This window comes from Rhinoderma darwinii, chromosome 3 (assembly GCF_050947455.1).
Source record: "Rhinoderma darwinii isolate aRhiDar2 chromosome 3, aRhiDar2.hap1, whole genome shotgun sequence".
NCBI lineage: Eukaryota > Metazoa > Chordata > Amphibia > Anura > Rhinodermatidae > Rhinoderma > Rhinoderma darwinii.
Window position 1 is genome coordinate 135213050 of NC_134689.1, and position 72089 is coordinate 135285138.

At 40.6% G+C, this 72089-nt stretch overlaps 1 protein-coding gene across 1 annotated transcript; it reads left to right on the plus strand.

The window, feature by feature from the left end:
- The first annotated feature begins 35653 nt into the window (after nt 1-35653).
- AVPR1A (arginine vasopressin receptor 1A) lies at nt 35654-45310 on the plus strand. Its single transcript, XM_075856777.1, has 2 exons — nt 35654-36741; nt 38360-45310. The coding sequence occupies exons 1-2, from the start codon at nt 35778-35780 to the stop codon at nt 38650-38652; spliced, it is 1257 nt and encodes a 418-aa protein (XP_075712892.1). The 5' UTR covers nt 35654-35777; the 3' UTR covers nt 38653-45310.
- Nucleotides 45311-72089: the final 26779 nt, after the last annotated feature.

Sequence of the window (72089 nt, forward strand, 5' to 3'; positions counted from 1 at the left end):
CCAGGCTCAGTTCCATTACATTTTTAAAGTGTTGTTCATATTCTGCAACACTGAATTCTTCCATATCATACAAGATTGTTTTTCAGATGTGTCTCCAATACTTAATTTATTCTTTTATTATAACTTTCCATTTTCTTGTCACATTTACTACTTAGGCTACGTTCACACTACCGTCATCTTCTGTTTCGGTCTCTTCCGTCAGAGAAAGAGATGGCCGAAAGTCCAAACGAAAACCATCTAAATCAATGGTAATTCAAATGGAAGTGAGGCTTTCCATTTGGACTTTGTCATCTCTTCCTCTGATGGAAGAGATCTAAACGGAAGATAACGGTCGTGTGAAATTAGCCTTATTTATTTTTTTGTTTACAAATTGAAACTGTGATAATACTGATACAGACAATGTTTCATTATTATAATATTAATATATAAAAAAAAGTGATAAAAAAGAGATAATGCAACAAAATAAGGATGGAAGCAAAGCATAACAATCTCTAAATATACGTATATATTAAAATTGGTAAGAATGGTCTGAAAATGGACTGACCTGATTTGTCTCTCATTCCTTAACTCCTTAATGACCAGGCCTGAAAAGGCCTTAATGATCAGCTAGATTTTTTAGTTTTTTACCTCTCTGCCTTTCAGCAGCCATAACGTTGCTATTTTTTCATTGATATGGCTTTATGAGGCCTTGTTTTATGCGGGAGAAATTGTACTTTTTATTGGCATGGTTTGTGGTAGAAATGTAATTTACTGTGTAGGTTATATAATTTGTTTTTACAGTGTGAATATAGGAAAATGCGATACTATGAATTGTTTTTCTTTTCTTTTTTATTCCGTTCACGTTTTACACTAAATAACCTGTTAAATATTTTTTTTCGGTTATTATGGTCATGTAGATACCTAATATGTATAGGTTTTTTTTGTTTTATGTAATGTAGGGGCAATACAATATTTTTTATGCAAAATATTGACTTTTTGGGGTGGGGGCATTTTTTTAATTTCTTTTTTGTTAACATTTTTTTTAATCCCATTAAAGGATAACTTTATAAGTTAAAAAATAAAGTTACTTATAATGTACTAGCATAGTCTTGTATGCTAATACATTACACTGTGTCACTATGACACAGGCTGCTGGTAGTGCAGCACATAGTGTACAGACAGCCATGGGGTCCTTTCTAGGTCTTCGATTGCATAACTGGGTTTCCAGGGATGCGATCGAAGAAGAGTTCCCTTTGATGATGCTGTGGTCATGGACCGGAGCGACCAAAGGGTTGAACAGCTGGGTCTAAATGTTTTCCATTCCCAGCTGTGTATAGAAGGCTGCTCTATGTTCAGAAGCTGTTAGTTACAGCTTCTGCTCAGAGAATCAGCGCACACAGCACTTTTTTATTAAAAAAATAAATTCCAATTCATAGATATTATAATTAAAGATGAGCGAATTTACCGAACTTCGTTACGGGTCGGATACAATCAGCCGTCCAATTTGATATAACCGTAATAAATTGGCTGAAAATCGCAAATGCCCCAATATTCCAACCCCTTAAATAAAAAATCCATTCTCACCTCCCCTGGACTCCCATAGTGACTTGCTCCTGCTCCCATTGGCTGTTGCCTGTTAAGTCGGCCTCCTTATATAACGTTTTGTCCTGCAGCGGTCATATGGGACAAAACATCATTACAAGAGTCCAGCTGAAAAGACACCAGCCTATGGGAGCAGGGATGCATCGACTACAGGAGACCAGGAGAGGGAACTATGGTATTTTTTTTAGTTTTGGGGTTTGATACACACGGGTCGGTGTAGAAAACTCTGCAGCAAAGCTGACCCAGATTCCGCAGGGAATTTCGGCCAAAAGTCAGCACCAAATTTTGCTTGATTTGTTGCAGATTTTCAGACTGATTTTCTGCTGCGGTGAAAAGTTCGAGAAGAGGAGCTGAAAAAAAAAAAAAACATACTCACCTGGTCCCCCACAGCAACATGTCCCTGCTCCCATTGTCTGGTGTCTGTTGAGCCGGCCTCTTGAGATGACGTTTTGTTCCATATGACCGCTGCAGCTTGTGATTGGCACGATTAGTGCACAGGGAACCCTAAAAAAAACAACTTCAGATTTTGCCAAATCTGAAACTTTTGGGAATTTTAGACTGAACTAGATTTGTGTAAAGTCAATTCGCTTATCTCTAATTGTAATTATAAAGTTCTAAAAGCGTACCCTAGCATTTAAACTCACCCACTCATACTGCATCCACCTTCCTGTGTATTCAACAGTGGACATGCATGCAATGGTTCTGTCCTCAGTGACCTCGTCCATAACAGTGTAGGGGGACTCCTGCTGGTAAGTATGCTTTCCCAACGTAAAAGTCTTTGACGCTTGTCTGAAAAGAAGCAGTGTATATACAATGGCAAACAGAGATCATACTGCATAGGCGCTGTCGGCCAATGACATCTAGAGCTGTAGCATCATTATTAGAGAATAAAAAGTCATTGTGGATCAGCAATTAAATGGGTTATACGGGGGACCAAAAATTGCTTTGGATTTACATTATAACGTGAAAAGAAGTCACATAACTAACATACTTTAATTTTTAATTCTGTACAGAATTGTGCAGTTCAAATCCCGGTGAATTTGTGCCGGAAGTACTGTAATTTCCTAATATTGCTGACACGCCGACACGGCCCCATGTGACTGAGGGCTTGCTTCCTGTGCTGTTCCTATCGGCGTGTTATCAAGCGCATGACCACAAGGGGCTGGCACATTGCCTATCGCTGGAGTCCCCGAGCAAAGTATCAGCTAGTGCTCTGACCGGGTCTCCAGCACTGCTCCCGACAGCAGCTGATGCTCTGCTCAGGGACTCCAGTGAAATTCAATGTGAAAGCCCCTTGCGGTCATGCACTTGATAACACGCCGACACGGACTGAACAGGAAGAAAGCCCTCAGTCACGTGGGGCCGTGTCGGCTCGTCATCAATATTAGGAAACGACAGGACTTCCGGCACCAATTCACCGGGTTTCAACTGTACGATTCAGACAGAATTAAAAATGAAAGTGCATGAGTAAGTGACTTCTTTTCACCTAAAAATGTAAATCCAAAGCAATTTTTGGTCCCCAGATAACCCCTTTAGTTATTCTGTGTTTGTCAGAGTAGACGCTGATGCTGGGGTGAACAGTAATAATCCCCTTATAAATAAAGTTTGCTTCACCTGCTGTCTCTCTAAATATAATAAAACGTAGATAATAAAGTAAGCTGCAATTAGGTATGTGGTAGCAGAAGGGATTTAGTGCAGCTGTACATATTACACATATTATGTCTGTAATTTATTTCTTTGGGCAGAGGGATGACTAATTTTTGTGCAGCTTAGGAGAGGGAGACTATTATGCAAAGCTCTGGCTTGGGGGTTGGGGTTAGAAGTACAGCACTGAAATTAATTACGGGGAGGTAAATCTTGGAGAGGGTCACCTGGTGAAGAGCTGCTGCCCGTGCACAACCGAGATACTGATCAGAGAAACAAGGTGGTAAAAATAATGAAAATTAGCCATTTTTATTTTTCTTTAGTGATTAATATCATTATACAGCTTTATTATGTGAAAGTTAGTACTTTGCTTAGTCAAAGAGTTTGTGGCATAACCCCTTTAAAGGGAAATTAGAAAATTCCATATTATCTAAAGGGGTTCTTCCGGAACTGTAATATGGAAGGTCACCGTCTATCAATAGAATAGGCCATCATCATCTGATCGATTGGGGTCCAACTCCCTGGCATCCCCAGCGGTCAGCTTCATGGAGGGGTGTCTCCTTTTTTGTTTTACCCTCCTCCGTACCATATCTTTGGTTGTGGCTGTAACTGCTGCTGCTCACTGCAGCTCAGTCCCATTCAAGTGAATGAGACCTTTATGCAGCTGATCGGTGGATTAACCGGAGACATAAGAATAGGTCATCAATATTACAGTCCCTATTGTATTTAAATGAAAATATTCTAAAGATATTTTCTCATTTTTGGTGATGTTTTTTTCTATTTCTAATAGGGCTTAAATAGAGTCCTGAAAATTAAAAACTTCACACTAGTCAAGCACACATTATAGGTACACATTTCTTGTTTCCTGCAGCTCACATTTCAGCTCTGCTGTGTAGACATGGGCAGAATCAGCAGTCATTTGTGACGTTTTCAGTTTTTCTGAACTGGGTTAGGGCATGGTCATGATTTTATCCTTTCTTTTATTATGTTATAAATGTGTAATTTTTTTTTATTTTATTTCTCTTTACATTACATTTTTTATTATTTGTACAAAGTATCTTTGAAAAGATTCCAAAGACCTTCAAAAGGTACATTGTTATTATGTGTAAATGTTTTACACTACAGTTTTCCCATATAGCTGAAGAAGCAATAGCAGCCCCAGTTACAGAGCAATTTAATCCTGTATTGTGACATTTATCCCAGGCATAGATGATCGGGGTTAAGCAAAACCCAGCAATTCTGATATAGTGAAAAATGTTGCATATTTAGCGATCAAGAAAGAGGAAGGGGTTAAAAATACTTCTGCCTTCTCTTTCAAGTGTTTGGTTGTGGCTATCATCCTGCTATACGATTGCTCATGCAGCTTCAATTCTGTCGTGATGATTTTAGGTGGGAAATATTATTAATAGAATTATGTCAAACATTCAACCTTAGGTGTGATTTACTGCCAATCAAGTTGTATTAAGTAACTGTGGTAGTGGAAGTGCCATGACAGATATAAGGGGGAAAATGTATTAAGACTGGCGTTTCATACAGTGGTCTTAATCTAAAACATGCTGAAAAAAGATGTCCCTTATTTATGAAGACACACAGCCTCTTAATAAATTAGGTACATCTATGGCCGTCCATGCGCCAGAAAGTCAAATGTACGCCTTCTATGTGCTGGCATCTATTTGCGCTGTAATAAAGGCCAGTTTCTGACCTAAATTATAGTAAATTTGTCAGGCTAAGGGTTCAGCCCCTTACCGAAAAGTCCCGCCCACTGCTTATTAAAAGTGCCAGAGGTGGTATAAAAATGTAAAAGTCTCAAAATTTGGACGCCTTTTCTTCATAAAAAAAACTGGCATAGAGTGATAAATTCCCCCCATTAAAAAGAATATCTTTCATGGCACTATTATATTATAAAGATCAGAGTAGATAGAGGAAACTTGGATAATGCCAAGCATAACTAATCCCTTCCCCATTTAGACGTGGCTGTGCATCCACTTTAGCGGTGCCTTCCCTCAAATGGGCATGCAGTTACATCCCGTGACTGCGTCATCGATAGCAAGTGCTGGCTGCAATGACCAGAATGAGAGTTACCTTTTAAACGTTCAAACTCTTAGGCCGGGTTCCCACGTAGCGTAAATACTGCGGAATTTCCGCAACAGAAATCTGTTAGGAAATTCCGCAGCTTTTACAGTAGCAGCAATGTGGATGAAATTAAGAAAATTTCCTGCCTACGCTGCGGCATAAAACACAGCGTAAACAATAATAAATTGATCCGTGGTGCGGAATTTAAATCTGCAACATGTCAATTTATGCTGCATTTTAGTTGATTTTCCGTTGCAGGTTTTCCCCATCGAATTCAATGGGGATGCAAAACCCACAACAGACAGCCAAGAGTTGCAACTTTTGCAGCAATTACGCCACGCAAACCGCAACTACGGAAAAAGTAAAAAATATATACTTACCCAGAAGTCTGTGTTTCTTCGTCCAGTCCGGCCTCCTGGGATGACGTTGCTTTCCATGTTACCGCTGCAGCCAGTTTACAGGCTGCAGTGTCATCCAGGGAGGCCGGACCAGACTGCATCACCATAACAACAGCCGGTAAGTATGAGCTCTTTTGCTGCGCCTTTCCGCAACGGAAAATCCGTCCAAAAAAACACACCGCAATGTGGTGCGATTTTCTCGGACGGAATGTACTGCGGGTTCCAGGCTGGATACCCTGTGCAGTTTTTACTTACCGTGGAAACCAGGCCTTATATACCGTGATCAATATGCCCCCTTTGTCACCAACAATGTAACTGTGGGGAGCCAATGGGTTGCTATGGCAGCCAGGGCCTAACAAAGGTCTCTGCTGTATGCCAATTAGGCTGTGCTGAAGACACGGCCTAATAGATTGCCTAACAATTTATTACTGTGGCTATGTACACACGCTTAACAAAAAACGGCTGAAAATACGGAGCTGATTTCAAGGAAAAAGAGCCTCTGATTTTCAGCAGTTTTTTAAGAAACTTGCGTCTTTTGCAGCGTTTTTACGGCCATTTTTGGAGCGGTTTCTCTATTGAGTCAATGAAAAACGGCTCAAGAAGTAACATGCACTTCTTTTTACGAGGCGTTTATTTATGCAGCCGTTTTTAAAAATGGCCGCGTAAAAAACGCCCCGTGGGAACGGAACGATGTTTTTCCCATTGAGATCAAAGGGAAGATGTTTGGAGGTGTTCAGCCCGTGTGAACATACCCTGACAATACTAAGTATACCAAAGCATTGTGTCAGCGATATAATAATCACATTGTGAAGTTCCCTAGTGGGACATAAAATAAACGAAATAAGGTTAATTTAAAAAAAGTAATTTTCTTTTGCAAAAGTGTAAAAAAATAAAATAAATATACACACGTATGGAATAGTTACGACCCATACAATAAAGTTATTACATTATTTAAGCCACGAGATGAACAACAATAATAGTTAAACAATCATTTATATCTACCTCTAATTTTTATTAGTATAAATATGACTCATCCCACAAAAAAACAAGCCCTCATACAGCTACATCGACTGAAAAATGTAAAAGTTATGGCTCTTAGATGCGGCGACAAAAAAAGCTATTTTTTTTCTTTCATGAAATCTGCTTTTATTGTGCAAAAGTGGTAAAACATAAAAAAAACTATACATCTTTCATCTCATCGAAATCGTACCGAGCCATAGAATAAAAGGAACATGTTATTTGTCCCTCAAGTTCATGTGCTTTAGATGTGAACAGGTGGATCCCACTGTCTCCGAAGCCGTCAGTCTTGCTAACCTGACGGATGCAGATTTGAGCGCAACATACAGCTTATATGTATCCAGGATACATAGAAGCTGTATCTCAAAAAGTAAAAAAAAAATTAAATAAAAAACATATAAAAGTTGTTTTAAATACCATAATACGTTGTTTTATAACAGATCTTTAAAAAAAACTCCACGGTCTTTCCCATGGCAAAAATAAGAAACTGAGATTGTTCTTAATGTTATATCATCCACTGCAGATTTCTATGTCTTCATGCCGCATAGGCATCTGACAGATGCAAAAAATAGTATGTTCGTGAAATGGATTCAGCTTGGTTTCTATTTAATTATAAAATGTCAGCAACACTTGTCTGCCAGGGACATGGTGAGATACTGTACTATCTATGTGAGACTTACTTAAAATCATCCTTATTGCATCCTTCATTACAGTAACCACAAATGCATACATTCCCTAATCTCCATAAACTATAGTATATATACTGTACAAAATAGTTTAGATGGGGATAAGACAAAATTCTTCCTGTTGTGAGCATCGTTCCAGCAGACATATTGATCTAGACCTTTATTCTAAGTATTTCCCTTAGATTTGAATAGATATGGTTTTCTCATTAGTAGTTTAATTTGCCTATGGCTGTTTTTTTCATTACCTTGGCTTTTTGGATTAGCGAGATTTGCTTATGCAAGCACTTTCCATTTGAGGAAAGTGAAGTCATCAGTATTTTTTATGAAAGTAAATGGTTCTGCATAGAAAACATCTTAAAGAGGCTCTGTCACCAGATTTTGCAACCCCTATCTGCTATTGCAGCAGATAGGCGCTGCAATGTAGATTACAGTAACGTTTTTATTTTTAAAAAACGAGCATTTTTGGCCAAGTTATGACCATTTTTTTAGTTATGCAAATGAGGCTTGCAAAAGTCCAAGTGGGTGTGTTTAAAAGTAAAAGTCCAAGTGGGCGTGTATTATGTGCGTACATCGGGGCGTTTTTAATACTTTTACTAGCTGGGCGTTCTGATGAGAAGTATCATCCACTTCTCTTCAGAACGCCCAGCTTCTGCCAGATCACGCTGTGACGTCACTCACAGGTCCTGCATCGTGACGGCCACATCGGCACCAGAGGCTACAGTTGATTCTGCAGCAGCATCGGCGTTTGCAGGTAGGTCGATGTAGCTACTTACCTGCAAACGCTGATGCTGCTGCAGAATCAACTGTAGCCTCTGGTGCCGATGTGGCCGTCACGATGCAGGACCTGTGAGTATTAAAAACGCCACGATGTACGCACATAATACACGCCCACTTGTACTTTTACTTTTCAACACGCCCAGTTGTACTTTTGCAAGCCTCATTTGCATAAATACGAAAATGGTCATAACTTGGCCAAAAATGCTAGTTTTTTAAAAATAAAAACGTTACTGTAATCTACATTGCAGCGCCTATCTGCTGCAATAGCAGATAGGGGTTGCAAAATCTGGTGACAGAGCCTCTTTAAGCAATAAAAAGTATTGAGCAATTCTACAAAAGATGTGCCTTTTTTTTTTTTTTAAGATGCATGAACTTGACAAGATATCTCCCGGTGCGCGTTTTGCTGATGTCAGTCAGCTTCTTCAGCGAAACGCGCGTCGAGACGAATCCGGCTCTAGTTCAGAGTTAGCACAATTGAGGGAAAGGCTAGGGTGTCATTGGAGATCCATAGTTTAATGTTATTACCTGTGATTGAGAAATTTCTGCTGGGCACAATTATGCTCACAGTCGGTGGGACCGCTAAGTGAGAGAGCGGTAGCGGGGACTCCCTACTGCTTTCACTCACCATCTGATTCGCGGAGCGTGTATCAGATGTCATAGATCACAGCCGGGCATCCGAACGAGGACGGAGATCTGCACTCTCGGAACGCAGTGCTCAGTGAGCCGGGAGTTCGGAGCGCTTGCGCTACTGTGTGTGGATGTTATAACTGACTAGTGGTTGCTCTAAACGACTATGATGTAATATTCCTTCCATTTGAGAAGTTAATCCCACTCTTTATACATATCTTTATCTATTTGACAGTTCCATTGCTGAATCCAGGCACTAGAATTACTAGAAGTGCCTGGACATGCGCAGACTCACCGTTTTGGAGACAGTCACGATATCGGCTGTCATTCATTTCCGATGCTACGCACAGACGCACAGCATGAATGCTGGTTGGAACATTTCTTGACCTCCTCTATTGGTCATCCAGTATGTCAATCCTCTGGATGGGGGCTCGTCCCTCACTGGGAACACCTGGTTGGTTCCCATACTGACGGACCCTCTCTCGGAATGCACACTCGAGACTTTAAAGGAAGTGGTTTTCTGCACGCGCGCTCACTAGCCCCATTGGATCCCCTGAGGACGCTGCTTTTGCAGTGAAACATGTCGGGGGGGGGGCTTCAGCAATTTGATATCAGTGTCTGCCTGGCACGTATACTCTAAACCTCGTTGTTATACAGTGTTACACAGTGTATGGTGCAGCAGTCTGCAGCTGCCGACCGTGACAGTTACAATCGTTTACATGAGACACATGTCCATGTCTATGTTATAATAATATACATATACACATAAGAAATAGAGTATAGTGCCAAATATATGTGAAAAAAATATCAGATCTTTATTAAATACATATAAAAACATACATGTTAAAAAGGTACATGAAGGGAGAGACTCTATATGATACAAACACACGTAAAAGCTGAATCAAGTGTATAATGTGTTTAAAGTCCCTGTTATAGAGGGCATGTGATTAGGGCAGTGAACTGTCTTGTATAAAGTCAGTAAACTGGGTATAAGCTATAAGGTTGAGAAAAAGATGTCCAAGGTGTATCTTTTCTGAAGCAAATAACCCCTAGAATTAGTAACTCAGATGGTCTTACCCATGATAGTAGTCCTGGTGGCCTGGATACCTGTGTATTGAAACCCCAACGCGCGTTTCGCGACGTCCGCTTCCTCAAGGGGTATAAGTGTGTCTGAATCTTGTATGTCTTAAGTAGTCTATGGCCAGGTGCTTGCAATCAAATTCAATAATTGTTTATACGTCCGTTGGTGTGTGGCGCACATCCATCGCCGTGACCGGGAAGTGTGGCATGCCTCACATCCGGCCCCCAGTGCTGCTGCGCACGTCCGGGTTCCTGACGCGTACCAGGAATTCTGGACATGCGCACTGCACTGTAGGAGGCTCGGACGGGGTCAGCAACAGTCCCGGTCACGTGTGTCTGGAGCGCGCTCCCCATAGGACGATAAAGACGGAAGAAAGGGTAAGTGTCAAAAAATCTATGTATGTTTGTGGCGTGTCGCTAAGCTGCCCATTTCACATGTCCTCCAATCAAGTAAACAGCATGCACCAGTGTACAATAAATAATTTAAATAATTCTGTAATTTTATATCAGTGTCTGCCTGGCACCTATACTCTAAACCTCATTATTACACAATGTTACACAGTGCACGGTGCAGCAGTCTGCAGCTGCCGACCGTGACAGTTACAATCGCTTACTTGGGACACATGTCCATGTCTATGTCATAATAATATACTCCCTGATCTAATGGTGTGCCAGCTGACTCTGTATGTTTTTAAATTCTATATGTTGTGTGTCTTCCATTTGGACTTTTAACTTCATCATTAAAGGTTATATCTTATTTTCAATTCAATTCTATCCTATTAGTAGTTGGGAAATAGGGTTCATTGTGCTTTGGCACATCTGTTTATTTGTATTTAATCATATACCTGCCAACTACTAGGGTCTCTAGACAAAAATTCTTCTGTTTGTATTGGGTTAATTACCCTGAATCTCTGACCCTCTCCTTGTACCTTAGTGTTATAGTGTCATCTCTAGGTGAATCTAACAATCCCGTCCGGGTAATGGCAAGTTTTTTGTCCAGGAAACTTAATCCGGACGATCTATCTTCTGAGGCAGCATTTGTTTTCTCTATAGAAAATATACCATTACATCAATTTGATGTGCAAACGGCATTCAGAGACTTACAGAAAACATATAAACAATATATCAGATCTTGCTGGGAAATAACTAGCTTAGAGACATACATCCAGCAGAAAATTATCTACAGAGGGTTACGCATCAATATAATTCCAAACACGTACCGTAGCGATACCACCTTTATTAAAGGTTGGGAACAAATCTTAACTGAGAGCTCTCTACGCATGCTACATTATCTGTTGGAATTTGAGAAGAGAGATTTCACCACAATCAGTTCACGTTTGGAGAAAGAAATTGCTGATATCCAAACTTTTCATTCGGATCCAGAATTTACTGACTGTGAAATTAAGTTGCAAAAAAATATAGAACATCTGCAAAGCGAGAGTAAAGAAAGGAAACATAGAAAATACATACGGGATCGAAGAGATTTTGATACGGGACAAGCATATACTTACCGTACCCATTTTTCCTCTACTCCCTTTCCCAACCGTGACACTAGATCTGTGGATATCTCTGAGTCTGATGTTTCGGGCACTGACGATGTTAGACCATCTCCTAACGACAGTAGACTGGGAGCTAAACGCAAAATTCACAACAGAAAATATAACCCATCTAAAAGGACATCTACTATTTCCAAAAAAACTGTTTCACCATGCTCAGGCTACAAAGGACAACATATTACCACCTCTATGCCTATCTCAGTTCCTACTTCTGCTCGTACCTTTTCTACATCTTTGATAGCAAATATACCATCCACTCCATCAATTATGGGGACGAACATAGATGGTCCTGGAAGAAAATCTGTGGCTACAGCGAATATGGGTCCCATGGCAACAGCCCCCCTAAATACTTTCCCTTTTTTAGGACTACACCATGCCCCATGGAGTCAAACCAAAGAATAAATCAAGGGAATTACATTTCAGACAATATGCAGATTTGTAATTTGTCATCTGTCCAGCTGAACGCACATCAAGAGACACTTCTGCGCAAAGGTCTATCCTGTACCACCACTCCCGCCTTTGAGTTCACCTGGACAAAGGACATTCACCTTTTTGCGAGGAAACTTGCTCTGCATTAACACTTCAAGACGAAGACCTCCAACACAGATTCTTTTGACCATACTGAACTTAGGACTCCATGCCTTGGAAGACCTATCGAATGAAAACGAATATGCAGTTGACATGGACACTGGCCCTTTTTCCTCCTTATGACCTAGGTCACGAATGGCACCTCCATTTGCACAATATGCACACATTGCTATTTTTGTGAAACTGGTTAGTGCTGAGTTGAGTAAACTAAAATCATATAAACCTAGAGTCATGGGTAATCTTAGCAAATTGGAACAAGCTGCACTGGACGCACTTTGTAAAACTGACAAAATTATATTTAAATCATCCGACAAGGGTGGCAACATTGTCATTATGGACCGAGCAGACTATACCCTTATGGTACACAAACTTTTGGATGATACGTCCACCTACATTGTTTTGGATAATAATCCTACCGATCGTTTTTTATCCGAGTTGCGTCCACTACTCAACGATGCTAAATCCAAGGATCTCATTTCTTTGGATGAATTTAAATCAACGTTTAATCCAACTCCCACTTTATCAACATTCTATGCATTGCCTAAAATTCATAAAGATACCCCACCTGTACCCGGCAGACCCATCGTTTCGGGTAATGACAGCCTGACAAAGGGAATTAATATGTACGTTGACGAGATTCTATCACCGTTCGTCAAAGCCCTACCATCCTTTCTATGGGACACCAAGGACACCCTCACCAGGATCCAGGAGATTAACGTGTCTCCCACTACTTTAGTAGCTACTATTGATGTAGAATCACTCTACACTAACATTAAATATGACTTAGGCCTTAAAGCAGTCCAACATTTTCTGAATACTAAAGAGATTCAATTTCAGGCACATAATAAACTCACTTTATCACTTCTTCAATTTCTACTCACTCACATTTATTTTCTTTTTGATGGTAAATTTTACCATCAACTTAAAGGCACTGCCATGGGCACAGTTTGTGCACCTACCTATGCTAATTTATTTTTTGGGTGGTGGGAAGACATTTGGGTTTTTAATGATGATTTACTTTTTTTTCACTTGTCACATTTTGTTTTGGGAGGCATATCGATGATATACTCATTTTTTGGGAGGGTGAGCAGGCACTCTTTTTTTGACTTTATGGATATACTGAACAATAAAATGTACTCATCAGATACACATTAAAGAAATTTGTTTTCTTGATCTTCCAATCTCCTTCAACCCTGGTGGCAGTGTCCATACAAATATTTTTCGAAAAGCAACAGCCACAAATAGCTTCCTACATTGGGGGAGCTTTCACCCGCCAGCACTTAAGAAGGGTAGAAGGGTATACCTATAGGGCAATACCTCAGAGCTTGAAGAAACTGCTCTGAGGAACATACTTTTCAATTAGAATGTGACACTTTATTTCAAAAATTCTTGGCACGGGGTTACCCTAAGAAAACTCTACATAGAGCCTATGCTAGAGCTCGGGCAACTTCAAGAGAAGATCTATTGTACGGAAAGAAAAAGACCTCAACAAAGAATGATAAACAATCTTCCGTCATTAGATGTATAGGGAACTTTGATACCTGCTCCTCTCAGATTTTTAACATTCTACAGAAACACTGGCCTGTCTTACAGACGGACCCAGATCTATGCAATGTAATCTCGAGTACTCCTAACATCACTTATCGGCGAGGTAAGAACCTTCGGGAATTTCTGACATATAATCATTACTCCAAACCTTCCATCCCGCGGATCAGCTGGCTTCCACCACCTACACATGGGTCTTTTCCATGTGGCAGATGTTCTTTCTGTCCCTATATGCCTATGACTAAGACTTTTTGCAATCTGATTGATGGAAAGAACTGTACTATTAAACAATTTATTAATTGTCAGATAAGTGGCATCATATATGCCGCAAAATGTCCATGCCCTAAACTATATGCGGGAAAGACCATCCAACAACTTAGGAGATGGGTCTCTAAACACATGAGCACTATCAATACAAAAGAGGATACACCCCTCTCTAGACACATCAGATCGGTCCACCATGGTAATGCTAATGCCCTCCAATTCTAGGGTATCACGCAAATTAAGTTAGGCCCTAGGGCTGGAAACCTGGACAAGAATCTGCTGCAAGAGGAAGCCCGATGGATCCATAAACTGAGTTCTCTCAGTCCCAACGGGCTAAACGAAGGCTTTACTTATATAGCCTTCCTATAGATCCCGTATCTTTACTCTTAATTATCAGTCACAAATGTACTATTTATTGTCAAGTGACATATCTATTGACATTTATGTCATTATTTTCAATATCATAAATATTTATATGATCACTTTCTAAATAAATACGTGGTACTTAACTAACACTATATATATTTACTTTGGTATATTTGTTTAATTATTATTTATTATTATATACCCATATGGTATGACATTAAATTGCCAACATAATTTTTCCTCATCCTTTTCATATTGTAGATATCTCAAATTACCATCTACTATGGATATAGTTCCTTATGTGAGATATTGTAGTCTCTATATAGTTGTGCATTGTACTGCTAGCCTCCTCAAGATGGTGCATTCGGATATGTATATTTTTCTATTTTTATTTATATACAATCTATACAGTCCACTGAACTATTGAATATTTTGCTCTAAACGACTATGATGTAATATTCCTTCCATTTGAGAAGTTAATCCCACTCTTTATACATATCTTTATCTATTTGACAGTTCCATTGCTGAATCCAGGCACTAGAATTTCTAAGTGCCTGGACATGCGCAGACTCACCGTATTGGAGACAGTCACGATATCGGCTGTCATTCATTTCCGATGCTACGCACAGACGCACAGCATGAATGCTGGTTGGAACATTTTTTGACCTCCTCTATTGGTCCTCGAGTATGTCAATCCTCTGGATGGGGGCTCGTCCCTCACTGGGACACCTGATTGGTTCCCATACTGATGGACCCTCTCTCGGGATGCACACCCGAGACTTTAAAGGAAGTGGTTTTCTGCACGCACGCTCACTAGCCCCATTTGATCCCCTGAGGACGATGCTTTTGCACTGAAACATGTCGGGGAGGCTTCTGTAATTTTATATCAGTGTCTGCCTGGCACCTATACTCTAACCCTCGTTGTTATACAGTGTTACACAGTGCACGGTGCAGCAGTCTCCAGCTGCCGACCGTGACAGTTACAGTCGCTTACATGAGACACATGTCCATGTCTATGTTATAATAATATACACCCTGATCTAATGGTGTGCCAGCTGACTCTGTATGTTTTTAAATTCTATATGTTGTGTGTCTTCCATTTGGACTTTTAACTTCATCATTAAAGGTTATATCTTATTTTCAATTCAATTCAATCCTATTAGTAGTTGGGAAATAGGGTTCATTGTGCTTTGGCTCATCTGTTTATTTGTATTTAATCATATACCTGCCAACTACTAGGGTCCCTAGACAAAAATTCTGATGTTATTCCACCACACACAGCATAGAGATACTTTGATTCTCTCAGTGGCTACATTACTCTACCGTAGCGAGTGCCGTTTGCATGAGAGATACTTTGTTTCAAAATAAAGGAACACAAAATTAAGTATCAATTCTTTAGTTTCAAGTGAAGTCTTTTTAGACAGTAATTACTACGATCTATTAAACCCAATCTGATATTGGTTGGTGCACTCTCTGCAAAAATTATAGGAAGAGTGGTGTTCCCCAGGCTGTTTTCGCCATATAGTGGTCTATGTTGCCAGAATTTTATAATAAATACTGCTATCGTTACTAATAAAATATAAAATAAATACATAGTATTTAAATATATTCATTACTGCTAACTTAAAATAATAGATTCATTGCTCACTCATAAGAGCAACAATACTGGGCTATGCGGGCAATTGCCCAAAGTGAGATTTGATAAATTCACACCATATATTATCAAGTGCAGGTTTGAGGAACTAATCGGATTGTAGCTTCTGGAACAATCCATTATCCAATTGGTGCTGTGCTCCAGGGTGACAAACGTTACAATCTGGTTTTGCCACTATTAGCACCTTACTGCAGAAACTTGATCAATGTACCTTCCCTCTCTATTCCCACTTTTCTATCAATTTGGTGACACACGCCAAATGGGCTTTGAAAATGTAATAGGGTGTTCTTAATTGATGACCGTTCACCCTATCCCTGTCAGGTATAACATACCGTTTTAAGCTGGTCCAACATCTCTTTTTTATCTAGGTATCCTTTGATCCTAATGCTTCTTGCCTTTCTTTTCCCTACAATTCCCTTTTCCCCCTTTTCTCTTTGTATAGAAACCGTGTCAGTCTTGAGTACCTTGGGCCTACCAGAGTGAATACTTCTTAGGGCCTACCATTGAGCTATATAGAAATAATGCAAGACCACTCTTAATATCAATATTACCACCATACAGTGACCATATAGTGGTAGATACCAGTTATACACAGGCGCTCTGCAGAGCTTATAAGTTAGCACAGTACAGTTAAATACAGGTACTCACAGGTGACGTCTTCTCTGATTAAAGTTGTTCAATTTCCTGGCCTAGACCGCCATGACGATTTCTTCCAGCCGGGACTCGCCTCGGCAGAATTTGTAACCCAAACATCTTAGGATCCTCTCTTTTCCAGCACTACCCCCACCTAATTTCACACCCTCTTCAAAAACTCACCACATATAGTGCCCCAGACAGAAATAATGCCTTCTCTTGATGCCCCACACAATAATTGTACCCCCTTTTTGTGCTCGACACAGTAATAGTGCTCCTGTTAATGCCCCACACAGTAATAGTGAACCAAACTATAGTAGTGCCCCTTTCAGGTCAACCTTTGTGCCTCCATAAACTAGTTAGGTCCCCTTTGTGCCCCCATTTAGAAGTTAGGTTCCCATAGTGCCTCAATATAGTAGTTAGCTCCCCCTTGTGCTCCTTTATAGTAGGTATGCCCCCTCATTAATAGTTTCCCTTTGCATCAACAAAAATAAAAACAATGAATAAAAATCACCTAACCATTCTTCCACCACAACCTGCTCTTTCTGCAGCCTGCTGGCCACTGTCCGTTGCAGTGACGTTCTCTGTGGCTTACCAGAGTGAGTGGCAGGGCAGGGATCCATGGCTCTCTGCTCCGCCATAGTCTGATTGCTAATACCCCAGGTATTTTTCATTACTACATATATTCGCTTCTCTTGGACACAGCTGGGTCTTTGATGCTGGGAGAGCATGGTGTGTTGTTGTTTGGCATAGCAAGCAGGGTAGCCCGCTCTATGAACTATCAAGGCGTCACAAATAGGCTTCTACCTGGCTATACACGTTGTGCCTCATGACGTACACACTATTCCTCCATGTTTCACACACTTGCACCCCATTATCCATTTTATTTCTATTGAGGCACTTTACTCATTACTGCCCCCTATATTTCACTCATAGTATTACACTTGCACACACACACTATTCATTTATTATTTCTTACTACACATCCCATGCACCACACACCACTCCCCTCAAGACCAGTGGGAGTGGCTATTATTATTTAAAGCACCTGCTCACTCCTTCATCAGCATTTTCTGACCTGGCTGTGTCCATTTGCAAGTATGGCCTTTTTCTGTGTTTTCATATATGTCCCCTTGTTTTTATCGGTTCTGTTTGTACATCAGGAACGTTCTGTTCCATTTGAGGAGTTAGGGACTCGCAAGTCTGGGGATCCTTGTCGTGGATTGCGAGCTTGCGTCCTTTTGGCCAAAATGATTACTAATACCCCAGGTATTTTTCATTACTACATATATTCGCTTCTCTTGGACACAGCTGGGTCTTTGATGCTGGGAGAGCATGGTGTGTTGTTGTTTGGCATAGCAAGCAGGGTAGCCCGCTCTATGAACTATCAAGGCGTCACAAATAGGCTTCTACCTGGCTATACACGTTGTGCCTCATGACGTACACACTATTCCTCCATGTTTCACACACTTGCACCCCATTATCCATTTTATTTCTATTGAGGCACTTTACTCATTACTGCCCCCTATATTTCACTCATAGTATTACACTTGCACACACACACTATTCATTTATTATTTCTTACTACACATCCCATGCACCACACACCACTCCCCTCAAGACCAGTGGGAGTGGCTATTATTATTTAAAGCACCTGCTCACTCCTTCATCAGCATTTTCTGACCTGGCTGTGTCCATTTGCAAGTATGGCCTTTTTCTGTGTTTTCATATATGTCCCCTTGTTTTTATCGGTTCTGTTTGTACATCAGGAACGTTCTGTTCCATTTGAGGAGTTAGGGACTCGCAAGTCTGGGGATCCTTGTCGTGGATTGCGAGCTTGCGTCCTTTTGGCCAAAATGATTACTAATACCCCAGGTATTTTTCATTACTACATATATTCGCTTCTCTTGGACACAGCTGGGTCTTTGATGCTGGGAGAGCATGGTGTGTTGTTGTTTGGCATAGCAAGCAGGGTAGCCCGCTCTATGAACTATCAAGGCGTCACAAATAGGCTTCTACCTGGCTATACACGTTGTGCCTCATGACGTACACACTATTCCTCCATGTTTCACACACTTGCACCCCATTATCCATTTTATTTCTATTGAGGCACTTTACTCATTACTGCCCCCTATATTTCACTCATAGTATTACACTTGCACACACACACTATTCATTTATTATTTCTTACTACACATCCCATGCACCACACACCACTCCCCTCAAGACCAGTGGGAGTGGCTATTATTATTTAAAGCACCTGCTCACTCCTTCATCAGCATTTTCTGACCTGGCTGTGTCCATTTGCAAGTATGGCCTTTTTCTGTGTTTTCATATATGTCCCCTTGTTTTTATCGGTTCTGTTTGTACATCAGGAACGTTCTGTTCCATTTGAGGAGTTAGGGACTCGCAAGTCTGGGGATCCTTGTCGTGGATTGCGAGCTTGCGTCCTTTTGGCCAAAATGATTACTAATACCCCAGGTATTTTTCATTACTACATATATTCGCTTCTCTTGGACACAGCTGGGTCTTTGATGCTGGGAGAGCATGGTGTGTTGTTGTTTGGCATAGCAAGCAGGGTAGCCCGCTCTATGAACTATCAAGGCGTCACAAATAGGCTTCTACCTGGCTATACACGTTGTGCCTCATGACGTACACACTATTCCTCCATGTTTCACACACTTGCACCCCATTATCCATTTTATTTCTATTGAGGCACTTTACTCATTACTGCCCCCTATATTTCACTCATAGTATTACACTTGCACACACACACTATTCATTTATTATTTCTTACTACACATCCCATGCACCACACACCACTCCCCTCAAGACCAGTGGGAGTGGCTATTATTATTTAAAGCACCTGCTCACTCCTTCATCAGCATTTTCTGACCTGGCTGTGTCCATTTGCAAGTATGGCCTTTTTCTGTGTCCGCCATAGTCTGCTGCGCTCCTCGGGGATCCGAGGTCTCTGGCAGGCCACCTTCTTCCGGCACATGACAGGTCCTCTTTAGGTGGAAATGGAAATTAAGATACAAGGATATTGTTTTAAAGCATGGAAATGATGACAAGTAAAGTATTTGGCAGCCTGTGACTCTCCAGATGCTTTCAAACTACTTCTGGCCAGGAGATGCTGGGACTGATAGTTCCAGAGCATCTTGAGTGAAAGAAGTTCTACAGAATTTGGAGAGCCACAGGCTGCAGAGTGCCCCCTCACCAACCAGTGCAAACAGGAGCAGCATCTCTAACATACACATAAATTATTATTCCTGAAACTAATATGTCTCAGTAGATAATAAATTGTCTGGCATGTTGTATGACTACTTAAGCCTTAGAATGAACAATACTGTATTGTTCAGCCACAGTTGGATAAAGTTGCATTCAGTCATAGTGCCTCCAATACAGTATTTTTCAGCCCCAGTGCCCCTATGCAGTAGCATTCAGCCATTGTGCTCCAATACAGTAGCATTTAGCCACAGTGCATCCAATGCATTAGAATCCAGTCACTGTGACCCCAATACAGTATAATTCAGTCACAGTGCCCCCAATACAGTAGCATTTAGCCAGAGTGCTCCAATACGGTAGCATTCAGCCATTCGGCCCCAATAAATACACTAGCATCCAGCAATAGAGCCCCAATACACTAGCATCAAGCCACAATGCTCCTGATACATGATTATTCAGCCACAGTGCCCCCCATACAGTATCATCCAGGCACAGTACATAATACAGTATCATCCAACCACAGTGTCCCCAATTCAGTATCATCTAACCACAGTGCCCTAAATACTCTGAGGTAATCAGACCTAGGGGTGAATCATGTATACAGACACCTCTATGGCAAAGTTATGTACAGTGTCAGGCTTACAGGATGCTACATACCGGTCACCAGCAGGAACTTTGATAATAGCACTGAAGTTTTCTCCACAACTGTCTCTCTCTCTCTCTCTTGTGATGCACATTTTCTTCCAGCCCGCACAAGTTATCCAATTGGCTGCTTGTCCAGAAAAGAAGCTCCTTACTCGCCACTGCCTATTATTGGCTACAAGTAAGGAGCTTTCTCATTGGCTCTCCTGTCCTGGCTGCATGCTGGTGTAGTACTGCGGCACTCCTGTCTCCTTCTGTACGTGGCTCAGCCTCATGCATAGAAATACACAAAAGCCAAAAATTGCCTGTACAGTCATCAATGACGCCTGTAAAAGCGTTATTGCAACTGCTAATATTAAAAACTACAACCACGGCGCAAGGGGCCTCTATTCAGAGCGCCCTATCATGCCCTGGCAGCCCAAAAAAGTGAGATGACGCTAGCCTAGGAATGTCTGGAGGAAACAGCCTCATGCTGATAGGTCAGCATCAGAGGCTCTCTGCTAGCTCCGCCTATTAAGAATCACTGGTGGCCAAACCTATTTGGATAGCCAGCGGTTCATTTACATATTGTTTAATAAATAAAGAGGGGGCAATATCTCAGCAACGGGGGGACGCAAAAGTAAGAAACAAACGCCGCTGGACTCACAGACACAGCGTCAATTACGTGACTCTAATAACTCAAGGAGGAGTTAGTGACAGGCCCTCTTTGAGGTCTTAATCTTGATAACATCAACAGACAGTCAGCTACATTAGGAATAATTGTCTATCTCATTCGTGACGCGATAAGAGACTGAAAGTTTTTCAGACTTATCAAGGTTTTTCCATGATCTTGTCAATATATTACACGTCTTGAATTGGCAAGTTCAGGACACTGCAGATACAGTAACTCCAGAGGCAATAGAGAGGAAAAATGATGCAGAATTAATCATGTGAGTCAAATTATATAAGGAAAATGGCACTTAAGAAATCTGCTTAGGTTAATTGGCTACGTATGAATTTAGCCCTAGAGCATGTACATTCATGGTTGACATAAGGAAATTAGATTTTAATTCCTCTGGGACACAGATCAATGTGAAGTCATTGCACTGAAATTAGTGTAGAATATTATATTTTCATGCGAAAAAGAAAGTACACCTTCCTTTAATTAATTTAATTGTGGTCTATAAACAACTTTTGGTTACAATAACAGATTTCAATATGTAGTATATATATATTTATATATATTTATATATGTTTAATTATTTTTTAGAAAAAGTAAACCAATTTCTTACTACTGTCATTTCTTATCTACAGTAATTCAATATAAGAGCAATTATCATCACAGGACCCCCAATATCTGCTATCTAGCATGGCTGACTGATTCCTGCATCATTGGGAAAGGTGAGGGAAAGAAAAGCCAGGCCTAAGGGAAGCTGTTCACCTATTTAGCATCACCACAATAGACCTACTACCTGTGGACAGAGAAAAGATTTTGGATCATTGGGCGTTAGTTTAATATTGTTGTTAAGCAATATGTGCACTAGTTTACTCTATTTTTTACATTTGTAAGGAATAAATAAGAAAAAAAAATCACCTTTGAGTCCCAGTACCAGTCTTTTTAATGGTTCATCCTCTACATGCTGGAGATAATATTAATCAGTTCTCACATATAGGAAAGCCATTCATAGAAATAATAAGTAAAGAAACCTCTAATCCCGGCCACTTACATGCCGCAAATCAATAGCGAGCGCTGGACCTAAGGAACTTGACAGGGATAGGGGACTCAATTTTCATATACCTTTTTAGGGAATTCTGAGTTAATAGAGGGGGATCCTCTGTTCAGGATCCTCATCTCTTGGCCAGAATGGAGATTGGTTACAAAGAGCATCTCTCACTCTGCAGGACCTGTCCTGTAATACAGGGACATCACCTTGATTTGCATGGGCACAGTGTAATACTTAATTTCCCCAGTGATGGCACTGCAGGGAAATTAAATACTTACTGACAGATTTCTCTACAGATACCAGCTCATTGTTGGGGTACCAGCAGAGGGAGCCTTCTTAGCGTATGTGCACACGGCTAATTTTTGGCCGTTTTTCGGAAGCAGAAGGCCTCCAAACATCTGTCCTTTGATTTCAATAGAAAATATGGCATTCTGTTCCGACGGGCTGTTTTTTTACGCGGCCATTTTTTAAAATGGCAGCGTAAATAACGCCCGCGAAAAAGAAGTGCATGTCACTTCTTGAGTCGTTTTATAGAAAAACAGCTCCAAAAATGGCTATAAAAAACACAGCGAAAAATGTTTCCTTAAAAAACGGCTGAAATTCAGGAGCTGTTTTCCTTTGAAAACAGCTCCGTATTTTTAGAGGTTTTTTCGTAAGCGTGGGCACATACCCTCACAAGTAGGGATTGTCCAAATTGGAAAAACATCTTTAAACCCTTAACAACATCCAACGTACTAGTACATTGTTGTCGTTATGTACTTAATATATAGGTACATTATGTTGCTGGTGGGGGCTCAGAAGCACACGCACAGCACATCGATGCACATCAATTCAATTGAAAATAATTAAAAAAAAAGATGTGCTTTATGAGTGCGTGAGTAACGCATTCCCTCACAAAGCACACTGATGCATAACAGACCAGATACGCTCGTGTAAATGTAGCCTAACAGTGTAAAAATTAATGCTTCAAGTTAATAAAAACAAAAACTGCCTTTTTTCCTATAATAAGTATTTTATTATAGGAAAAAGTACACATCTTTCACCACGTCCGTAATGACCCAAACTATAAAACTATAATATTATTTTTCCCACACGGTAAACACCGCAAAAAATTTTAATAAAAAAACATTGCCAGAATCGCAATTTTTTTGGTCACCACCCCTCAAAAAATATGGAATAAAAAGTGATCAAAAAGTTGCATGTACCCCAAAAATAGTACCAATAAAAACTACAACCTGTCCCAAAATGAATAAGCCCTTAGGCTGGATTCACACGAGCGTGGCGGTTTTGCGGACGCAAAAATACAGCGTTTTGCGTGCGCAAAAACCACTTGACCACTCCGTGTGTCATCAGTGTATGATGCGCGGCTGCGTGATTTTCGCGCAGCTGCCATCATAGAGATGAGGCTAGTCGACGTCAGTTTATAGTCACTGTCCAGGGTGCTGAAAGAGTTAAATGATCGGCAGTAACTCTTTCAGCACCCTCGACAGTGAATTCCGATCACAATATCGAGCAACCTGTTAAAAAAAAAAAAAAGACGTTCGTACTTACCGAGAACTTCCCTCCTGGCCGTTGCCTTGGTGACGTGTCCCTCTCTTGACATCCGGCCCCACCTCCCTGGATGACGCGGCAGTCCATGTGACCGCTGCAGCCTGTGCTTGGCCTGTGATTGGCTGGAGCTGTCACTTGGACTGAATTGTCATCCTGGGAGGTCAGACTGGAGGAAGAAGCAGGGAGTTATCGGTAAGTCAGAACTTCTTTTTTTTTTACACGTTCATGTATATTGTGATCGGAAGTCACTGTCCAGAGTGCTGAAACAGTTTAACTCTTTCAGCACCCTGGACAGTGACTATCTCCTGACGTCGCGTACCGGCCGAACCCGGTGAAGTTCGGTTCGGTTGTCCGGGTTCGCTCATCTCAAAGACACTCCGTTTGGATGTTTGTAAACAGAAAAGCACGTGGTGCTTTTCTGTTTACATTCAGAGTTTGACAGCTCTTGCGCGAATCACGCAGTTCGCATGGAAGTGCTTCCGTGTGGCATGCGTGGTTTTCACGCACCTATTGACTTCAATGGGTGTGTGATGCGCGAAAAATGGCGAAAGAACGGACATGTCGTGACTTTTTTTCAGCGGACTCACGCTGAGGAAAAATCACGGACAAGTCAGCACGGCCCCATAGACAAATATAGGTCCGTGCAACGCGCGTGCAAATCACGCACTTTGCACGGACGTTTTTCCCGTTCATCTGAATAAAGACTTAGAGAGGTTTATTTAAATGAAAAGTAAAAAAAAAAAATTTTTTTTTTTTAAAAAGTGATTTTAATGTGCAAATGCTGCAAAACATAAAAAAAACTATTTACATATGGTATTGCCATAATGGAATCCACCCACAGAATAAAGTAAAATTGTCATTTATAGCCCACAGTGAACACTGTAAAAAAAAAGAATAAAAAACATTGTCGGAATTGCTCGGTCTTGGTCACCTAGCTTTCCAAAAAATTTAATAACAAATGATCAAAAAATTGCGTGCACCCCAAAACTGTACCAATGAAAACTACAGATCTCCGTTTTCTCAGAATTTAGCGACGCAAAATGGGCTGAGTTTTCCAAAAGCGGATAAGATTGGGCACCATTTATCAGTGTGACACTGGCAACACATCATTATTTACCGCCTTATTATACCCTCTTAGTATGCTCTGATGTACTCCGCACATCTTACATATGCCCCTACATTATAAACTGAAATGCCAGTAAAACCCAAACAGAACTCCTACCAAGCTAAATCTGTGCGCCGAATAGCGCTCCCTCCCTTCTGAACCCAACAGTCTGACCAACAGCGGTTTATGTCCACATATATGGCATCGTCAACCTATGGCCATTTCTATATTTATGGGAATGTGCCCGGGCCGTAGAAAGCATCCGTAAAAAACATGTCCTATTTTTGGATTTTACAGACCTTGCTCCCATACTTTCTAATGGGAGCATGGCCCGCAAATGCGGGTGACTGTCCGCGGCCGCCTGTGTAATCATGGACCGTGATTTTAGGCACAGTCATGTGCATGGGGCCTTAGCTCCAAAGTTTGCATATATCCAATACAGGTTCTAGCAGCATTATAAAGAAATGTTCTGTAGGAATATAATTTGACCTGACTTTACAAAGCATAGATTAATTTTCTACTTACTCCTTTGAGACACAACAATATCCATAATATATTATTATGAATGAGAGTTATAGCTCCTACTACAGCAGATCCTCCTCTCCACGACTCTTACACTGTCCGTAGCAGTGACATGCCCCCTTGCCAGTTCGGGTGAAAAGACTGCGATCGCACACTCTCTCTCCTCGCTCTTGCTGTGGCACTGTCCATATCTGATTGGACAGTGTCACAGCCATAGTAACAAGCCCCCTTGCCAGTACACGCCCCGTTGACTGTTCAGGGGGTTATTTAAATTTTGGGTGCCATATATAACGGCACCAATGTCTAAATAACGGAGGGAGGTGCCCCAGGGTTTGTTCAGCCCTCCCCATTACATGCTGCACTCAGCTACACATGTATGGGGAGGTGAAAGGTTATCTTTAATAAAAAGGATGCATCTAAATTAATCACAAGTTGCCCCACTGCTAGGAGCCCCAGAAATCAACGTGATCTGCGAGGAAACCCAGTAACAAGTGTTTAATTAATTAATTACCCTGTAGCAAAGGGTAAATAAGACAACCTTTTTAACTACTTCCCGCATTAACGCGTATATGCACCTCATGGGTACGGTCCCCTTTCCGCGTCCTGGCGGCCATGTACACAATGGAGATCACACGATCAACACGGGAGTCTGGCTACCACTGCAACGGCCAGGATCAGGGAAACCTTTTGATCGCTACCGTTTAACCTCTTGAATGCCTTGGTCAATAGCAACCATGGCATTTAAGTGGTTTGTCAGTGGGAGGGGGCTCCATTTGCGGACCGCAAACGCAATTGCTACCCGCAAATGTGTTGCCATGGCAGCCGGGGTCTAACAAAGGCCCCCAGGCCTGCCATGACTATATGCCTATTAGGCCGTGCCAGAGGCATGGCCTAATAGACTGCCTGTCAGTTTTACACTAACAGGCAGTAATGCTTTGGTAAAGTATACCAAAGCATTATATCGGTGCTCAGATTGCATGGGACTACGCTATTGTTTCCGCGAGAAAAAATGAAACCAAACAACGGAAACCATACAGAACGGAAACCAACTGCAACGGAAGCATTACCATTGAAATCAATGGTTATGCAAACGAAAGCTATGGTTTCTGTTCGGCTTTAAATTGTGCCACTAAAAATGTAAAAAGTTATCATTCTTGGAATGCAACAATGAAAAATCTAAAACGGACAATTTAGGTCTGGTCATTAAGGGGTTAATATACTGCTATTAGTAGAATAGTTCTCTTTACAACCAGGAGTGATCTGACAGGTACCTGCATATCAGGGGAATTTCAAATTCTCTAGCTGTGCAGACAACAAACTTTTAATGTTGGCATCCTATAGAAACTCTTGTGATGCCAATTGCTTGAGAAAGGTTCATATGAACTGTTGCACTCCTTAATATTGAGTAAATTAACACAACTTTCTAGGAAATCTACTTTTCTTCTCATTTCAACTACATTGGGAAACTCTGCATAGTCCAAATTGACAACGTCCTTTTTTACTGACCAAGGCAAGCCATAAGGCTGTTTTCGCACATATTATGGCCATGGAAAGCAGCCTTTATCACACAACATTTTTATGGACAAATTGGAAAAACAAAAAAGAATAATGAAGTTTATAAGTAATATGCAGTATTTCTGTGGTTCAGAAAGTAACATGAACTCATGAGCAGTGTTTACTGTGAACTGTAAAATGATGACGGGTATAATCACGAGAACAGACAGACACATCTATTTATTATTATGAATACTAGCTAAAAGTCCTTTATTTTTACAGACAGTCCATGAATTTACGGATGGTTGTCATTATGAACTCTTTCAGAATAGGGTTGCCCTTTTCTGTCTATCTGAGATCGTACAGTTAGCAATTGTGATAATAGAATAATATTAGAGAACTGCGAGTCGTAATGCAATTCTATTATAGCTGATGGCAAATTTCAAAGGCTTCTCCTCCTTCTGTGGACACCTAAAATTATTATTACACTGATTTCTTCTTATTATTGGTCTTTTAGCTTCAGAATAAGTGAATTTAGTAACTTAGGGAACATTTTCTGGGGTCAATTTTGTATCCTTACATAGATATTGTTAAGGATCTGCCAGGCACAGCTTCTGTATCCACGCCCATAGGTAATCAGTCTGCACCTGCTTCTATGTCTGTGAGACTGACTCCATCTTCCGCCACTCAGGATGGCAGGCTTAGGAGTGAGTGGTGGAAGATGGAGTCAGTCTCACAGACATAGAAGCAGGTGCAGACTGATTACCTATGGGCGTAGATACAGAAGCTGTGCCTGGCAGATCCTTAACAGATATATTAAAAAATAATAATAATAAAAGACATTTATACAGCAGTTTTTTTTATCAACTAAAAATTGGTTTATACAACTTGCAATTTGAGTTATTATATGTCAGTTGTAACTTTCATTTTCATTGTCAAGAGTTTTCGTTTCTGGTATTCTTTTCTTTCCCTTACTGTTCCTTCTGGGTTTTTTTTTTCCTGGGCTGAGCTCCAATAAATTTTTGCATTTTAATCTGCACATCTTTACAGTTTAAAGAGAGGGCGGGCATACTGGCATCATTAGTCATTAATACACCTAAATGTTTACATGTCCAGTAGTGGTGTGACATGGAGCACTCCTGGGGATGAAGAGGAACGGTGAGTACGCTTTTTTTTAAATTGTCAAATAGTAATGCATAGGGGGTGGAGTCCGATATGGTATGCCCACAGAGTGAAATCTATACCAGCTATAAATGCCTTCGCACAAGAAGGAATTTTCTATAAGAGACAATCTACTTTATGTATTCTTTGCTTCCAACTGTTACTTTTTAGTTTTTATCTTTACTTTTTTATTTTTTTTTATCATTCAAGACAAATCATAGTAGAGCGGCCATGAAGCAATAGGAAATAAATCTGTTGTGGCACAATGGGTAATTGAACATTTACGGTAATGTACACACAGGATTTTCAGTACTTACATTTCCAGAGATTGATCACCTTTTCTAGGAACATTTACATACATTGTTGCTCAACTGTGATTATGCTCCCAGTTAGAGCAATGTGCTACGGTCTGCAACCACAACCATGAGTGAGCTGTATCATTTTATTTTTTCCTAGAAAAAGGTTATGGTCAATGTGCTGCTAAATCCTCTTTAATTTTGGACATTTCTGGAGTTTCTAAACACATTCAGAGTTACTATTTTCATTGTATATATATTTGGCACAAACATTATTGCCCAGTGGATGTCTTAAAGGGGTTTTCCACCTTCTGACAACTGAAGACCTATCCACCAGATAGGTCATCAGTACATGATCTGTGGGGGTCCGACACCCGGACCTCGCACAGATCAACTGGTCCGGTGCCACCGTGCACCGGACGTACATGCTTGAAGCAGTTGGCTCCGGCAACGGAATAGTGGCCGAGCTGCACGGCCGCTATGCTATGTACAGAGACAATTGCTTCCGGCTCCGTATATAGGATTATGTGCCATATCATCCGGTGCCCGCAGGCCACCGGAGCGGCATAACGGTGCGAGGTCCGGGTGACGGACCCGCACCGATGATATACTGATGACCTATCCGGTGGATAGGTCATCAGTTGCCACACAGTGGAAAACCATTTTAATAATTTTAATAGAGCTATTATTTTTGGATTCTGAGCTTGGATGTGGCACACAGACATAAATACAAACAAAAGCACATGGGGGATTTTTACAACTACCCATCTGTAAAGATCAAAACCTGGTAAGAGTGTGGGGAAGGGTTTTAATGGATGGATGTTTTATGTACTGAGCAATAGCTTGTCTTGATTTACAGTATAAACATAAAAAAAACATTTTTTTAAATAATTTATTAAGACTGGTATTTCATACATCAGTCTTAAACTGAGCTGTGCTAGAGTAAAATGCGCCAAATTTATTAAGAGATGCACGCCTCTTAATAAATTTGACGCATATATGCCTGTCCAAGCACCAGAAAATCAAATCTACAACTCCTATGAGCTGGCGTAGATTTATGCTATAATTTACACCAATTTGTGGCAAAAAATTATAGTAAATCTGCATAGACTACACCCTGGAGTTTGACCATGCCCACTTTTCTTGCCACTTTTGAAAAGTGGCGAGAGAAGCGTAAAACGGCAAAAAGTCACATATTATTGCGCAAATATAGTGCTATATTTAGGAGTCATAATTTGCGACTATTTAATTTCACATGTTGCATAAAGCCGCTAATATATCCCACGATTGTGTTAAAGACTTTATCCTTCTAAAGTTCTAGTTATAAAAATCTGTTTACAGATGAGGAATAGCATGATTTAACTGTTGCCAATCTGCTTTTCTCATTCTCTGCTGTCAGTCAGACCAGTTGCTAGAAGCGCACTGCCTAACAATTATAGTCTTGTCAATGGGATTGCCAGGCTCAAGTATAAGTTCTCAAGGCTCATGGCAGAATTGACATTTTATTGAGGGCAGAGAAGGAGACAAGAGGTAGAATTTAATGAAGTATCTCACTTTGACAATCCCTTTTTATAATGAAGATGGCCCGGCGATCAGCTGATTGTCACAGGTCCTGCTTCTTAAACTCCCAGCATACATCTGATATCGCTTGGGGAAGATGTAATTGGCCATACATCCCCTCTGCAATGGCCCTTGCAGAGGAAGTGCAGTCTTATAAGCCGAACATTTAGGCCAGCCGGCCAGTGTACGATCCACTCTCCACTATGGCTAACAGAATGGGGTCCCGAGCAGAGGATCTTCTATGACATTTACGTGTTCTAATAGGACATATGAAAAGAGATTGTCGTCATGAGACAACCCCTTTGAACTACACTTTTTCTATTATTACTAGATTTTTTGTAAAAATACAGGTGGATAACCATGTAAGTAGAAGAATATCCAATATTTAGTTTAGATTTGGGTCAGATGAACTTACCATCTCCTTAACTAAATGATTACAAAAAACATGTGTGATCTGCTGAAATTCCGCAACTGGTATGTTCAAGCCAGGGCTACACCTAGAATTTTTGTAGCGCTACTGATTGATTTTAACTCTTGTGTGACAGCTGCAGTTCACAAGATTGCATGCAATTCAATGTATTTATTTGGACTGTAGCTGTAGCTCTCAAGAGTCAAAATCAATCAGTAGCACTACAAAAATTCTAGGTGTAGCCCTGGCCATAATGTGTCACACAGAGAATTTTCATTCAGAATTCAGATGTCCTAATACATTAGATTACTATGTAATTACACCCAACGTTCATTCTAAATGGTAATACAGGTAAGTAACATACTCTTTACGATTGAAAAGGCCTTAAATTGAGTATACGCAATTATTTGTAAAACCGCACACACATCGGTTCTTATCACAGCGCTCATTATTGATCATATGGCATGATAGTTTATTACATCTACGGCCACAGCTGAAAGTATGTTAACTTGGACTAAAAGTGGCCATAGACATCATGCTGTTTTCCACAAAAGAACTTGTTAGGCTGGGTTCACACGACCTATTTTCAGACGTAAACGAGGCGTATTATGCCTCGTTTTACGTCTGAAAATACGGCTACAATACATCGGCAAACATCTGCCCATTCATTTGAATGGGTTTGCCGACGTACTGTGCCGACGACCTGTAATTTACGCGTCGTCGTTTGACAGCTGTCAAATGACGACGCGTAAAATGACTGCCTCGTGAAAGAAGTGCAGGACACTTCTTTGGATGTTTTTGGAGCCGTTTTCTCACAGACTCCAATGAAAACAGCTCCAAAAACGGACGTAAAAAACGCTGCGAAAAACGCTGCGAAAAATTCGAGTTGCTCAAAAAACGTCTGAAAATCAGGGGCTGTTTTCCCTTGAAAACAGCTCTGTATTTTCAGACGTTTTTGGTCACTACGTGTGCACATACCCTAAGGGTATGTTCACACGACAGCGTCCGTAACGGCTGAAATTACAGGGATGTTTCCGCCTGAAAACATCCCCGTAATTTCAGCCATAACGGCATGTGCAGGCGCTTGAACGCCGCGTCCATTACGGACGTAATTGGCGCTGCTATTCATTGGAGTCAATGAATAACGGCTCCAATTACGGCCAAAGAAGTGACAGGTCACTTCTTTGACGCAGGCGTCTATTTACGCGCCGTCATTTGACAGCGGCGCGTAAATATACGCCTCGTGTGAACAGACAAACGTCTGCCCATTGCTTTCAATGGGCAGATGTTTGTCAACGCTATCGAGGCGCTATTTTCGGACGTAATTTGGGGCAAAAATGCCCGAATTACGTCCGTAATTAGTGTGTGTGCACATACCCTAACAATGATTCACAACCATAGTCATTATTAAAATGATCAAATATAATGCACTTCAATAGGTAAATCCTTAGTCATAGGGTGTGTACACTTTCACAACCATTTTTTATTGTTTCAATGCATCTTAAATACAAAAAGTGTAGCCAACTTCACAGATAGTGTTGATAAAAACTATCCTACCATCTTGTGTCTACAGCACCAATACAGATATGTATAGTCTGATCTTGCAGTCTTGTGTTATATCCTTCCATCTTTCTCTAACCTTAGGCTGGGTTCACACGACCTATTTTCAGGCGTAAACGAGGCGTATTATGCCTCCTTTTACGCCTGAAAATAGGACTACAATACGTCGGCAAACATCTGCCCATTCATTTGAATGGGTTTGCCGACATATTGTGCAGACGACCTGTCATTTACGCGTCGTCGTTTGACAGCTGTCAAACGACGACGCGTAAATTGACTGCCTCGGCAAAGAAGTGCAGGGCACTTCTTTGCAACGTAATTTGAGCTGTTCTTCATTGAACTCAATGAAGAGCAGCTCAAGATATACGAGCGTCACAGACGCCTCGTATATTACGAGGAGGAGCATTTACGGCTGAAACGACGCAGCTGTTTTCTTCTGAAAACAGTCTGTCATTTCAGCCGTAAATGACAGCTAGCGTGTGAACATACCCTTATACTAACCTACCAAATAAATACAACCACATTTTCCAAATTCGTTTCGGGTCTGATTCGAATGGATTTGCAGCGAATCGCAAGTGCCCCAATTGCTCTGAAAATATATGTCTAATTCTCTGATGTCTTCTAGGACAGTATCCAACACCTTTATATATAATGTTTTTTAAAGAATGAATAAGGGGTATATATGGCACTTACTATTATGCTGTGTTTAGAAGTTCTGCCTCATTTTTTTCATCTTGAAGTTCTGCACCCTGGTCGACCAGGTCTTCTGCCAGGCAGTTCCTCTGTGCATATCCCAGAAATGGGCGTTGATGGAGTGGCAGGGGAAGTGAATGGTGATGAATGGGGTTGCGTCACATACCCCTCCAACAGCGGCAATTTTTGAGACGAGAGCAAAGGGGCTACCCAGGAAGGAGACCTGAATAATCAGGGGCGGCACTTCAGGATGAAATTAAATGGGGCAGGACGTCTAAACACAGTATATTAGTAAGTGCTGTATATATCCCCCTTATTCACTGTTAAAAAAACATTATATATAAAGCAACCAACCCCTTTAAAATGTCATCCACCAGTATACCTCATGATTGGCTGTGCATTCTAGGAAGGCTGCCTGCAGGGCAGAGGCGTAGCTAAAGGCTCATGGGCCCTGGTGCAAGAATTCAGCTTGGACCTACCCCTTCCCAACAGCACCAGACCCCTGCAAACGCCTATTCCCAGCCGCCTTGCCCGGCAGACCCCAATGCCTCCACAGTATAATGCTCCCCATAGCTAACCCCACAATATAATGTCCCATAGCTGCCCCCACACAGTATAATGCCCCCAATAGCTGCCCACACACAGTATATTGTCGCCATAGATGCCCCACACCGTATAATGCCCCCTATAGCTGCCCCATACAGTATAATGCCCCCATACAGTATAATGCAATTCATACCATATAATGCCTCCATACAGTATGATGCCCTCTATAGCTGACACATACAGTATAATGCCCCATACAGTATAAAGCCCCCCATAGCTGTCCCATACAGTATAATGCCCCCATACAGTATAATGCCCCCATGACTGCCACATACAGTATAATGCCCTCCATAGCTACTACATACAGTATAATGCCCACCATAGCTGCCACATACAGTATAATGCACCCGATACAGTATAATGCCCCCTTTAGCTGTCCCATACAGTATAATGCCCCATACAGTACAATTCCCCCCATAGCTGTCCCATACAGTATAATCCCCCCTATAGCTGCCCCATACAGTATTATGCCCTCCATAGCTACCACATACAGTGTAATGACCCATACACTATAATGCACCCCATAACTGCCGCATACAGTATAAAACTCCCATAGAATATTATGCCCCCATAGCGGTCAAATACAGTATAATGCCCCACACAGTATAATGCCCCCATACAGTATAAAGCCCCCCGTAGCTGCTCCATACAGTATAAAGCCCCCATACAGTATAATGCCCCCCATAGCTGTCCCATACAGTATAATGCACCCATACAGTATAATACCCCCCATACAGTATAATGCCCCCTCAGCTGTCCTATACAGTATAATGCCCCCATATAGTATAATGCCCCCTCAGCAGTTACCATATGAGCCATATGGTACCCATACCCAGTATAATGCCCCAATATGAGTCCCCCCTCCCATACCAAGTATAATGGCCCATATGTGCCCCCCTCCCATACCCAGTATAATGCCCCCATATGTAGGTACCTAATAGAAACATAATAACATAATTACTTACCTATCCCCGTTCCCACGACAGGTGGAGAATCCTTCTCCTCCGGTCTGTGCTGTGAATGACTCAACGCAGACAGGAGCGATGACGTCACTACATCGCGCCTGCCTGCGCCTCTCACGGCACAGTGAATGCTAGAGCCTTGCTCCAGCATTACACTGAAGTGTATTTGCGTCCTGAGGACCCAAGTACAGTTTAAGCGTGGTCAGTACTGTGTGGCAACGGGGGCCCTGCAGGCCTCTCAGGCTTGGGGGCCCGGTCGCAACTGCAAACTTTGCGACCCCTATAGCTACGCTACTGCTGCAGGGCATTATGGGGAAGCCTGCCAAGGTCACGTAATTATATTTTTGGTCTGCGAATTGGTGGCTGGTGGTTGCCATCAGCCGACATTTTGCCACGATTCCGGGACTGCAAATTCCAAAAGTTTGGGATTTTGCCAAATCCAAAACCTTCGGAAAATTTGCACTAAAGTTTTTTTTATTTTAGATGCATTGAATCAATTAAAAAATAATTGCAACCCTGTATATGCCCTTTAAGAAAATGAACTGGTTATATTCGAAAATATTCCTTGATCATTAATATAATGTTGTAATGATGACACGTTTATGCAAATCCCACAAATTATGAGCATTTACAAACTAGTTTTTTTTTTTTTTAGATGATCAAGTTTCCATTGATTCAACTATCCGAAATCATTATAAGATTAATTATAGCTATTCAGAAAAAATATTAACTCTATGGAATGCGTTATAAATGTATTTAATATAAACCCAGGTCTGAGATTTACATGGAATCATGCAGAATACCCTTCTGAAAATAAATAGAGGAGAATTTATAAGGATATGTTCACAGATGACAAATTTATTGCAGACATTCCTATGAATGTCCCATTCATCTGCATGAGGTTCTTCAGAAATACATTAATCTCTAATATTAGTGAACTGTTCAAAGCAAATCACACAACAACCAGAACGGCAGAATTCCATACAAATGTGGTGAGGGCATTTTATCAATGGAAAATGATTTTCAGCTGTAGAATGGAAGCCGCACACTGCTGTGCTCCTCATTGGGTGCCGTTCACAGTAACTGATAGCAGCTTGACTGAATACTAATGTGAAGCAGCACAACCACAAATATTTATGAATGAAACAATCATTCAATATGGATACATAAAAGAATAACATGGTGAACGTTAGCAGTCATGTCACAGTTAATATTATCTATTTACACGATTCATGTTACATAGTATAATATATATATATATATATATATAGGTATATAGATATATATGTGTGTATATGTGTGTGTGTATATATATATATATATATATATATATATATATATATATATATATATATATATATATATAGTATAATATATATTATAATCACATCATTCTGCAATAAAAGTTCTCAGACTGACCAGCCAGCAGAGGTGACCTGCACAGGAAATTATGGAAACCTGATCAATTATTTCCCCTGCTCCGCTATCCAGAGGTGAGGGATAAGTCCGAGTCAGCACATGGGGGAATGGAGCGCACGAACAATAGGGCTCCATACAGCACATTGACATTGGGAGTTGCAGTTCTGTAGTGACGCCAGCCAGAGTCTTGTCATAGCGGATATCTCAGCCCCCTTAATAAGGAAGGAGGGGGTGAATATATATAAAGACCCCTGGACGTGATCCGTGTGTGAACGCTGCTGTTCTCTGTACTGGAGGGTTAGTGTGTATTGCCGCACAGCTCCCTGCGTCTTGTCTTGCGTCTTGAGTCACGATCAGTGTTCAGGTACAGAGTTACTATGCGCTTCTCCGTGACTGGGGACTCAGGGCACGGGTCAAGTTTGGGGAATGATAGCACATGGAGAGAAGTGGGCTCCACGATCCCGTCTGTCTTCTCCACAGTTTTACCTAATACCAGCAGAATATCAGCCAACTCCTCGGACCTGCTGTACAGGAATGAGGAGCTGGCTAAGATTGAGATTGCCGTGTTAGCCATCATATTTGTGGCTGCTGTACTGGGCAACTGTAGCGTCCTGCTGGGTCTCTACAAGTCCAAGAAGAAGATGTCCAGGATGCACTTATTCATCAAGCACCTGAGCCTGGCAGATCTGGTGGTGGCTTTCTTCCAGGTTCTTCCACAGTTGTGTTGGGAGGTCACTTACCGTTTCTATGGTTCTGACTTCTTGTGCCGAGTTATAAAACACCTCCAAGTGTTTGGGATGTTTGCCTCCACCTACATGCTGGTGGTGATGACCGCTGACCGCTACATTGCTATATGCCACCCACTGAAGACCCTCCAGCAGCCTACAAAGAGGTCCTACCTGATGATCAGCGGCGCCTGGATCCTCAGCTTCATCCTCAGTACTCCTCAATATGGCATCTTCTATCTCAAAGACCTCGGAGATGGAGTGTATGACTGCTGGGCGGACTTTGTCTTAAAGGATGGAGCAAAAGCTTATATTACATGGATTACTATCAGTATCTTTGTGGTACCAGTGACCATCTTGTTGACCTGCTATGGCTTCATCTGCTACAATATCTGGAAGAACATAAAGTGCAAGACCAAGAAAGAAGAGACTGAAGGCAGGAAGGGTAATAATGGGTTACTGTCCACATCTGTCAGCAGTGTCAAGACCATATCTAGAGCCAAGATCAGGACGGTGAAGATGACCTTTGTGATTGTGTCAGCCTATATCCTTTGTTATTTTCCATTCTTCGCCATCCAGCTGTGGTCTGTATATGCAGAGGACACCAACTGGACTGGTAGGTTCAACTCTCTTAGAATGCTTTGGGTTCCGGCTTTGGTTACAGTACTGTTATCACAAATCTAACATAACTGACCCCATATGTCACATATTTCTAATAATCATCTATAAACTAGGGTCAGATAATCCCTAAGTCTCTGAATGCTGTGAAGCCCTAAAACACCCAGTACAAGGCAGGGGGAGCTGAGAGTTACTTATCTAGGGGTTCACAAGTTTGTCATATAGAGGATATGTTGTAGCAGTGCTCTGTGAGTTTACTAAAAATTCTTATAACCCGTCTGTAATGTTAACAAGCTGCAACATCTCAATTGGAGTGCAGTCCAAACAATACAACATTTTGCAAGCACATAGTATTGTTGTTGGCAGGATTAGAGTCCATCCATTGTACTTCTAGCTGGATGAACTTTATGTGCATGACTTCTTATGCTGAATATTTCATCTTCGAGTTCTCCTTTAAATTAATTATATTTATCTATACCATAATAAGATAAATATATTATTTTTCAATTAAAATGTTTTGCTGTAAGCACCTCATGTAATGTCACTACTGTGACCCTAGGCGTTCTCTTCAATAACTCTATTATATTTAAATCTACTCCATGAACTCTAGGATTTGTGTACAAGGATCCTATATATATTTAAGGGTAGGATAGTCAATTTTCTTAAATTCCTGGTAGGTTTATGGCCATAGAAAAACTAAGGTAGAATGTAAAATAGCCATGCAATGCCTATAGGTAGTTCTGGAGTGCCCGCTTCCGGTAAACTCACATTGTTTCAGTCAACACTTATTTCAGGCATAACAGATATTGCAATATGGGGGAGGGTTTTCATTTAGTTACAATATAGCATTTTGCTGATTTGTCATTAAATGATCAAAACATTTGCAGATGTAGTAGAGCTGAGTTTGTAATTTGGCACACTTTATTGTGGTATGGTATCATAATGTGGTTTACATTAAAATATAGATAAATATTATCTTTACTGAGAGTTATCATAATGCATAAACAATTTAGCATGATAACATACCACAGTGTTCAACGCCAAACTCAGCTCTGCTACATGAGGTGTTACTGCATAAAGAGCAAAATATTAATTCAGCATTTAATAGCCCAGAGTGTTGTGGTTGGCACTAAATATATAGAGCCAAAAAATGAATAAGGGTATGTTCACACGCAGTAGCAAAATACGTTCAGGCGAAAACAGCTCCTGATTTTCAGACGTTTTTTAACAACTCGCGTTTTTCGCTGCCTATTTTACGGACGTTATTGGAGCTGTTTTTCAATGGAGTCAATGAAAAACAGCTCCAAAAACGTCCCAAGAAGGGACATGCACTTCTTTGACGCGGGCGTCTTTTTATGCACCGTCTTTTGACAGCGACGCGTAAAATGACACCTCGTGGGAACAGAACATCATAAAACCCATTGAAAGCAATGGGCAGATGTTTGCAGGCGTAATGGAGCCGTTTTTTCAGGCGTAATTCGAGGCGGAAAACGCCAGAATTACGTCTGAAAACACTGTGTGTGAACATACCCTAACAAGGTCAAACTACATGGATGTTTAGCTTAAAAAAAAGCCATTGTAAGGCAACTATTAACATTATTTTAATGATTTTTTAGAGAACGAAAACATGGCTATCACTGTGTCTGCCTTGTTAGCCAGCCTGAATAGTTGCTGCAACCCTTGGATATACATGTTTTTCAGTGGACACCTACTACAAGATTTCATCATTAGTATTTTATGCTGCAGAAAATTCAAGAAAACTATAAACAAAGAAGATTCCGACAGCAGCACCAGAAGGCAAACCTCCTTCACAAAGATTCAATCAAGAAGTCCAACCCATAGTATGGACACTTGGAAGGAGTCTCCAAAGTCCTCACGATCCATTCAATTTTTAGCTATGAAAACCTGAGATTGGAAAATGCTATCTGCCAATATTAGGCAGTACGGCTTACTGCCCCTTAAATATTGCACAAGGTGATGACTATGGACGTACACACTTTATATGATGTATAAGGTATTATTTCATGTACTGTTAAGTTAATGTGTACACACCCTGTATACAATTTGTTTGTTCTTAGTATGGAAAATACTGTTTGGCTACCATTAAATGTTAGTTGTGTTGCATTGTAAATATAGAGATGATCTTGATCAGCACACTTCTATTTAAAGAGGATTTGTCACGTGACCAAAAACTGCAGCTGACGTCTTAGGGCATGGCCAGATGTGGCGGAATTGCTCTGGAATTCCGCTGTGGCCAGTCCGCTGCGGAAATCTGCAGCGGACAGTTTCTCCATAGGTTTCCGCACCTTTTTAGTTAGGTTCGTGCACACGTTGCGGAAAACTCCGCTGCGGACCATAGGCTACGGTGCGGAATTTGGTGTCCGTAGCATACACTGGCTGTTGCAGACATGTAGCGGACTTGTTGCGGACTCATTGCGGAATTTCTCCATTGACTTCAATGGAGATTCAAAATTCTGCAATGAAATCCGCAGATGTTCTGTGTGTTGCGTTGCGTATTGGATTTACGAACATCATATTTCTTCATTCTGGCTGGACCTATGTATTTCTAGGTCTATAGCCAGACTGAGGCCCCATGCACACGAACGTAAAAACGCCCGTAATTACGAGCCGTTATTACGGCACGGGCAGGCCCATAGAAGTCTATGGGACTCCCTTAATTACGGGTGACTACGTGTGTGCACCCGTAATTATGGGAGCGTTGCTTGGCGACGTCAGGAGATAGTCACTGTCCAGGGTGCTGAAAGAGTTAAACGATCGGCAGTAACTGTTTCAGCACCCTGGACGGTGACTACCGATCACAATATAGATCAACGTGTAAAAAAAAATAGAAGTTCATACTTACCCAGAACTGCCTGCTTCTTCCTCCAGTCCGGTCTCCAGGGATGACGTTTCAGTCCATGTGACGGCTGCAGCCAATCACAGGCCAATCACAGGCTGCAGCGGTCACATGGACTGCCGCGTCATCCAGGGAGGTCGGGCTGGATGTCGAAAGAGGGACGCGTCACCAAGACAACGGCCGGGTAAGTATGAATTTCTTTTACTTTTACTAGGAAAAGGGCTGCCCCTTCTCTCTATCCTGCACTGATAGAGAGAAGGGAAATACTTCACCTCAATACGCAGCGGCTAGTCCGCATCAATTTACTGCACATTTTAGGTAAAGCCGCAACAGAATCTGCAACGCAGATTATGTGCAGCATTGATGCGGACAGTGTCTGCAGAACTACGCCTTGTCTGGCCATGCCCTTAGTTAGATTGCCGGTGCCTCCTAGATTACGACACTTTTTTTTGGTTCTTCTAGTTTCCACCGTTCCTGAGGTATTAGTTTGGTGCCCAATATGCAAATGTGGCCTTTGACTGTCAAGTGGGGTGGTTACCCGTTTGCAAGTGAGCAGTGTTAACCGCCCCTTTGACAGTCAAAGGCTCCCTTTTCATATCGAGCACCAAAATTAATCTCACCAATATCTCAAGAACGGTGAGAAAAAAATAAAAGTGCCAGAATCCGTGAGCTTCCACGAATCTAAGGCCATGTTCAGACGTGGCGTAATTTTTCCGCTGCAAATGGTACAGATTTGGGGCAATTACACCACAAATCTGCACCAACATTTCCATATTTGACAGGTAATTCAGACGTTTCAGATATCACAGCGGACTTGCCACAGATTTCAGTTTTTGCATTGCAAAGGCTGAAATCTGCACTGAAATTCCGCTTCTTCTCTGCAAAGTAATGAGCTGCTGCGGAGGGGAAATTCAGCACTGCAGGCTAATTTCCGCACAGTTATTTTCCGCAACATCTAAACTAAGTTTCCTAAAAATATATAGAAAGAAATGTAAAAAATGGCTGCTGCAGAATTCCACTGCGGACTGTCTGCAGCAGAATTCAACAGCAATTCCGCCACATCCGAATGTGCCCTAACTGAGATGTCCGCTGCAGGCACGTGCATGTGACAGTTCATCTGAGTGAATGAAAAAGGGGTTATATGAGATAAGAAACAGCGCCAATCCTGTCTGAGGCTTATTTCTGCTCTTACAGTTAATCACCATTCAAGTGAATGGGTCTGAGCTGCAATACCTGACACAGCCCATGGGGGAAGTGTGGTGCTTTTTCTGGGACAAAAAAAAGCAGACTCAGTTTTCTTATCTCAGCCAAACCCTTTCAAGATAAAGCTGGTATAATACATCTCTAGTGTGAATAAATATATGTCAACATGATATCTATATAAATAGTATTTCCTATCAGTCTGTGCTAAATGGGTATTTACTGTCCACTTCTCAATGTTAATCGAAAAATACAAAACTTTTGTATAGTTCACTGTGCCATTTGTTTTCAAGGCACTTATTCTGGTACTTGATCGTATCCTCTGATATTTATTAACACATACTGGATTGTTATTCCCCACAATTGTGTCTCAGGCTAGGCATTTACATGACAAATTATGGAGATCTTATCCTATAGCTTTTCCTACTTACACAGTACTCATTACGGTAATGTGGGTAAAAGCCAAAGTAGATCAAGCAGGCAGACCTTAGCAGAACAGCATGAAGCCCGTTTATTCTTTTTAACTTCTCCTTGTTGATGTCACGGTGCATTCAGTTTAGCAACTTGATCTCTGATTGGCCATTCAGTAGCCAAAAATAAGTAACTCTATTTCCTGAGCTGTATAGAAACCTCAGACTTATGCTCTGTGCTAGTGGCCACCCATAGGGGTAAGAGATTCTTGTAATATTCCTGCAATTCACACCATACAATTTACGGCTCAAGTGCCCACCTCAAGGGGTATGATTCTTTCTAGACTTGTGTATGTTTAAAATATATTATTTCATGCTTCTTAAACATTTTATGGAACGAGATTAGAAATAAGAGGTCAGTTACTATCTATGTTTTATGTATATTTAAAAAAATGTGGATTATGTCAGATTTCATTGTCAAATATAGAACTCTGAACTTTACAATGCATGCATGGAAAGATAAGGCAGACTACATACTTTTACATCCTTGTCTGTATTCCGCGACTGATTCTATTATAACACAGGATTAGATGACATCGGGGAGCACTAGGACCACTTTTTCATAAAGATCAATAGTAGTCTTCTCCTCTCAGTTGTCATCTCTACCAATGTTTTGATACAGTTAGGCATTTTGGTAGAACAGTAATTCCTGACTAGCGCACGGGTCTCGCGAGAGCTGTTGCTAGGCAACAATGAGGCTCCTTACCTGGCATGCAACTCAACCGGACCACCAGGAACCTTAAGTTGGAAAGGGCCATCTGATCATTAATAATTCTATATTTTAGCCATTAATCAATCATCAGTGGTTTGAACATTTTCTCCATATAAATAGGTCTGTAGATACCAAATGAAACCAGAAGGTGAATGGTCTATTGCGCTGCCGTCATACTGTTGTTTGATGGGCACTCAAATCGGAAGACCAGCATTCTTTTACATGGTCTCTTTATGGCTGGATTTCATATCCATATAACTATAAAGAATTTAAAATTGGTGGAAAAGCACAAGATTATTATTGGCAAATTCTTTGTGATTTTTCTTATTCTTTTACACAATTTTCAATTTACAACACTAAAACACACAAAAGAAGCTACCAAATGTCATCATGGTTCAGGTAAAAGAATGACTAAGTTGATTCCATCTGTCAGCAGCACTGTGTCCTTTCCTCTACCGTACAAAATATGCTGGAAATCCCATTCTACAAGGTTTTATTTAATTTTTAAAGAGGGCTCTCTTGACTGTAAATACTTGTATTCCCTATGAAATAACAATTTTGGAGCATTTATTCTTTGAACTCTGCATTGTGCTGTTCCTCTGTTATTCCTCCTAGAAATATATGAATGACTTGACAACTGGGTGTTACCTTTCCCCTTGTCAATTGCCTGTGTCCCCACACAGTCTGACATTGTCAGCACTGTTGCACAGTTTCAGTGTGTGTAGGGATATGCCCAATGGACAAGAAAAATGGTGATAATCAGTTGTTACTTTATTAATACATCTCCAGGAGCAATGAAAGAGGAATGGAACAGCGTAGAATTGAAAAAAAAAAAAGACACTCCAGAATAGTTATTTTATAGGGAATGCAATTGTAATATTATAAATAAAATGTCTACACTCTTCGACTCTCTTAGTACTCATGCACACGACCGTAGCCATGTGCACGGCCATGATTTTTGGGTCGGCCGGGGGCAGAGTGTCATCCGCGAGCTGCCTGCAAATCGCAGGCCGTGCACATGGCCGCGGCCATTATTTGCTATGAGCCTGGACCGGAGAACACGGCCGTTATAAGACATGCCCGTTCTTTCTGCGGTCCGGGCTCTTGGGCCATGCACGGACCGTGGAAACCGTGGTCGTGTGCATGGCCCCATAGGAATGAATGGGGCCTCAATTCTCCCGTGGATTTTCAGGGGAATTGCGGCCGCAAAAGCACGTTCGTGTGCATGGGTCCTAACTCAAGTTAAAAAAGGCATTTAAATTTTACTGCTCAGACAGTTCTGAACGGCAGTCCATGGGTATTTTTCGGAGGATACACACTCAACTAGCAGGTATGCAGTAGATAATCCGCAATCCCACTCGTGTGCTCTTGGCTCCTCTGAGACGTGTAGTTCCAGAGAAGAAATATCGGTCTCCCGACACTGATTCTCCAGACAGGACAGGAAAATATATATCTTTGGGATAAATTTCACTCCACGCTATTTATTCCATACTCACAGGATACAAAAAAGATTCAGACGTATCAAATAGTAAAAAACATGCGGCACGCCAAACACTCTAGCCCGACCCTGGGTTTCGCCCTTCCGGCTTCCTCTGGGGCATGTCTTTTAAACGTTTTTTTCAATGTAATATTATAAGGATAGATAGAATAGAGTAGGATAGATAGATAGATAGATAGATAGATAGATAGATAGATAGATAGATAGATAGATAGATAGATAGATAGATAGATAGATAGATAGATAGATAGATAGATAGATAGATACCAAACAGAAATAACACAGCACACCTCACAGCACCGTGGACCAGGCCATGTGCACGTTACCCAAAAAAGATGAATCAACTCCTTGGCCTGAATAGAGAACTTGTAGGATAAGTAACTGCACCAGGACTACAAGGTAAATGGGGAGATGTTGGTTTAATCACCAAAATGTGAGCAACGTTTTCGTTCATATCTGAACCTTTGTCAAGCAATTACAAAGTGCCAGACTTAAATAGGAAGAACATACAGTGCACAATGAATCAATGAATTAACATACAAAACATATTTATACAGGATATAAAAAGTGTGAGGCTAGATTCAGACGGGGGCGTTGCGCATCTCGGATGTGAAAAACAGCAGTTTTCACGTCCGAGGTGCATGCGTGCTCTACGCTGTGGGACGCGATATCACGCATCCCCCATAAACTAGTCTATGGAGGGATGCGTGAAGCGTGAAAAAATAGGACATGTCCTATTTTCTCTCGGACCCTTCACACGGTCTATTGAAACAACGGTCGTGTGAACGGCCTCATTGTATTATATAGTTTCAACGGCTGTCACAGGGATGTATTATTCATTCTTCTGAATAAGGCCTAAATGTGTTAAAAAAATACTCATCCATATTATACAAATCTGTGTTGGAAGACGTTGGACACACTTTTGAAGTATTTTTTTGCACTTTTTTTGTTTGTTTATTTTTAAGAAAAACACAGCTAGGTCAGTACTGATGTAGTGTCAGGGTATGTTCATATGGGATATTTTCAGCCGTTTTTCAGGCCGTAAACGTCCCGAAAAATGGCTGAAAAATCGGAAGCAGAACGCCTACAAACATCTGCCCATTGATTTCAATGGGAAATATGCCGTTCTGTTCCGGAGGGGCATTTTTTTACGCCTCATTTTCAAATAACGGCGTGTAAAAAGATGCCCCGTAAAAAGAAGTGCATGTCACTTCTTGAGACGTTTTTCGAGACGTTTTTCATTGACTCAATATAAAAACACCTCCAAAAATGGCTGTAAAAAACACTAGTTTGATTAAAAAACGTCTGAAAATCGTATTTTTTTTTTAGACGTTTTTGATTTGCCGTGTGAACATACCCTTAGGCAGAACCATATTTCTCAACAGGGCATAAATCTTGTGCAATATAATGTATGTCACACTTGTGCACTGGTGTCAGACTGAGGCACTTCTCTGATAGCTGCCAGTAAATCCCCCTACTATGTTTTATTTTGTTTTTTATACACACCAATCCATACAGCAAACTCTATTGTCTTGCTGCACACATTGAACTCTATGTACCCAGCACATCAATGAGCATTTTTATATTACAATGTTTGATCATTGTAATATAATTCATATAATAATATAATTCATTGCTGCATAAAATAATTATAAGTTATTAAAATGGATGAACCCGTTTGTAGATGTCAAAATAAAAAGTATATAATATAAGCATTCTGGAAATGCTTGTAATAAAACGTGTGCAACTAAAATAACTATAACATGATAATAAATGTTAAATTGAATGAATTGTAAAGCTGAATGTTGTTATAGTATGCATATGTAATAGATGACACTTTATTTCTTAGTAGTAATATATGCTATCAATATTATGTATGGGTGTATTTTCATTGTGTCATAATATAATTTCATCTATTTTTCTATATAAAATTTTTATATTTATATCACATTTTGCCAATTTATTTAAAGATATATCTAAAACAGCCAAAACATTGTAGCTTTACAAATTAAAATGATAGACTAATATTATAATACCTCTTGTGAATTTAGCCATTAAGCCTAGAATGTATTTTAGTATGTCTTCACGAAATCTTAAATGTATCTTCAGTGTATTGTTGTCTTAAATAAATATCACATAAGTGCTTGTCGAAACGTGGTTATATTTTAGTAGTGTATGGAACAAATATGAAAAGATCAAACCTATTATTATCTCTTTCTCCTTAGGGTATGTTCACACGCTGAGAGGCAGTTACGTGTGAAAAGACAGACTGTTAACAGCTGCCTCGTTTCACACGTAAAAGCTCCTCCTCGTAATTTACGAGGCATCTGAGACGCTCGTAAACCTTGAGCCGTGCTTCATTGATTTCAATGAAGAACGGCTCAAATTACGTGGCAAAGAAGTGTCCTGCACTTCTTTGCCGAGGCAGTAAATTTACGGGTCGTCGTTTGACAGCTGTCAAACGACGACTCGTAAGTAACAGGTCGTCTGCACAGTACGTCGGCAAACCCATTCAAATGAATGGGCAGATGTTTGCCGACGTATTGCAGCCCTATTTTCAGACGTAAAACGAGGCATTATACGCCTCGTATACGTCTGAAATTTGGCCGTGTGAACATACCCTGACTGTTCTGGTGGGTTTGTAGATGTTTGCAGAATGAAAAAAAAAAAAACCCAAACCCTCAACCACCCCCCCCCCCCCCCCAAATGCTGTTGATATATTTTATAAAGTTCAGATTCCTCCCTGGAACACCATCTCTCCTTCAAAAATTCATCAGGAAGGTGGGTCTGGGGGGGGGGGGGTTAAAGGGCTATTTTCATCTTATAAAATCATAGCACATCACTATTATATACCATTAACTTTCTGATCAGTGGGGGTCCAACCTCTGGGCCCCCACCGATCTCGAGAATGAAGCACTGTGTTCCCTAATTTAGCACTGTGTTCACTTCTATGTTTTTCTGAACCTACTATATGTTTGCATAGCAGTCAGATCTCCAAATCCCCTGCATAAATATAAGTTTGAAACATAACATACTGGCTTCTTGCAGTCACCGCTAGAGAGAGATTAGGAGCTTTAAGGCATAGTGCGTTATTATTGAGTTTAATGTTTAATATAGAGTAAGCTTCGATGCTCCCTCTAGTGGTGACGGCAGCCAGCATGTTATGGTTTGAAACTATGTCTATACATGAGATTTGGAGCTGTATTGCAGAAAAACAGACCTATGACCTCTGGACCTAAAAACTACCCTCCACAAATTAAGGAAACCATCTCTACAGTGCAATTCTAAATCAATGTCTCACTTTCAGAAGAAGAATCAGAATATGACTCAGTTGTTAACCAAATCCATCAAAAATTTGTTTCAGTTTTTTCTTCCTCAACGACACAGAAGGGCTGAGATCTGCTATGTGAGATTCCGCAAGGTTGTAGAATAAAATTGGCAGTTGTGTAACTCTTATATTTTCATATATAAAACATAAGAAGATGATGTTGAAATATCTACGTTTGCCATTTCTACATACATTACAGCCAAACTTCTCTTGTCTTCAAGCAGACTTTATTTTCTGTATGTCTAGCCATAGTGTGATTTTGAAGTCTATGTAAACCTTTGTAGCCTTTTTTTATGTTTTGTGTTGTGTTTTTAAAAAAATTTCAAATTGACATTTTACATTTCTATTTACTTTTTACTTCTATGTATGCACACAAACTTAGATGTGATTGGTATTAGGCCTGGTGCACACTTCCATCACAGTTTTCACGCCCGTTTTAGACAGATCCGTGTGCCCGTTTTAGCGGCCGTGTGATTTCCGTGTGCACTCCGTGTTTCCGTTTCCGAGCGCCGAGCATGGTACTGTCCAGGGTGCTGAAAGAGCAGGGTTGTTCAGCGCTAGTCACTGTACAGGGTGCTGAAAGAGTTAATGGGCTGCACTGATCAGCGGTAACTGTTTCAGCACCCTGGACAGTGACTAGCACTGAAGAATGAGCATGCTCGGCGCTCGCAAAATACAATTTTAATTAAATAGCAAATTAAAAAATTAGTTCATACTTACTCAGAACTCCCTACATTTTCCTCCGGTCCGGCCTCCTGGGATGACGTTTCATTCAATGTCACCGCTGCAGCCAATCACAGGCTGCAGCGGCCACATGGACTGCCGCATCATACAGAAAGGTCGGACTGGAGGAAGAAGAGGGACTCGTTACCAAGACAACGACCGGGGTACGTATGAACTGCTTTTTATTTTTATCAGCAGCCTCTTCTCTCTATCAGTGATTGATAGAGACAAGTGGCTGCCGATTAGTGTAATATATCTGTAATGGACTTCCACTCGCCCGGCCATTGCTAGGCAACAGCTCCATCACACACAGACGGCACACGGATGCCTTCTGTGTGCCTTCAGTTTTTTTGTTAGCCCCATTGACTTGCACGGGCCTCACGGTCACGGAATCTCGGACCAAAGTAGGACATGCTCTACTTTTGTCGGAACGGAGCAACGGGACCGTCAAAAAAACTGAAGTGTGCAAGGCCCCATTGAAATGAAAGGGTCAGAGTGCTAGCCGTCAGACAAACGGCTAGCACCCTGAAGAAAAAGACTGAAGTGTGCACGAGGCCTTAGGGATATCCTGCGGGTTAGAGGCACACAGGAGCCACTCTCATCTGAGCCGTCGGTCCAGCTGACTGACGGCGCTATACAGCTTTTATGTCTAGTGCATACATAAAAACGACAGCACAAAAAGGTTTTCATAACCTTTAAGATAGATGCAACGAATACCCGATTACATACTCATAGCTCTGCACATGTATCCATTAGCAAAGTAGGTGAAAGATTTCCTTGACATTTTTATTCCTTGAGATGTGTAGTAAAATCATCGGGATAAAAGAGCAGCTAAACATTCTAGTAGTAAAATCTCTCTGAGGAAAATGATGAAAAAAACATTATAAAATTGTAATTATACGATCTGCCTTCAAGTCTCAGAAGACCCTTGTATGGCAGAGAGTTTTTTACCCTGGTTAGCAACACTAAACATGTTATATAAGTAATATAAAGTAACGCCCAATAAACACAAGCGTAATTTTCATCCGTAATTATGGATGAAATTGCGGACCCATTCATTTCTGTTGGTCACGGACACATTTGCGTATATTTATGGATGTGTGTCTGTGCCGTAGAAATGATCTGGAAAATATAGAACCTGCCCTATTATTTTCCGCGATTGTGGCACGGACTCGCCCATAGCCATCGGATCCATATTTGCAGACAGTAAAAACACTTACGGTCGTGTGCATGAGGCCTAAATGTGTGTAAAGTTTAGAAGTAGCAATAAAAGTTTCAGCATGACAATTGAAGCATTGAATCAAATAAATAAACACATTTACTGTTGAATTATTTAACATTGTTCCTACAGTAGTGGTTGAACATTTGTGAACCCTTCAGAATATTCTATGTTTCTGCATAAATTTGACCTAAAACTACATCAGATTTTCACAAGTCCTAAAAGTACATAAAGAGATCCGAATCAAACAAATGAGTCATGGAGAAAAATATTAGACTTGGTTTATTTATTGAGGAAAATGTTCCAATATGACATATCTGTGAGTGCCAAAAGTATCTGAACCTCTGCTTTCAGTGTCTTGTATGACCCCCTTGTTCAGAAATAACTGCATCTAAGGGGGGATTCACACGAGCGTGTATTGGGTCCGTGCGGGCCACGTGGTTTTCACACGCCACGCACAGACCAATACAAGTCTATGGGGCAGTACAGCGCGACATGCTCAATATCTCCACGTATTTCGCGCATCACGCACCCATTGAAGTCAATGGGTGCGTGAAAACCACGCAGGTCGCACGGAAGCACTTCCGTGCGAACCGACTGAAACAGCGCACCAGCTGTCAAAAGGATGAATGTAAACAGAAAAGCACCACGTGCTTTTGTGTTTCCAAACATCCAAACGGAGTGTCTTTGAGATGAGCGAACCCGGACAACCGAACCGAACTTCACCGGGTTCGGCCGAACTTCACCGGGTTCGGCCGAACTCGTTTTGGCCGAACCCGTCCCAAAAATTTCCGGTACGCGACGTCAGGAGATAGTCACTGTCCAGGGTGCTGAAAGAGTTAAACTGTTTCAGCACCATGGACAGTGACTTCCGATCCCAATATACATGAACCTGTAAAAAAAAAAACGAAGTTCTGACTTACCGATAACTCCCGGCTTCTTCCTCCAGTCTGACCTCCCGGGATGACAATTCAGTCCAAGTGACAGCTCCAGCCAATCACAGGCCAAGCACAGGCTGCAGCGGTCACATGGACTGCCGCGTCATCCAGGGAGGTGGGGCCCGATGTCAAGAGAGGCGCGTCACCAAGGACGCGTCACCAAGGCAACGTCCGGGAGGGAAGTTCTCGGTAAGTACGAACTTTTTCTTCTTTTTTTTTAACAGGTTTCTCGATATTGTGTTCGGCATTCGCTGTCGAGGGTGCTGAAAGAGTTACTGCCGATCAGTTAGCTCTTTCAGCACCTTGGACAAGTGACGGGTGTCGACTAGCCTCATCTCTATGATGGCGGCTGCGCGAAAATCACGCAGCCGCGCATCATACACGGATGACACATGCAGCTGTCAAGTGGTTTTTGCGCACGCACAACGCCGCGTTTTTTGCGCGCGCAAAAACGCAACGTTCGTCTGAATCTGCCCTAAATGTTTCCGGTAGTTGTTTCTTTAGTCCTGCACATCAGCTTGGAGGAATTTAAGCCCATTCCTCCATAAAAAAAACAAGCTTCAACTCTGTGAGAAAGTCTATGAGCCTGTGCTCCAAAACATCGGCTTTCCGGAAAAAGCCGAACAGAAACGGAGCGGCTGAGCACTCACACGTGCGCTTCTGCCGCTTCGTTTTAGCGATTAATGGGGGTCTCAGTGCTCGGTACCTCACCAATCAAAACTTCTGAAACGTCACGATGACATGTCAGAAGTTTGTCAAACGTTTAGTTACCCTTTGAGATTAAGCTGTTTGACAGATATCCTGCAGTGTTTTCCATTCTCCAAATATTACGCTTCTCATTTAAACCAAAAAGCTCTATTTTGGTCTCATCCGTGCACAAAACATTGTCCCAATAGCCTTCTGGCTTGTCCAGGTGATCTTTAGCAAACTGTAGGCGGGCAGTAATGTTCTTTTTGAAGAGCAGCGGCTTTCTCCTTGCAATCCTGCCATGCACACCATTGTTTTCAGTGTCCTCCCAATCGTGGACTCATGAACATTAACATAAGCTAATGTGAGAAAGGCCTTTAGTTACTTAGAGGTTACCTTGGGTTCCATTGTGATCTTGCAGACCTTGCTCTTGGCATCATCTTTGTTTGTCGACCGCTCCTGGGAGGGTAATAATGGTTTTAAATTTCCTCCAAATTCTTTAGAGATGGATTTTTAACCTTTTCCAGCATTACCGTATATATGTGCATTATTATTATTTTTAAACACTTTTGCTAAATAAAATCTCTTAATGTGAAAAAAAATGTTTTTTTCTTTATCTTTTTTTACTGTGAACACTTTTCTCCCCTCATATGCGTTATAAGGCTATGTTCACACAGATTATTTTGCCGAGTTTTTTTACGCGGAAACCTCGTCGCAAAACTCGGCAAAAACGGCCCGAAAACGCCTCCCAAACTGCCTCGCGGGAAAAAGAAGCGACATGCCCTACCTTCGGGCGTTTACGCCTCTGACCTTCCATTGACTTCAATGGGAAGCAGAGAAAGCGTATTTCACTGTGTTTTATGCCCGCGGCGCTCAATGGCCGCGGGCGAAAAACGGCACGAAAATCGGCGTGCAGGGAGAGGAAAATTTTGAGGCAGATATTCCTCCTGCAAAATACTCCGTGTGAACATAGCCTAAAACTGTTTTACACCATTTTTTTTGTCCCACTAGGGCACTTAAAATTTCAATCTTCTGATTGCTTCTATGATGCTTTGGTATACTCGGTATACCAAAGCATTATTGCCTGTCAATGTAAAAGTCAGTTGACACAGAATTTTTTTACGCTGATTTTTACGCGGAAACCTGGTCGGAATCCAAGCCAAAAAATGGCCAAAATTGCCCCCCCTTATTTCAATGAAAAGCCAAGGTGTTTTCTTTCCTGGGTGGCTTTTGGCAGCTCGCGGAAAAAGAAACGAGTTGATCTTTGAGCGGTTTGTGTGGCCCCCAGTCGCCATAGTAACACATCCACACCTCGCAAAAGCATGGGGTACATTTTGGTGACAGAGGGAGCCCCCCAATAGCTATTGACCATGGCATCTAAGGGGTTAAATGGCCAGGATCTGAAGTATCTCTGTTCCAAGCCATTGCAGAAGTATATAAGCTGAATATTAGCCGTCGGCACCCACTGTAGATAGAGCGGTCACAGCACTTGTGCGCGTGCCATCCACTGGGCATACCATTACGTCCCGTTGCGTTCTTAAGACTGCAATCAGGATGTAATGTTACACGGATTTGCGCTAACGGATTAATTCGGTTTATACACACAGGTACTTTATTATTTAATAATTCTCCAAATGTATATTGGTAACAAGTTCACAGGGTTTGTTTGTAATCTGTTACCACGGAGACACATAACTGCATAGGAGCCAAAGACACAAAACAGCAGACTCTTTTTAATTAAAACAATTAGCAAGAAAGAAAGATTTGGTACACATTCCTCTTTGAAAAACCAATTGCTAATTGTCTGTCACATCTAAGACTGCATCCTTTGCTATAAATAAGGTAGCCTGGTATTACCATTTGATCAATTACATTTCAGAAAGGATAAACCATGAGATCTGGACTTTGAATGTGTCGTGAGCTTCTTAGCTAATGATGCAAGTTCTAGTAAAACTAGAAACATTCCTAAGAAATAACTGTAAAACTGCATTAAGAAGGGTGAAAAAAATATATATACAGTATATATCCAGTGAGCACTGGAAATTGTAACTGCTTACTAAGAAGAAATACTAAAAGACAGATTTAGATGGGAACTCTACAGGCCACACTCCAACAAATACGCATAACAGAGATTTTGCAAATATCTAATTTATTGGCATGTGTGGTCTAACAGAAGATGATCATATCCTGTTTTGTTGTTGTCCAGAAAAACACGCAGGATTGCACCAAAACTGGAGCACTTAGCATTAGGAAAAAAAATTACTGGCATGATGAATCTGGTTCCTTTTGTATCATGTTGATGGAATAATTTGGATTGCGGGTTAAGCAAGAGTTCATTGACCCAACCTGTGTATAATGGTATGAGACTTATATTTCTCGGCACTCCAGAAAACATGTCAAGATCCATTAGAGCCTTTTTGCTGTACCAAGCAAATACCAGTTAAATTCTCTCTGTAAATTGAAAGCGACAGGACAGTGAAAATGTACTGATATGTCCACATTATATATATATATATATATATATATATATATATATATATATATAGGAGCTTTCTGCATAAATTTGGCCTAAAACTACATCAGATTTTTACACAAGTCCTAAAAGTAGATAAAGAGAAATAAATCAAGCAAAAAATATTAGACTTGGTCATTTATTTATTGAGGAAAAGTTTTGGAATGGCCAAGTCAAAGTCCTGACCTTAATCCAATAGAAATGTTGTGGCACCTGAAGCGAGCATTTCATGGGAGGAAACCCACCAACATAACAGAGTTGAAGCTGTTTTGTACGGAGGAATGGGCTAAAATGTTCCAAGCCGATGTGCAGGACTAAGAAACAATTACCGAAAAACATTTAGATGCAGTTATTTCTGCACAAGGGGGTCACACCAGATACTGAAAGCAATGGTTCACATATTTTTCCAAATTACAGATATGTGATATTAGATCATTTTCCTCAATAAATAATTGACCAAGTCTAATATTTTTGACTCATTTGTTTCATTTCGTTCTTTTTATCTTTTAGGACTGAAAATCTTATGCAGTTTTAAGTAAAATTTATGCAGAAATAGAGAAATAGAGAAAATTCTAAAGGGTTCACAAACCTTCAAGCACCTCTGTGTACACACACATATATATATATACATATCTATCACACAAGAAAGTGGTGACAGCACACTGTGAACACCAATGGCACCTGAACACTATAAATAAATAAATAAATAAAATATGCATTGCTGCTGAATCTACTTACACACTTTGATCAAATTGTGTGAGCCCACCTGCCACGACAAGGCGACCTCTATAAGGTAGGTCCCTACACTGCACATACCCCCAGAACTGGGACTAAACCTACATATTCTTGAGGATGGTAGGAACAGCATTAAACTAATTAAAATCACACAGTGCAGAATGGGAGGAGTGCAAGATCAAGAAATGGAGGCAGTCACTATCCCCACATATATACAATACATAAGAGACACAAAAGTTTGATCGGCACATTCCAACAAAATTAAACATAATGTGTATGCAGGTGCAAGAATGCCTGTGACTGCAAAATTATACAGCACACAAGAAAATGGCTTCAGCACACTGAACACCAATGCCACCTAAACACTATAAATAAATAAATATGTATTGCTGCTGAATCTACTTACAATAGTGAGGTTTTTAGCGCACATTTTGATCAAATTGTGTGATCCCACCTGTCACGACAAGGCGACCTCTTTAAGGCTGGTCCCTACGACGCACACACACCCAGAACTGGGACTAAACCTATATATTCTTGTGGATGTTAGGAACCAGCATTAGAATATATATATATATATATATATATATATATATATATATACACATACACACACACACACACAGTGTAGGAAATAAGTATTTGATCCCTTGCTGATTTTGTAAGTTTGCCCACTGTCAAAGACATGAACAGTCTAGAATTTTTAGGCTAGGTTAATTTTACCAGTGAGAGATAGATTATCTAGAAAAAAAAAACAGAAAATCACATTGTCAAAATTCTATATATTTATTTGCATTGTGCACAGAGAAATAAGTATTTCATCCCTTTGGCAAACAAGACTTAATACTTGATGGCAAAACCCTTGTTGGCAAGCACAGCAGTCAGACGTTTTTTGTAGTTGATGATGAGGTTTGCACACATGTTAGATGGAATTTTGGCCCACTCCTCTTTGCAGATCATCTGTAAATCATTAAGATTTCGAGGCTGTTGCTTGGCAACTTGGATCTTCAGCTCCCTCCATAAGTTTCCGATGGGATTAAGGTCTGGAGACTGGCTAGGCCACTCCATGACCTTAATGTGCTTCTTTTTTGAGCCACTCCTTTGTTGCCTTGGCTGTATGTTTTGGGTCATTGTCGTGCTGGAAGACCCAGCCACGAGCCATTTTTAATGTCCTGGTGGAGTGAAGGAGGTTGTCACTCACGATTTGACGGTACATGGCTCCATCCATTCTCCCATTGATGCGGTGAAGTAGTCCTGTGCCCTTAGCAGAGAAACACCCCCAAAACATAATGTTTCCACCTCCATGCTTGACAGTGGGGACGGTGTTCTTTGGGTCATAGGCATCATTTCTCTTCCTCCAAACACGGCGAGTTGAGTTAATGCCAAAGAGCTCAATTTTAGTCTCATCTGACCACAGCACCTTCTCCCAATCACTCTCAGAATCATCCAGATGTTCATTTGCAAACTTCAGACGGGCCTGTACATGTGCCTTCTTGAGCAGGGGGACCTTGCGGGCACTGCAGTATTTTAATCCATTACGGCGTAATGTGTTACCAATGGTTTTCTTGGTGACTGTGGTCCCAGCTGCCTTGAGATCATTAACAAGTTCCCCCCGTGTAGTTTTCGGCTGAGCTCTCACCTTCCTCAGGATCAAGGATACCCAACGAGGTGAGATTTTGCATGGAGCCCCAGATCGATGTCGATTGACAGTCATTTTGTATGTCTTCCATTTTCTTACTATTGCACCAACAGTTGTCTCCTTCTCACCCAGCGTCTTACTTATGGTTTTGTAGCCCATTCCAGCCTTGTGCAGGTCTATGATCTTGTCCCTGACATCCTTAGAAAGCTCTTTGGTCTTACCCATGTTGTAGAGGTTAGAGTCAGACTGATTGATTGAGTCTGTGGACAGGAGTCTTTTATACAGGTGACCATTTAAGACAGCTGTCTTTAATGCAGGCACCAAATTGATTTGGAGCGTGTAACTGGTCTGGAGGAGGCTGAACTCTTAATGGTTGGTAGGGGATCAAATGCTTATTTCTCTGTGCACAATGCAAATAAATATATAGAATTTTGACTATGTGATTTTCTGTTGTTTTTTTTATATAATCTATCTCTCATCGGTAAAATCAACCAAGCCTAAAAATTCTAGACTGTTCATGACTTTGACAGTGGGCAAACTTACAAAATCAGCAAGGGATCAAATACTTATTTCCTTCACTATATATATATATATATATATATATATATATACTATTATCAGAACTCCCTATGGCTGGAAATAAGGGGAGGGAGAGAGAGAATAATAAAACACTAGTAGGGGTTTGTCATAAGTCTCCAATTATAATGGTATAACATAGTGTTTTCTCGAGTGATTTCCCTTTAAGAAAACACAATCGTAGACCAATTGAGTGTCGAACAGAATGTTTTTACTTTAACTGTTATTCTTATGTGGCACACAAGCATTTGGATACTTTTTCTTTATACAGTTACAGTGAGCTTAGCGGTTCTAACACATAAGTGGCTTAGTCTCTAGAATGTTAAAATAATGTTTAAAGGCTATGTACACATGTGAAAGGCATTTTTTTTTTATTAAAATGTCAGTCAGCGTGATATGTGCAACTTTACAATTAGTTTTTATCAAAACAAATTTTTACTTTTTGAGATAACGCTGCTCTGTATTCTCTATACGGAGCATCTGTACCGTTCGCTATGACCTGAATCTGTCAGTCCCGCGGACCTGACGTGTTCAGTGTCAGCGGGTCCTGCGTGTCTCGGACAAGAAGGTTCCACCTATAATCTATCACATCTAAGTTTTGAGCTTAAATGTAATAGATTACAGGTGGATCCTGAGTATCAAAGACACGCAGGACACGCTTTTACTGAACTTGTCAGATCCGCCGACCAGACAGGAACAGGATATAGTGGACGATACAGCTGCTTTGTGTAGAGAATTCAGAGAAGCTGTATCTCAAAAAGTAAAAATAATGTTTAATAAAAACGAATTATAAAGTTGCACCAATCACACTGACTTATCCTTTTATTTCAAAAAACGCCTTTCAAAGGTTTACATAGTTAAACCTTTAACAAATGAGGAAATTCTCCCTCTACAAGTCTCTGCTTGTCTCCCGAGACCACACCCAGGCTGTGTTGCTTCTTTTTCTCTTCTGCCCCTGTCTCTAAGGTGCTGTCTCTTACCACCCTGTCTCTCCCTCTGGTACTTTTCCTACATCTCAAGGCTTTCAGTTAACATGTGATAGTCTTCTAGTCACAGTTCTCTGACTTTCAAGGGCTCTGTCTTTTGAAACAGTACATTTTTCCCCCTTATCACCACTCCTTGGCTCTCAAGGTTTAAGTACTTCAAGGGCACTGCTTCCCCATTTTCAACAAACCAGTTCTACAAGGAGGTCTCCAGACCTGGTCTCAGGTCTCCTATTACACTCAAAATCAACAAAGTATCAAGGTAGCCTTCTTGTCAGGACCCTAATTTTCAAAGGGTTACCAACTGCTAACTTTCCCAATGACTATGGCAGCAGTCCAGACCTTCCGAGGACTACAATCACTAGGCCACATCTTAGGCCTCCAGGGCAACTAGTCCTCTGCAGCTTTCTCACAGGCCCGCCAACCCAGGAATCACTCTAGTCTCTTCACTTGGTCCATAGTCACATACATACATATTGTGATAACCTGGGGACCACTTAGCTCACAGGATCGCCATCTCCAGGGTGAGAGGATTGGCACACATAGAAAGTTCACTCCAACTCATTGAAAAAAAGTTTTAAACCAGCCGCAGCTAGCTTTATTGTCTTCAACACAGCAAGCAGTGTTACAACAAAAACCATACAAAGTAAACCCTAGGCCGTCCAGCCTCTAACTAAACATTAAGTGTCCCTCACTAAGAGACCCAGAACCTTGTGCCCAGTACCTCAAAACCTTCACAGCTTTACCTTACACGGTGGTGACTCTCACAGGCTAGCATGCCTGTCTTCCCCAGACTGAGAGCCCTGTGTGAACAGCACACACCTGATTTAAAGAGATGTCTCAGGTGAAGCCTAACTAGGCTCATCAGACAGCCCAAGACACGGACTGTCTGTATGGAGTGGAAGCCGCCCTTCTCCTTCATACTCCAGCAAACCAGGCCCTATTCTGGGTTTTACACCCAAGCAACCGCAGAGAACACCCTCTCTGCTGTACATGTTCCCTGGTTGCTTAAAACCTGACAGTTTCTGCACTGTACAGTAGCTGCACTGCTACAATATGTACAGGGAAAAAAAACAAATAAACTACTAAGCTGTTTCTCATATAAGAAATAGGTCCTTTAAAATAAAAAAGCAAACATATAAAGGATACATAAGCAGTCCATAGGCTGCAAATAGAGAATTTACAGTTTACCCTCTGTACAAGGGAAGCCGCACAAAATAGTCTAATAAGGCAAATAGATAAGGCAGCAAATCATAGCAAAGTAATTATTATGGGGGACTTTAACCACCATGATTATAAACTAGGAAGCAGAAACCTGCATGTCCAACAAAGAAAACAGGTTTTGGCAATAAGAGAAGACAATTATCGGTCACAAATAGTTCAGGACCCAAAAAGAGGGTCCTGCACTTCCAGACCTAATTTTAACCAATAAACCGGACAGCATATCAAAAGTATCAAAAGTTTTCATTTATCCTTTAATAAGACTTTTAGCAGAGGCGCTACAAAAACACTAAACTTCAGGAAGGCCAATTTTCATCAGTTAAGAGATGACCTTAATGGCATGAACAGGGACAATGTCCTCAAAAATAAAAGTACATATGCTACAGCAAATGAGACATTTTTAAAAACGTCGTAAATGGGTCCTGTGAAAAATATCTAACTTATGGGAAGAAACGTATTAGACCAATGTGGTTAACCCCTTAAGGACACGGCCAATTTTGGCCTTGTGGACAGAACAATTTTTTTAGATTTCCCTCTTTGCATCCCGACGCTCATAACTCTTTTATTTTTTTTGTACGACGTAGTTGTATGAGACTTTGTTTTTTACGGGACGAGTTGTACTTTATGTAGGTACCATTTTTTGGGTACAAATACATTATCGTTTAATTTGTATACATTTTTATTTTGCCGAAAATGCAGAAAAAAAAACAGTTCCGCAGCAGTTTTAATATTTATTTTTTTTACACCATACATCGATCATCATAAATAATGGTATACATTTGTTGTACAGGTTGTTACGGTCGGGGCGATACCAAATATGTCTATATTATTTCATGTTTTGGGACTTATATTTTAAAAAGTTTATCTATTATAAAAAAAATGTGTTTGTGTATTTTTTTTACTTTTTATTTATCATTAATTTTTTTTTACATTCATTTAACTTTTTTTTTTTAATCCCATAAAGGGATTTATCATTTTGATTTTGTAACTAATGTACTGGCATAGATCTATATGTTAGTACATTAACCTGTGTACTGATTGTACACAGGCAGTTGTTAGGGCATACCTCAGTAAGCCCTAACAACAGGAAATAAGTTCAGACAGCACTGGGGTCCTTCAATGGACCCTGGGTTGTCTGGCCATACAAGTTGTGGGCTTTGATCACGTCACAGTTATCTTCTGTGACGCGATCAAAGTGCAGTTCGAACTCCTCTGAACGCCGCAATCAGCTTTCAATGCGGCATACAAAGGGTTAACAGCGGAGAGAAGATGTTTCTCTCCTCTCCGCTGTCAGAGCGGGGCCGTGGCTGTGTATTACAGCCATTGCCCCGCACTCGATCGCGCGCACAGACGGCTGTCACACAGGACGAGAATGCTCGTCCTAATGCGCCAAGTACTCGCCGCTCAGGATGCGCATTCTCGTCCTGCGTCGGCAACCAGTTAAATAAAAATGTAAGGGTTGCAATAAATTATAAAAAAAATGTTTCAACTATTAAAGTAAAACGGTAGAGACGAGGAATTAAAACTTATTTTTAAAAAAATAAGTTGTGTAAAGATATAGAAATAAAGGCAGCAAACATTAAGACAGATAGAATCATTGCGAAAGAAAGTAAAAATAAACCAAAAATATTTTTCAAATACATGAATAATAAGAAACTTTAAAATGAAAATGTTGGCCCACTGGTTCCCACTCCCATTTTACTATCTCCACAGCCCCAGCAGACTCCCAGAGGTGTAACTCCAGCTGACTCGCCAGCACCGCTTTAACAATGGCCCGCACAGAACTCTGTCAGGCCACCCTCCTCCACAGTCTACCTCTGTAGACCGCAGACTCTGAAAGTCTCCCAATAGCTCACCATCTGCACCGTGACACCTACTTTTTAGCTTTACTTGGCAAAGCAGCCTCACTAATTTACTCTCCGCTCACTGCAATCGGCAATCTCTCCTTCAAGATGCACATAGGCCTGCATCCCCCCTCTGGTTCTCTACTTCAGCAGCTACAGCCTCCATCCTTGCCCTCCCTCATTGCAAGGAGGCAAGCCCTTTCTGGTCACTAGATTTCTCCGCTGCTGCACAGACTACAGCTGTCCTGTCCAGCAACTGACGCATGTTTTCTCGTTTTCTTCCAAAATGCGCCAAACCTCTTCCAGCAGGCGCTCTCTTCCAAAAGGCACCAAACCTCTTCCAGCAGGCTCTGACTTGTAATCCCTCAACCTAAAGACTGTCATGAACAGGCTACCCTGACACACCATGTGTACTCACCACACTCTGCTCTTACTTCCCTTTTGTGACACCTCAGTTATTTGTCCTCCCTTCAGGCCTACTCGGCTCTCTCCTAGTGTAGCACGCCCCCTTAGCACTTCATGTGGCTTCAGCAAAACTCTGGCTGCACTTCCTGCAGTCTGTGTAACCTTTTGTCCATTGTGGGTAAACTTTTTGAAGGTTTTAAAAATGCTATCCTGGAGAATATTAATAAAAATAACCTAATAACACAATATCAGCATGGGTTTATGATGGATCGGTCCTGTCTAACTAATCAGATTAGGTTCTATGAGGAGGTAAGTTCTAGACTGGACCTGGGTAAGTCTGTAAATGTTGTGTACTTTTCAAAGGCGTTTGATACTGTGCCAGCAAAAGGTTGATACATAAAATGAGAATGCTGGGACTGGGGAAAAATATGTTTAACACCTTAACGCATAATCATGTATATGCACGTCATGGGAAGGCTTGCCATCGCGCTTTCCGACGTGCATGTACATGATGATCGTGCGGGCACAGATTCTATGCCCGCACTATCACCACAGGAGTACGGCTGTGACTGACAGCCGAGTTCCCACTACAACAACTGCGATTGGAGAAACCCTCAATCCCAGCCGGTTAATGCAGCTATCAATAGCAACCGTGGCATTTAAGACGCTCCCTGTCAACCATTGGCAGCCCGCAAACAAGATTGCCGGCCGACGACCGATTGTCGTAGCAGCTGGGTGGGGGTCTATTAAAGGCCCCCAGGTCTGACCAGGCTATATGCCTATTAACCCCTTCAGGACTGAACCTTTTTTGGCCTTCAGGACGAAGCCGATTTTTTCAAATCTGACAGGTGTTACTTTATGTAGTAATAACTTTGGAATGCTTCTACCTATCCAAGAGATTCTGAGACCGTTTTCTCATCACATATTGTACTTTATGTGAGTGAAAAAATTTGGTCGATAAATTCAATATTTATTTGTAAAAAACACCAAGATCTAGAGAAAATTTGCAAAAATTAGCATTTTTCGAAATTTAAATGTATCTGCTTGTAAAACAGATAGTAATACCACACAAAATAGTTACTGCTTTACATTTCCCATATGTCTACTTTATGTTTGTATCATTTTTTGAACATTGTTTTATTTTTCTAGGACGTTACAAGGCTTAGAACTTTAGCAGCAATTTCTCATATTTTTAAGAAAATTTCAAAAGGCTATATTTTCAGGGACCACTTCAGTTCTGAAGTGGCTTTGAGGGCCTTATATATTAGAAAGTCCCCATAATTCACCCATTTTGAGAACTGCACCCCTGAAAGTATTCAAAATAGCATTCAGAAAGTGTTTTTACAATTTAGGCGTTTCACAGGAATTAAAGCAAAGTAGAGGTGAAATTTACAAATTCATTTTTTTTTGCCAAAATTCAATTGTAATACATTTTTTTCTATCACAGAAGGTTTTACCATTTTTATTGCCCAGATTCTGCAGTTTTTATAAATATCCCACATGTGGCCCCAGTGTGCAAATTGAATGAAACACAGGCCTTAGGCTGGGTTCACACGACCTATTTTCAGGCGTAAACGAGGCGTATTATTCCTCGATTTACACCTGAAAATACGGCTACAATACGTCGGCAAAAATCTGCCCATTCATTTGAATGGGTTTGCCAACATACTGTGCCGACGACCAGTAATTTACGCGTCGTCGTTTGACAGCTGTCAAACGACGACGCGTAAAATGACTGCCTCGTCAAAGAAGTGCAGGGCACTTCTTTGAAACGTAATTTGAGCCGTTTTTCATTGAAGTCAATGAAGAACAGCTCAAGATTACGGGCGTCTGTCTTTTCAGACGTAAAAGGAAGCCAGCGTGTGCACATACCCTTAGAAGCAAAAGGAGCGCCTAGGGGATTTTGGGGCCTCCTGTTTTTTTAGAATATATTTTAGGAACCATGTCAGGTTTGAAGAGGTCTTGTGGTGCCAAAACAGTAAAGATCCACCCAAAAGACCCCCATTTTGGAAACTACATCCCTCAAGGAATTTATCTAGGGGTATAGTTAGCATTTTGAACCCACAATTTTTTTGCTAAATTTATTTTAGATAGTATGTGAAGATGAAAATCAAATTTTTTTCTGAAAAAAACGTAGACATTTTGAATTTCTACAAGGAATAAAGAAGAAAACACCACAACATATGTAAAGCAATTTCTCCTGATTATATCAATACCCCATATGTGGTAATAAACTGCTGTTTGGATCCACAGCAGGGCTCAGAACCATTTGGAGTTCTGATTTTGCTGGAATAGTTTTCAGTGCCGTGTCGCGTTTCAATGCGCTGGAGGGACCAAAACAGTGGAAACTTCCCAAAGTGACCCCATTTTGGAAACTACACCCCTCAAGGAATTTTTCTAGGGGTAAAGTTAGCATTTTGACCCCAGAGTTGTATTGCTGAATTCATTGGAATTACTCTGTAAAAGGTGAAAATCTACTTTTTTTCAGAATAAACATAGACATTTTTAATTTTTACAAGGAATATGGGAGTAAAAGCACCCCAACAATTGTAAAACAATTTCTCCCGATTACGTAAATATGCCATATGTGGTAAACTGCTGTTTGGACCCACTGCGGGGCTTAGAAGGAAGGAGCGCAATTTGGCTTTTGGAGCTCAAATTTAGCTGAAATGGTTTTCTGGTGCCATGTCGAATTTGCAGAGCCCCTGAGAGGCCAAAACAGTGGAAACCACACAAAAGTTACCCCATTTTGGAAACGATACCACTTAAGGAATCTATCTAGGGGTATAGTGAGTATTTAGACCCCACAGGTCTTTTGCGGAATTTATTAGAATTAGGCCGTGAAAATGAATATCAACATTATTTCCACTAAAATGTTGAATTTTATCAATTTCACAAAGGATAAGGGAGGAAAAAGCACCTCATGTAGTCATAAATGTTTTTTCATTAGAAATTAAGTAACCCTTTCCGGACTGATCCATTTTTTGCTTTTTCTTTTTCGTATTTCCCTCCCCGCTTTCCAAGAGCCATAAGTTTTTTATTATTCTGTCAATAGAGTGGTGTGAGGGCTTATTTTTTGCGGGACGAACTGTAGTTTATATTGGTACTATTGTTTGATACATACATCTGTTTTAGCACTTTTTAATAAATTTTTTGGTAGAGCCAAGGTGACCAAAAAACAGCGATTTTGCAGTTTTAAATTCTTTATTTTTCATGGCGTTCACCGTGTGAGTTAAATAATTGTATATTGTAATAGTTTGGACTTTTACAGACACCTCGATACCAATTTTGTGTATTTTTTACATTTCTTTAGAGAAAAAAAATGTGAAAAGGGTTTATTTTTGGACTTTAAATATTTATTAAATTTTTTCACTAATAATAACTATTCACTTTTGGGACTTAAACCAGCAGTCAGTAGATCGCTGGTACAGTAGACTGCAATATTAATGTATTGCAGTATATTGTCATTTTAACAGGCTCCTGTAACAGTGCAATCGCTGTTTCTGTCCGTTAGTCCCGGGTGTCAGCTGTAATACACAGCTGACACCCACAGCGTATGGCGCGGGCTCAGCGCATGAGCCCGCTCCTTACATCACCCCCCACACCACAACATGCTATTAAGTCGTGGTGCGCGAAGGGTTTAATGCGCAGTGGATGGTGCATAGTGAATATTAAAATTTTCCACTGATATGTCATTTTAGTGCACTATATGTTATGCCCAGTTTGTGCCACTGAAGACAAATACCTCATAAAATATGAACCTGGTTTTCCCGGGATAGCGATGCCATATCTGTGGACGTAAACGACTGTTTGGGCACGCTGTAGGGCTCAGAAGGAAGGGAGCGGCATTTGGCCTTTGGAGTGCAGATTTAGCTTGGTAGTAGTTCTGTTTGGCATTTTGCTGGTATTTCAGTTTATATGTGGGGGCATATGTAATCTCTGATGAATGTCTAATAGTGACATTCAGCACCAACAGACTATTATGGGATCCATTTAACAGATACGTCATGAGAAGGTCATCAGAGATCATTAAGTATCTGTTTAAGGGATCCCATAGTCTATAGTTGACAAATGCCACTGTTCGGCATTTATTACAGCCTCTACAGTACTGTGCAAAACTTTTAGTCAGTTGTGGAAAAATGCAAAGTAAGAATGCTTTTAGCAATGGAAGTGTTAATAGTTTTTTTTTTATCAAGTAACAAAATATAAATTAAATGAACAGAAGAGAAATCGAAATCAAATAATATATGTTTACATATCCAGGGTCCTAACACCTTCTCGCTGCAGTAACTTTTTCAAATCTGAAATGTCTCACTTTATGTGGTAATAATTTTGAAATGCTTTTACCTATCCAAGCGATTCTGAGAATGTTTTCTCGTGGCACATTGGACTTCATGATACTGGTAAAATTTGGTCGATACATTCAGTATTTAATTGTGACAAACACCAAAATTTAGCAAAAAATTGCAAAAATTTGAATTTTTATCAATTTAAATGTATCTGCTAGTAAGACAGATAGTAATACCACACAAAATAGTTACTAATTAACATTTCACATATGTCTACTTTAGATTGGCATCATTATTTAGAACATCCTTTTATTTATCTAGGATGTTACAAGGCTTAGAACGTTAGCAGAAATTTCTCAAATTTTCAGGAAAATTTCAAATGGCTATTTTAACAGGGACCAGTTCAGTTTTGAAGTGGCTTTGATGGCCTTATATATTAGAAAGTCCCCATAAATTAACCCATTTAAAAAAAACCTGAAACCCTCAAAGTATTCAAAACAGCATCTACAAAGTTTCTTAACCCTTCATAAGAATTAAAGCAAAGTAGAGGTTAAATTTCCACTTTCTATTTTTTTTTCAGAAATTAATTAATAATCAATTTTTTTCTGTAACACATACAGTTTTACCAGAGAAACACAACTCAATATTTATTGCCCAGATTCTGCAGTTTTTAGAAATATCCCACATGTTGCACTAGTGTGATAATGGACTGAAACACAGGCCTACAAAGCAAAGCTAGAGGATTTTGGTGCCTTCTTTTTATTAGATTATATTTTAGGCACCATATCAGGTTTGACGAGGTCTTGTGATGCCAAAACAAAGGAAGTACCCAAAAAAGTCCCCATTTTGGAAATCCCACAAGGCATTTATCTAGGGGTGTAGTAAGCATTTTGAGCCCACAGGTGTTTCATAGATTTTATTAGAATTTAAACGTGAAAATGAAAATTGTAATTACGAAAACACATCATAAAGTGACACGTCAGATTTGAAAAAAATCGGCTGTGCCACAAGGCCAAAACAGGCTGCGTCCTAAAGGGGTTGTCTGGTCATGGGGCATTTTTTTTTATGCAGATGACCTATCCTCCGGATAGGTCATCAGTATATGATCGGTGGGGGTCCAAAACACGGACCTCGCAGCAATCAGCTGTTCTGGCGCCATAAGTTATGCAGTGTTTCCTTGCCAGAAGCAGATTGCTCCGGTCACAATATAGCGGCCATGCTGCAGCTGTGCTCCTATTCAAGTGAATGGAAGCAGAGCTGTAGTAACTCAGCACGGCCTCTATACAGTGTACAGAGCTTTCTGCTTCCAGTGCCAACCACTGCATAATTTACGGTGACGGAGGCAGCGGTTAACAGCTTATCATGCGGAGACCAGGTGCCGGACCCCCGCCGATCATATACTGATGACCTACCTTATGAATAGGTCATCAGTATGAAAAACTGCCCCATGACCAGACAACCCCTTCAATTAAGATTTTTATTTTAGGATACAGCATATATATATATATATATATATATATATATATATATATATATATATATATATACATACATAAGCTGTATTGTTTGCTAGATTCAGTTCACCTGAAGTGACGGCTCAGCTGAGAGCAGGTCCTGTGTGTGTGTCTAGTACACAGGACCACCATGAAACCCCACAGGTATTTTCTGGAAATTAGTGTGCACTCGATGTTGCAGAGTAAAAATGGCAATTTTTCCATAGATATGCCAATATGTGGTGCCCAGTTTGTGCCACCATGAAAAGACAGCTCTCTAATTATTATGCTGTGTATCCCATTTTTAGAAACACCCTTCATGTGGCCCTAATCTTTTGCCTGGACATTTGACAGGGCTCAGAAGTAAAAGAGTACTATGTGAAATTAAGGCTTAATTTGGTGACTTAATAAGTATTGGTTCACAATTGCAGAGGCTCTGAAGTGAAGTGACCCCATTTTGGAAACGACACCCCTCAAAGAATTTATTAAGGGATGTAGTGAGCATTTTGAATCCACAGGTCTTTTCCATAAATGATTGCGCTACGGATGGTGCAAAGTAAAAATTGCAATTTTTCCCTAGATATGCCATTTCAGTGATAAATATGTCGTGCCCAGCATGTGCCACTGGAGACACACACCCCAAAAATTGTTAAAAAGGTTCTCCCGAGTATGGTGATGCCATATATGAGGACGTAAACTACTGTTTGGGCACAGTGTAGGGCTCAGAAGGGAGGCGGGGAAAGTTTTGTTCTTGTATAATACAGGCACCCTCGCTTCCAGCAGATATTTTTCTGGGCCCTCCCATTCCTGGTTTCCCTAGTTTTAGGGCCTTGATAAATCGCCTATTGAAACTGAAGAAATGTTCCCCTCTGGCCTGCAGAACTACATATTTTTTCTTTCCTGACTTATGGAAGCTTTAACTTATTATATTTTTTCTTAGATATAGTAGTATAAAGGCTGTTTTTTTTGTGGTACGAGTTGTGGTTTTTATTGGTACCATTTTGGTGTACATGCGACTTTTTGATAATTTTTTTATCCTACGCAAGGTGAGAAAAAAAAACAGCAATTCTGGCATAGTTTTTTCAGGTTTTTTTTTTATATAGCGTTCACCCTGCGTTATAAATTACATGTTAACTTTATTCTGCGGGTCAGTAGGATTCCGGTGATACCAAATTTAGAGCACGTTTTTATGTTTTACAACTTTTCGCACAATAAAATTACTTTGGTAAAAATTTATTTTTACTGTCGCCATGTTGTAAGAGCCTTAACTTTCTAATTTTTTCGTTGATGGAGCTGTATGAGGGCTTGTTTTTTTGCGAGACGAGCTATAGTTTTTATAGGTACCATTTTTGGATACATGCGACTTTTTGATCACTTTTTAATCCAATTTATAGAAGGCAAAGTGACCAAAAAGTGTTTTAGGCTTTTTTTTTACAGCGTTCACCGCACGAGATAAAAAACATTATATTTTCATAGTTCAGGCCGTTACAGATGCGGCGATGCCAAATATGTATGGTTTATTGTTATTTTTTTTAATAATAAAGGACTTGATAAGGGAAAAAGGGTGATTGTGTTTTATTTTATTACTTGAAACCTTTATTTGTAAAACTTTTTTACACTTTTTTTTAGTCCTACTAGGGGACTTGAAAGCCCAATTGTCTAAATTTATGTTCTAATACATTGCACTACCTATGTAGTGCAGTGTGTTAGAACTGTCAGTCGTTCACTGACATCAAGCTGATTAGGCTCCGCCTCAAAGTGGGGCCTTATTGGCTTCAATAATGGCAGACCAGGAGGCCATTGTTAGGCCTTCTGTTGCTATAGCAGTCCTCGGCAAACCTGGGGTGCTGATTTGCTACAAACCACTAAGATGCAGCGATCGCTTTTGATCGCTGAATCTAAGGGGTTAAAGGCAGCTTCTGAGCCCACGCAACCAGACCATAAGACTTTTACTATGAGGCTTCTATATTAGGCAGTGTTAGACCTTCAGTTACCTTTCCAGCCATCGGCAGCCCGGCAATTTCGTTGCTGGGGTGGCGATTAGCTGGAAACACCTTAAATGAAGCGGTCGCTTTTAACCGCTGCATTTAAGGGGTTAGTGGAGGGTATCTGAGCTTACTTCGGTCCCCGCTATTACAGCTTCTGAGCCCGTGCCATCTATTTGTCGTATGGATACGGCAATTTGCAGGAAGCACTGGCTTCCCATGGCGTATCCATATGACAAATTTTGGTTAGGGGTGAGACCTCACACTTAAATCGAACATGGCACCTATAGAGATAGTATGTGCTCAACCCATATTAGGTAAAAAAAATTATATACATTTTATTGGTATGCATTAAAAACATATTAAAAAAAAAAAAAAAAAAAAAACACAGTACAAACCATATAAAAACAACGGGTGAGTATGCTGGACAAAGTATCTGGTCACAAAAAGGAGGAGAAAATAATTATTCACAACTCACCTGACTTGATAATAAAGGCGGGATGACTGAATGCAAAAGCCAAGAAAAGTAAAAGGAAAAAAACTTAGCCTGGCAATCCTACCAAGAAAAAGGAGGCAAAAATAGTTTAGAAGGCAAATGCCTAAGACCAGTGACCGTGCATACCCACGAGATGCGATGCACGTTTCGCTTAGAAAAGCTTTGACTGGGGTGGTTGCTAAGCAATAAACACCAACCATTTAAAGATCATAGTGGCCAATAAAACACAAGGTTAATTGCTGATAATTGCAATTAATGGCTGGTTAATAGAATATACCTGGAAAGCCATCATATGATATGTCAGATCCATCCCATATCTCACTCATGTCCCATACGTCATCATACACTTGTGGATCCCCACATCCATAACAAACAGATATAACAGTTTCATGTCACAGGTCTACCATGGCATGAATGAGCATAGCAACAAGACTCAAGGAAGTTATACTGCATCAGCAAGGTCTCTCCCAGGCAAAAATTTCAAAGCAGACTGGGGCTTCAAGATGTGCTGTTCAAGCGGTTTTGAAGACGCACAAAGAAACAGGCAACGTTGAGGACCGTAGACGCAGTGGTCGACCAAGGAAACTTAGTGCAACAGATCAAAGACACATCATGCTTACTTCCCTTTGAAATCGAAAGATGTCCACCAGCACCATGAGCTCAGAACTGGCAGAAACCAGTGGGACCCAGATACACCCATCTACTGTTCGGAGAAGTCTGGCCAAAAGTGGTCTCCATGGAAGAATTGCGACCAAAAAAAACATACATGTGACGTGGAAACAAGGCCAAGCGACTCAACTATGCATGAAAACATAGAAACTGGGGTGCAGAAAAATGGCAGCAGGGGCTCTGGACTGATGAATCAAAATCTGAAATATTTGGCCGTAACAGAAGCCAGTTTGTTCGTCAAAAGGCAGTAAAGTGGTAAAATAATGAATGTCTGCAGGCAACAGTGAAGCATGGTGGAGGCTCCATTCACATTTGGAGCTGCATTTCAGCAAATGGAGTTGGGAATTTGGTCAGGATTATATGTATCCATCATGCAACGTGCAGAGATTGACCCAGCAAGGCATGCTGGGATATTTCAGCTCAAAATAAGCTGCAGAATTGTGAATTCAGCTCTGGACTATGAATACAGCCTTTAACGGAGGATTAGTACAAATGCATGATGTAATATAGTTACAATGTTACTGAACATTTTATATACATGAATGTTTTATGTAAACGGTGTAATATGTTGTTTAAAGGTGAAGACATGCTTTTAAGCTGGATTGGCAATGTGTTGACTACAAAAAAAAGGGAAAGAAGTTTGCAACAATCGAACCACATAATTCCCATTGTCAAGAAGGATACAGTATTCTTTTTTCCAGAAAAATAATAAGGCAAAGAAATATATATTTTATTTTTTTTTGAAGCAATGTAAGCCAATCACTGTTTTAGATTTAGGCTTGTGTTCAATCATCACAAGTGTAATAATAGCAGGCTGATTTCTACTACTGCTAGTTTACTCCAGAAATACCCTCCACAATTTCTCATTAACCAGGCAGCCAAAAAATACAACATGGATGAAAAATAACAGTGTTTTCCAAACAATCAATGCAACAGAGGATGGGGCCATATAAACAGTGACAGTTCTATGCTCCAAGGAAGGCAAATGATGTTATAGAGTCTTGTAATCCTAGTGGAAACTCATGGAATAGTATACATACTGCAATTTCTCAATGTCTGTACTTTTCCATTATTTTAAATCAGATGTACAAGGAATTCCCATGAGTTAGCGTTAGGTCAAAATATGTGTATGTTTAATAAAATATAATCTGGTTTCACAAACTCTTTGATTAAGCCGAGGGATTATTTCCCGAAATGTCATATCTTATTTTGATTTCTATTTGTAGTAGAAACTTGGCAAATAACTTTGTTAAACAATCTATTATAAAAGCATCCCCACGGGACAAATCCTTTGCTCAGAATGTAATTCATATATTTGATTTTTCTTTAAGAACAGGTTTTCTACGGCTTAGAGGTAATGGAAATTAACCTAGTTCCTTAGCAGTATTTATGGTATGATATAGTTCTCATTGTATTCACTATAGCCTTAGCTACGTACAGCAAATATGTAAATTAGATGATATAAGCTAGCCTCAAATTAAACACAAATTCTAAGAATATTACAAGATATCAAGATGCTATTTCACCATTTTAATACACTCTTAACTGCTATTTTAGAACAGAAGTGAGAGCCGGAACGTTTCATGTCATTCAGTGATCATTTTATTTTGCAGTAAACCTGTAGTTTGAACAAATGTAAATTGTTTGTAATTCTTTATCAAATTATGTTTTAAAGGGGTTGTCCACAGGAGAACCCCCTTTCTTGATGCACCTCCCTCCCCGACATTGAGCTAGACATCAGGGGTCAAGTGTCATTACCAATGGAATCTACCAGAACATTAACATTTCCCCTGCATGCTTTTAAAAAAACATGTAAAAAACAAACACAGGCTGGGAGGGAGAAAACACTTAATTTCCCCAGGATGAGGGCTGCAATTCTGGACATAGACTGGGAACAACTAATGTCAAATAATTGTACAAATGATAAATGGCAGATCTTAAAATCCATTTTGTATAATTACAATGCAAAATTTATTGTTATTAGGTAACAAGTATAAACAACGAAAATTAAACCCCACATGGCTTACACCTTCTGTAAAAAGGTGACAAGAAAAGGGCATTTGAAAAATACACATCTGAGAGTACAGCTCTAGCCTTTGTAAATAATAAGGAGCTTAATAAAATCTGTAAAAAAGTATATAATTGCAAAAAAGCCAATGTCTGAACATGTAGGACTTCTAAATAGTGGTAATGGAGAGTTGGTCACAGGGGATCAAAAGAAGGCAGAGTTACTAAATTCTTTAGCTCTGTATATACAACAGAAGAAAGAGCAGCTGATATAGCCCATGCCAGTGCTGTTAATATATCAGTTAATATAGTTAATTGGATGAATGTAGATATGGTCCAAGCTAAGTTAAATAAAATAAATGTGCACAAGGCTCCGGGACCAGATGGGTTAGACCCTAGAGTTCTTAAAGAGCTTAGTTCAGTTATTTCTGTCCCCCTCTTCATAATATTTCGAGTTTCTCTAGTGACTGGTATAGTGCCAAGAGACTGGCGCAGGGCAAATGTGGTACCTATTTTCAAAAAGGGCTCTAGGTCTTCCTTGGGTAATTATAGACCAGTAAGCTTAACATCCATTGTGGGAAAAATGTTAGAGGGGCTATTGAGGGACTATATACAGGATTATGTGACAAAAAAAATTGTATTAGAAGTGATAGCCAGCACGGTTTTACTAAGGACAGAAGTTGTCAAACTGACCTGATTTGTTTTTATGAAGAGGTGTGTAGAAGCCTAAATAGAGGGGCCGCTGTGGATATAGTGTTTTTGGACCTTGCAAAGGCATTTGACACTGTCCCTCATAGACGTCTAATGGGTAAATTAAATTCTATAGGTTTAGAAAGCATAGTTTGTAATTGGATTGAAAATTG

Excerpts from the sequence above, each read along its gene's own strand:
- AVPR1A (XM_075856777.1), top strand. The coding sequence starts at position 35,778 with ATGCGCTTCTCCGTGACTGGGGACTCAGGGCACGGGTCAAGTTTGGGG. Across the intron at positions 36,742-38,359 it reads AGAGGACACCAACTGGACTG|AGAACGAAAACATGGCTATC; the intron begins GTAGGTTCAACT and ends ATGATTTTTTAG.